At 52.5% G+C, this 60,948-nt stretch overlaps 1 protein-coding gene across 1 annotated transcript; it reads left to right on the forward strand.

Moving 5' to 3' along the window:
- The first annotated feature begins 24,396 nt into the window (after window positions 1-24,396).
- Window positions 24,397-49,956, forward strand: LOC311521426 (integrin alpha-D-like). The gene is made up of 30 exons (XM_084629761.1): window positions 24,397-24,439; window positions 29,514-29,628; window positions 29,773-29,876; window positions 30,089-30,153; window positions 30,772-30,886; window positions 31,329-31,459; window positions 31,717-31,862; window positions 32,320-32,473; window positions 34,048-34,198; window positions 34,571-34,644; window positions 34,936-35,065; window positions 35,220-35,368; window positions 37,423-37,563; window positions 37,874-38,080; window positions 38,376-38,506; window positions 42,889-43,046; window positions 43,216-43,370; window positions 43,535-43,666; window positions 44,251-44,324; window positions 45,538-45,679; window positions 45,965-46,078; window positions 47,523-47,602; window positions 47,759-47,842; window positions 47,994-48,072; window positions 48,321-48,428; window positions 48,667-48,750; window positions 48,924-49,037; window positions 49,249-49,341; window positions 49,501-49,611; window positions 49,802-49,956. The coding sequence occupies exons 1-30, from the start codon at window positions 24,403-24,405 to the stop codon at window positions 49,922-49,924; spliced, it is 3,501 nt and encodes a 1,166-aa protein (XP_084485887.1). The 5' UTR covers window positions 24,397-24,402; the 3' UTR covers window positions 49,925-49,956.
- Window positions 49,957-60,948: the final 10,992 nt, after the last annotated feature.

Below are 60,948 nucleotides of genomic sequence, written 5' to 3' on the forward strand. Positions count from 1 at the left end.
CACCCCTCTTCCTTTGGTCAGTTTGGGACTGCGATGAGGTAATGCTCACCTGACTCTGAAGGGGGAGGGGGCAAAACCAACAGGGAAGAAAGAACATGATAAAAGGGAGAGACGTTTGAGATGCTCTTCCTCTCTCTTCCACCTCCATCTACAGACATCACCACCAAGCGACTGAAGTGCTGATCTAAGGGGAGAGCCTGGCTGCAGGGCAACCAGCCAGCCTGTGGTAAGAAGCATCTAAGTTTGTAAGGCACTGAAAGTGTGAAGATCAGCTTAGGATGCGTTTTGCTTTTATTTCATTTGACCAAATCCGACTTGTTATGCTTTGACTTATAATCTCTTAAAATCTATCTTTACAGTTAACAAATCTGTTTGTTTATTCTACCTGAAGCAGTGTGTTTGGTTTGAAGCATGTCAGCGATGCCCCTTGGAATAACAATTTCTTTGTTACATTGACAAACTCATATAAGCTTGCAGCATCCAGCGGGCATAACTGGACACTGCCAGGCGGAAGTTCCTCGCGTTGTGTCTGGGACCGGAGATATTGGCTAGTGTCATTAGGTTGCACAATCCAAGGAGCAGCTTACATGCCAGTGGCTGTGCATGAACAGCCCAGGAGTGCGGGTTCTGACAGCAGAGCAGGGTAAGGCTGGCTCCCAGAGTTGAGGATTGGAGTGAACTAGCAGATCATTGGTCCAGATAACACCAGGCAAACGTCACAGTGTCATTTTACCGATCGGCAATAGAGAACCAGGGATCACAGATTTAAGGAGAGGCAAAAGGAGAGAAATCTAGTTATGATCCAGGGTCATGTGAAACTTCATGAGCAGGGAGCTGAGAATTTCCATTGTTCTTGAAGCAAGAGCAGCAAAAGGCCCCAGACTGGGATTCAAACCCTTGGATCCCAGCATCACCCTCTTTTTTATATCCCCCACTCAGCCCCTGCTGAGCTGGATCCTTTCATCTCCCCTTGTAAACTGGTCCCTGCAGCCTCTGATCATGTCTGTTGCTCTGCCCTAGGCTCCCTGCAATCTGTCTGTATCTCTCCAGGATTGAGGGACCCAGAGATGAGCCCAGAAGGGGTCTCCCAGGATTATATAGACAGGAACTATCCCCTTTGTTCTCAGGTCCAGGAATGGGACGTGCAGCCTTTCCCCTCTAGGGGCTTCGAGCAGCCTCAGAGCAGGGGAGTGGGTGGCTCAGAGGGTGAGGGGGTTGGGGGGAATGGGATACGGGACCTTCCCCTCTAGGGGGCACTGGCTCTGATCCAGCCCCAGGGCAGGGGACTGGCTGGCTCAGGGGGGCAGGGAATGGGATACAGGCCAGGACCTTAGTGTGTGAATCTCGTTTGCTGTGTTCATTAGGCCTAGTGTGAAATGAGTTGGGTCTCAGCCCAGATAGGAATACAAAGGTGTGTGCTTGACCACAGTCCCCACAAAATGGTGGGTTCAGTGACAGCAGGGGCCTTGAATCCCTGACACATTTCTGCCTCCTCAGCTCCCCCAGGGTTAGTGACTGAGGTATTTACCTCATGCCTGTGACCCCCTGTCCACCTCAGGCCCCAGCCTCCCACCCAACTGCCCCAGAGACACCAAACCACAACATGCCCAACTGCCATGGAACCTCCAGAGCCCAACATTCCACCCAACTGCCACAGAACCTCCAGACCCCAACACTCCCCCCACAACTGCCACAGAACCTCCAGACCCCAGCACCCCCCACCCCACTGCCACAGAACCTCCAGACCCCAGCACCCCTGTTAAGGAAAAGTTAGCACATGTGACTCCATTTTGGTTTGGGGCCCACCATTGTTTAAATGCCAGCACATCATACACCAGGAGGAGTGATCCTTAGATACTGAATCCCTGTGAAAATCCTCCTCCTTGTCTCCAGCCTGCCTTGACTCCCAGTATCTGGTTTTTGTCAGTCTCTAACTCCCTGTCTCTTGGCCTTGATGTGAGGTCTCCCATCCTGATAATAAAAGTTACTGATGCATGGCTTTCGGACCATGCTGTGTAATTAACATACTAGTATAGTACGAGGAATGCACCAGGCAGGGATAGGTGGTAGATAAGACAAGGGTTTGTTTATTGGCTAAGGTTTCCGATGCACGAGGGCAACATGCTTTGCTAAAAGGTATATAACCTTTGTATAATCTGCATTCAGGGTCCCCTCCTGGCTAGCAGGGGGGCACCACACTCGAGCGTAATAAACGTAGTGTCTTTTGGGAACTCTGCAGTTGTGGACTTTATTTCTGTGCCTCAGCCTAGATTCAAACTGTGCGTGTCCTACAAGGTGTAATTCGTAGCACTTGTGTGCGTGTCCTACAAGGTGTAATTCGTAGCACCCCCACCCCACTGCCACAGAACCTCCAGATCCCAATATCCCCCTCCCCCAACTGCCACAGAACCTCCAGATCCCAATATCCCCCTCCCCCGACTGCCACAGAACCTCCAGGCCCCAACATTCAACCCAACTAACACGAAATCCACAGACCCCAACATTCTGCCCAATTGCCATGGTACCTGCAGATCTTAACTGACATGGAATCTTCAGATCCCAGCATTCCAGCCAACTGCCATGGAACCCTCAGACACCAACAGTCCATCGTAAATGGGCTGTGTAGCAAGGTAGCTGGACCTTTAAATCCTGTTCCAGTCCAGGTGCACCGTCCTTTGGTGTAATGAGAAGGGTGGGGCTGGGCTAGGAGCTATAAAAATGAGAGCCCAAAAGCAAGCAACAATCCAGAGAGGGCGGTAGAGTCATGAATGCAGAGCTCAGGAGCAGAGCACGGCTAGGCTGGGAGCCTCAGGAAGGGGGTGTCTGGAAGGAGGGAGAGGTGAGAGTTCCCTGGTGAGCATGGGAGCCAAATCAGGCTGGAGAAAGCAGAGGGCCTTCAGGGGAGTCACCTACAAACTCCCCCAGGCCGGAGATCCATGGCCAGAGAGGGCTGAAGGCTGAGAGCAGCAGCAGGAGGCTCAGGACAGCTGAAGCCAGAGGGGCAGAGAGGGCTGAACTCTGGGGAAGGATGGAGGGTTGAGCCCACTGATATCTCCAGCTGGAACCAGACCTGAGAATGAAACAAGGTGGAGAAGCACCCGAGCTAGAAGGGTGCTGGAGCCGTACTGCAGAGCCGTGGTTTTGTTCATAAATCCCTCGATTCCAAGGCCAGAAGAGATCACTGTGATCATCCAGCCTGACCTCCTGTGTAACACAGGCCTGAGAACTTCCTTGAAATAATTCCTAGAGCAGAGCTTTTAGAAAAGCGTCCAATTCTGATTTTAAAACGGTCAGTGATAAAGAATTCAGTATGACCCTTTTCAAGTTGGTCTACCGGGTAATGACTCACATCTTCTTGTTAAAAATGTATGTCTTATTTCCAGTCTGAATTTGTCTAGATTCAGCTTCCAGCCATTGGATCATGTTAAACCTTTGTCTGCTAGATTGAGGAGCCCATTATAGCAGATCAAGTCACCCCTCAACCTTCTCTTTGTTAAACTGAATAGATTGAGCTCCTTGAGTATCATTTCAATCATTCTTGTGGCTTTTTTCTGTCTGCTCTGCAATTGATCAAATCCTTCTTGAATTTTGGCGACCAGAATTAGACACAGGATTCCAGCAGAGGTCGCAGCAGTGCCAAATATAGGGGTAAAATAACCTCTCTACTCCTACTTGAGGTTTTCCTGTTTATACAGTGATGAATTGATATAGGTTCCACCCCAGAGCCATCCCACATGGTCTGATAAGAGCCCAGATGCTATCTGTGATGAGCAGGAACCCTCCAGATGTTCACCGCATGCAACGCTTCCCAGCCGCTCCAGATGTTCTGCAGGTGACATTATTCCTCAGCCCTCTCCAGATGTTCTGAACTTGTAATAATATCTCTTCCTCTCCCCCAGACCCTTCAGATGTTCAGGACATGTGGCATTACCCCTGAGCCACCCTCTCTTCCCCCTTCTCTGACCATTTTTGGGAATCTTTTCCTTTGCTTTTAACAAAAGTGTGATGTTGAATTATTTTCGGAAGGCTCTGTACAGAGAACACTCCCTGCTTTAGCCCCTGGCCCCGTTCTCTGCTGGGGGCAAGATGGGGAAATGTTCCTGGAGACCCTTTGGGGGCATATGGGCTGCAGACCCTGCAGGGTGGGGGTGAGGGGTGTCAGGAGGCAGCGGCTTGGATGGCTCACAGCACAATATGAAGCCACTTGTCCATTTTTAACCCTGCAAAAGGGGACAAGTTCTGGAGCTGTCTAGCTCAACCCTCCACCTCCTCTTGTATCAGAAGAGCTCCGTCTAGCCAGGATGGCTGCTGAGGGTCCCCCGTAAACCTTCTCTTCTGAAATACTGTCCCAGTATTGCCTGCAAGATGGGAATCGGCAGAAACAGAAGCCCACAACCTCCTTGATCGTTTACATTCCTCTAATCTCCCAGCAGAGGGCGCCCTGCCCCAAGATTGAAACAATAAAGGACCAATAGTCATGCTGCAACCACCAGGGAAAATCAACTGCAGGGACTTCCCTGTGCTGCCTGGGAGCTGTCTGGGGAGGGGAGGAGAGGAGAGGGCAGGGGAGGGCAGGGGGGAGAAGAACCCTGCTGGGCTCAGTTGCACAGACCCCCTCCTTTGCCCTGTGGTGCAGCAGAGTTAGGAGAGATCAGATCAGATGTATCCAACATAGGCTCCCCCACCAGTGGGATGTGGGCCAGGAGTGGGGTGGTGGAATATAGTCCCTCCTTGGGGACATGGTATTATGTTCTCTAGGTCTTGTCATTTAAAGGCAGGTCTCTCGGAGGCAGCATCCCTTGAGACACACTTCTCCAGCCGGGAGGTGGAAGACACTTATTGCTAGGGCCTTACGAAATTCATGGTCCATTTTCATCAATTTCATGGTCCAAGGGTTTTAAAATTGGTCATTTTCATGTTTTCAGATGTTTACATCTGACATTTCACAGTGCTGTGACCCTGGCAGTCCCAACCCAAAAGGTACCCAGAGATGGGTGTGATCTCCCTCCCTGCCCAAGCAGCCATGCAGGTGAAGAGGAAGTCCTGTCCCTTCCCAGCCCAGCTGGGACTCATAGCTTAGGAGCTCCCAGCTGGGGCACTCCCACAAGCACGGGGGAGATCAGATTTCACTGAAAAGGTCTTATTTCACAGTCCCTGACACATTTTTCAGAGCTGTGAAATTGATCAGGTCCTACTTTTTGATCTGGTCCTAGCTGCCCATTGCGTGGTGTGTGTCTTACCATAGACGTCTATTTGCACACTGAGTCAAAAGTTAATTAAGAGCTTGTGGGGACTTCAGACGGAAAATTAACCTGAAGAGATAAAGTATGTATGGGGGAAGGCTGTGTTTTCAGGTGGACAGCAAAGGTCGGAGGGGTATATCTGGGGGTGCAGAAAGACACCCTGGCATCCTTCATCTGGAAGACAAGTTGCCAGCATTGATCTCATGGAAGGAGGGTCTCAGCCATGCTGGCGGAGGGCTTTGGGGGCAGCAGTACCTTGTTAGCCAAGAGGGGATTTTGTTAGTGCGCTGAAGCTCTGGACCAGGTTAGGATTTTAGGGCACCTGTCACCCATTGTGTCCTGTAGTCCTGTTTGCTGCCTGTGACTCTCTGCCCTTCGTTACACTAAGAGCGGCTGCCTCTAGAAATGACTCTAGGTGCTGTGTGTCGTGTGGAGCTGTGCACAGGGTGTAACCGGTGCGGTGGGGTGTACTGTTGCTGTGGGAACAGCAGGCTTTGTCAGGGGTGATGGAAGCTCCCTAAAAGTTTGGGGGGGCACCGTTGCTTGAACCGTTAGCCCACTCCCCATGCAGCCTGTTCCCCTGAGGCCCTGCCCCTGCACCGCTCTTTTCGCCAAGCCCCCACCCTTGTGCCACTCCTTCCCCCGAAGATACCCTCCTCCCCAAGCCCCTGCCCTCGCACCACCCATTCCCCCTCAGATCCCGCCTCTGGACTGCCTCTTTCCCTTAGGCCCCGCTCCTCTGCCACCTCTTCTCACAAAGACCCCGCCCCTGCTCCCTCCTCTCCGCCCCCCCACCACTTGCCTTTATGGCTGGTAAAAAGTGATGGGGCCAAGGCCCTCTAGTCCCCACTCTTCCAGGACCCCTGGAGCTGGTGATGCTGTGAGTGTCCAGAGGACCAGGTCTGGGCACTGCCAGGGGGTGCTCAGAGGACTGTTCCTCTCTAAGCTGCAGAGAGACAGCAGAGCCTGCGTGGGCGGAGAGGGGAGGTCGTGTGGTACCTGTAGATGGGAGTCGGGGAGCTGGCCCCCAGCTGGCAGAGCCACGGCTGCTTCACGCTAATGTAAGCGGGGGAACAGTCCCACTGTTGTGGGGAACTTTCCTGGCTTCTGCACTACCCTGGTGAAGTGGGCTAGAGAAAGGATCCGAGTCCTCGCTCCCACTTCCTTTACCCAGTGGCCTCCCTGCCCTTGAGGACTCCCCTTCCACTCTCCTGCCTGGCAGAGTCCTTGTAACCCCAACAAGGCTGGGCCCAGGATTCCTGGGGGGCTCGACCCCCAACCCTGCTGTGGTCACCTAGGACAGGGGCGGGGGCGTCCCCACTCCAGGGTACTCTCTCGGCACTGGGCACTTCTCTGACCCACTGACCATTACATACAAGTTAAAGCAAATGCAAATTATTTAATCAACAATTATTTTTAAAAAGAATGAGGAAAAATGGGAAGGTTAAAGGAAACACATCACCCCGCTCTGTGGCAGGGAACATCACAAACAGTGTCTCTGGAACGTCAGGGCAGTTCACAGTCTGCTCCTTGTAAGTCCCAGGCCTTCTTCTCAGGCCCTGGCTTTGCTGCAGGGATGCTGCGGGTTGGACACTCGCTCTGGTGGTGGCCACACGCTCTCAGGCTCTAAGTGGTAGGACCCTTCTTCCCAGTGTCCCCCCACCCTGTCGGGGTTATGATCCAAGCCTGGCCTGCAGAGCCCCTTGGCTGAGGCATCTCCCTGTGCTGGGCCCGCTGCCCAGGGTCCCCTCGCTCTCCCCAGCTGCTCACCGCACCCAGCTCCAGACTGCTCCAGCCCCAGCTCCACCACTCGGCCTCAGCACGGCTGCTGCTGCTCTGCCTCCAGCTCCCTGGGCTGCTTCTCTGGCCCCTCTGCCTCTGGTTGCTACAGCTCTGCTCCCAGGGCAAGTCTGCTCTATCTGGGCTGTGCCTCTGGCTCTGGGGCTGCAGCTCTGCTCCCAGGACAGGTCTGCTCTCTCTGGGCTGTGCCTCTGGCTCTGGGGCTGCAGCTCTGCTCCCAGGACAGGGTCTGCTCTCTCTGGGCTGTGCCTCTGGCTTTGGGGCTGCAGCTCTGCTCCCAGGACAGGGTCTGCTCTCTCTGGGCTGTGCCTCTGGCTCTGGGGCTGCAGCTCTGCTCCCAGGACAGGGTCTGCTCTCTCTGGGCTGCTTTTCTGGCCCCTCTGGATCTGGCACAGCTCTGCTCCCCAGCTTAGCTTAGGCCCCTGCTTTCTCCTTAGCTCGGACCTACTCTGTCTGACCCAGACAAATCCAGCTCACATGGAGGACGGGACCTCCCTGGCCTCCTGACTCTCTGATTAGCCTGCCCACCCCGTCATTCAGGCTAACCTGGAGCATTGGCCTCTCCCCATTGTTCCTGGGGGCTGTCAGTCTCATGGTCCTGATTCCCCATCAACCCTGCCCCCTTTTTAGTACTGGGAGCTAGCCAACCAAAACACCCCCGGTGAATGTTAGTAAGGGGGCAACAGTCCCCTTACATTCCCCCTTGCTAAATTTCTGCTACAGCCACAATATTCACACCAGTACATCCGGGCCCCATAGTAACAACATATACCCACATAGCATCATATCAAAACTCATTAACAATTATCAAAAAAACATTTAACATATTTAACATTTCACATCTACTTCTTCATACTATACATAACAGTATTCATTAAAACACTTCATAGAACCAATAACCTAATCATCTCTAAGTCTAAGAGGAAGTACACCCTTATTAGCCCTCTGGGGCCTTCTTAAAACTGGTGGTTCGTTACTCATATTTTCTATTTCCCGTTCTCGGGTAAAACTGGGTCAGTTTGAGGGATCTGGCCATTCCCGTTAGGGTTTGGGTTTACCCCGTTTGGTTTTAGTCTCCTCTGGAAATGCTGCTCTATGCCTCCTACGAGCCCTGGTAAGACTAAAAGTCCAATGCTTTAGCTGGTCCCTATGTACTACTCTCTCAGGACCTCCTTGTTCAGGCTGGATAGCGTACACTGGCAGTTCCGGATTGTTGTGGGTGACCACAGTGTGGGGATTTGGCTCCCATTTGTCCTGTATTTTATTACGTCTCTGGCATCTGTGGCTGCGAACTGGTACACAGTCACCAGGTCTGATGAGAGCCCCTCTGGACTTGCAATCATAAGTCCTTTTCCTACTTTGGGCTGTGTCTTTAGTTGCACTGAGCGTAACTTCGCTGGCTGTCTTTGGCCTGTCATGGACACCTTTGACCCAGTCATCCAAACTGGTCACCTCATCCTTTGAAAAGGCTTCTTGATGCTTCTCTGGCAACACCCTTAAGTTAGCCACCTGGTTAGGAATCAGCCCTTGGCATGCCGCTTGAACTGGAACTGGCAGTCTCCCACCACATCTTTCCTGAGGAAAGGTAACTTGTTCTCCCCTCTCCCCAAATGTTACCTTCACCTGAGGGATCAGCTCCTCAGGCTGTAACTCCATAGCCTTCACGCTTGAGTTTAGAAGACTCACTGGTACTCTTCCTTTGACGGCACTAGTCAGTACATTGGCTGACTGAAGTCCATTAGGTAGGTTTACCCCAGATGTAGGCTCTACAAGAGCTCGATATCTATTGGTATTTTCTGGTACACAGCAGTGTTCGTCAAGGAACTTCCCTCTCCGAGGAGGAATAACAGTCTTCTGTTTTCTGCCCACTTTAACATTTCCAGTCTGCCCCGGAGGGTCCAATGAACGGTTTTGTCTCCGTGCTCGAGCCAGTACTCGACTCAGCACAGCATTCTTCTTAGCGTGCCCATGACGGTTCATCCTCCTGGTTCCTTCTTCTGGCAACGCTAGCTCCTTCAGCTCACTAATGATGTTCATCCCTAGAATCCCTGGGACTCCTTTTCCTTTATGGCTCCCTTCAGAGTCTTTGTCTTTCAAAGACTGCATTTCCCTGGCAGTGTCTGGCCCATGTAGTCTATGTCTGCTTCGAGGCATCCCACCACTGGGATTGCCAGTCCATTAACTGCTGTTAGACGTACAAACTGTGTGCTGTGCATGGTCAGCTCTTTGTCTTTCAAATATTTTTGAAAATGTGACTCAGTAATGGTGGAGACTTCTGAGCCAGTATCTAACAAACATCTGGTCTTCACCCCTCCTATACATACTTCAGCAGTTAGACATTCTCCAAATGCTCGCTTGCAGAAGTCGCTAGATATGCTGGCATTGCCCACATTCCTTTCAACACTGTATGCAGAGTGATTTTCCACCAAGGAGATGCCCAGGAATCCTTCTGCCACTGCTTGCCCTTCTACTGTAGATGCACCACTTGCTCCTGGTGCCCCATGGGTTTTCAGTGCCTGGGATTCTGTTCTCCTTCTCAGTGGACATTCCCAGCTAATATGCCCTGACTTTTCACAAGTGTAACAGATGTACCTTCCCAGCTCATCCTTTAGTGGGGCTCTTCGGGATCCCGGTGCCCTTGGATACTTTGATATACTAATGGGTTTTTTTTCTTTCATTAACTCAGTCACCACTTTTATTATCTCCTCCTGTTGGACCGCCAGTTTTTGGACAGCCTCACTTAAACTTTCCAGTGTCACTTAAACTTTCCAGTGTTAACTGTGTTTGGGGCAGGGCCTTTTCCCCAGCAGCTGAGGTGGGGGCCTAGTGAATGCGTGTATGGCGGATAGGCTTGGCTTCGTGTTCAGGGGACAGGAACTTCCTCTTCTTCTGACCACATATTGGCAGCCTGCATGAGTTCATGAAACTTCTTACTGGGCTCTTCCTTAAACCTCCTTTTCATTTCGCGGTGCAGGGAATCATTCTAGACCCCAGCACTAACTGCTCTTTCAGAACCGTATTTGGGTCTGGAACTCGTTGAGGGTCTCGCCGCGCCACTTTGCTCATTCTCTCCTGGAGGTCATACGCATATGCCCGGATAGTTTCACCGGGCTCCTGCTTTCGCTCAAAGAACTCCTTTGGGGTTCCAATAGGTACCTTATCTCCATACACTTCCAGGAGGAGTTCAAACACCTTTTCCACATCTTGTTTGTCTGCCACTGCCATGAACTTTACTGTGGCCTTGGCCTGGCCCTTGAGGTGCTCCTCTACGAAGTCCACATGATCTTCTTCGGTTACTCTTAGCACATGCAGAGCCACCTTCACAGACTTGACCCACTCCTCTACCGTAATGTCTCCTGATCTTGCCGGAAGCCACCAAACTCTGTGACCTTCTGTTCCCGTGGGACATAAATAGTAGGGGGTTCTTAGCTTCTGCTGCCTGTTGGTCTATTACCGCCTTAGCCCGTGATAAGGCTTCTCTCTGTTCTGTTCTAGCTTGTTGTAATGCCTCAGCTCGGCCTGACAATCTACGCTGAAGTTCAGCAAACTGGGCCCGTACTTCTTCAATTCCAGCCATGGCAGGGTTCTGGACGAGGCCCAGACAGTGTTACCAGAACTCAACCAGTAAACCAATGGGGTGGACCCTGTGGATAGGATCCTGTTCATAATGCCAGTTATGTAAGCGGGGGGAATAGTCACGCTATTGTGCGGAACTTTCCTGGCTTCTGCACTACCCTGGTGAAGTGGGCTAGCGAAATGATCTGAGTCCTCGCTCCCACTTCCTTTACCCAGTGGCCTCCCTGCCCTTGAGGACTCCCCTTCCCCTCTCCTGTCTGGCAGAGTCCTCATAACCCCAACAAGGCTGGGGAGCTTGACCCCCAACCCTGCTGTGGTCACCTAGGACAGGGGCAGGGGCGTCCCCACTCCGGGGTACTCTCTCTGCACTGGGCACTTCTCTGACCCACTGACCATTACATACAAGTTAAAGCAAATGCAAGTTATTTAATCAATAATTAATTTTAAAAAGAATGAGGAAAAATGGGAAAGGTTAAAGGAAACACATCACCCCGCTCTGTGGCAGGGAACATCACAAACAGTGTCTCTGGAATGTCAGGGCAGTTCACAGTCTGTTCCTTGTAAGTCCCAGGCCTTCTTCTCAGGCCCTGGCTGTGCTGCAGGGATGCTGTGGGTTGGACACTTGCTCTGGTGGTGGCCACACGCTCTCAGGCTCTAAGTGGTAGGACCCTTCTTCCCAGTGTCCCCCCACCCTGTCGGGGTTACGATCCAAGCCTGGTCTGCAGAGCCTCTTGGCTGAGGCGTCTCCCTGTGCTGGGCCCGCTGCCCAGGGTCCCCCTCGGTCTCCCCAGCTGCTCTCCGCACCCAGCTCCGGACAGCTCCAGCCCCAGCTCCACCACTCGGTCTCTGCACTGCTGCTGCTCTGCCTCCAGCTCCCTGGGCTGCTTTTCTGGCCCCTCTGGCTCTGGTTGCTGCAGCTCTGCTCCCAGGACAGGGTCTGCTCTCGCTGGGCTGTGCCTCTGGCTTTGGGGCTGCAGCTCTGCTCCCAGGACAGGGTCTGCTCTCTCTGGGCTGCTTTTCTGGTTCCTCTGGATCTGGCACAGCTCTGCTCCCCAGCTTAGCTTGGGCCCCTGCTTTCTCCTTAGCTTGGCCCCACTCTGTCTGACCCAGGCAAATCCAGCTCACATGGAGGATGGGACCTCCCTGGCCTCCTGACTCTCTGATTAGCCTGCCCACCCCGTCATTCAGGCTAACCTGGAGCATTGGCCTCTCCCCATTGTTCCTGGGGGCTGTCAGTCTCATGGTCCTGATTCCCCATCAACCCTTCCCCCTTTTTAGTACTGGGAGCTAGCCAACCAAAACACCCCCGGTGAATGTTAGTAAGGGGGCAACAGTCCCCTTACACTAAGGGCAGGTGCCTCACAACCCTGGAACTTCCCAGGGAGTGTCCCACATGGGGAGTGGGACACTGACTTTGCAGGCAGAGGTGGATTGAGATCTATTCAACTGTGTGTGTCATAGACCCTCTACAGCGCTTACAATAAGGATTCCCCTTCAACTTGTGAGGCTGGGGCTGGGGCTTTGGCATGAGGAAGGGATGGGATCTCCTCCTGCTGTTGAGAGCCACAGCAGCCCTTCCTTTCCGCCAGGGCACTGAGCTGGCACAGAGAGAACAAAGGGTCTAGGATAGAGCCAGGAGTCAAACCCAAATCTCTTGACTCAGAGCCACATCTTAGTCCCCAGACCAGTTGGAGTCCTTCCCTCTGGGGTGATAGTGACATTCCCCTCTGGTGTTATCTGGACCGGTGATCTGATAGGCCTCTCCAATCCTTGACTCTGGGAGCCAGCCTTCCCCTGCTCTGCTGTGAGAACCCCCATTCCTGGGCTGTCCACGCACAGCCTCTGGCATGTAAGCTGCTCCCCGCTACTTGCAAGCGAATGACACTAGCCAATATCTCCGGTCCCAGACACAACCCTGGGAACCTCCATCTTGCAGTGTCCAGTTATGCCTGCTGGCTGCTGCAAGCTTATATAAGTTTGTCAATATAACAAAGAAATTGCTATGTACCAAGCTTGTTATCCCAAGGGGAGTCTCTGACACACTGTAAACCAAATGCATTGCTTCAGGTAGAATAAACAAACAGATTTATTAACTATAAAGGTAGATTTAAGTGATTATAAGTCAAAGCATAACAAGTCAGATTTGTTTAAATGAAATAAAAGCAAAACGCATTCTAAGCTGATCTTAACACTTTCAATGTCCTTACAAACATAGATGCTTCTCACCATAGGCTGGCTGGTTGCTCTTTATCCAGGTTCTCCTCTTTGATCAGCGCTTCAGTCACTTGGTGGTGGTGGTGTCTGTAGATGGAGGTGGAAGAGAGAGAGCATGGCAAAATGTCTCTCCCTTTTATCATGTCCTTTCTCTCTTCTTTGCTTTGCCTGCCCCCCCTCTCCCCCCGCCCGTTCAGAGTCAGGTGAGCATTACCTCACCGCAGTCCCAAACTGCCCAAAGGAAGGGGGTGACTCCCACGAGGGTCTAACAGATTCTTTTGTTGCTGCCTAAGCCAGTGTCCATTGTTCCTGTGAGGCTGGGCTGGGTTTGTCCCATCCATGCCCTGACGGGGTGTGAACTGCCCCTCTGTTCTTGGAGAGTTTTTGCATGGGCTTGCTTTAAGCCATGAGGATACATTTTCAGCCTCATAACTACATACAGTACATGAAATTATAACCTATAACCTTACTATAACATGACTGTAACAATTACTATAACATCACTATAACAACCATGTTCAGTGCATTATGAGCCTTCCAATATGACAAACTTTGCACTGGATACCACACAATCATTTTATAGAGATGAACATGGGGGAGCAGGGTGTTCCCCCCAAGGTACAGAACGTCACAGTGGTGCTCAGCCAGTCTGGGGCACTTTGACCTCCCTGAACAGCTCCCTACATTGGGCAGTTCCCAGGATGCTGTGGACAGCTGTGTTTGTTCCAAGATCTAGTCCCCACCTCGGATCCATTCTCCGGGGAGAGAGGGAAAGCGGAACCCGCAGAAAAGAATCACGGTCACCGTGAAGATGTGGAGAGCTCTGCTGCATCACAGTGACTCTCATCTCAAATGAAACCCCACCCAGAATCAAACCATCGGTGTTTAGGAAACACCCTCTCCAGCTCTTCCCCCTGGGCCTCCCCTCTGCATCATGTTGGACAGTCTCTCACAAAAATGTCTCAGGCACAAATGAAAATCAAGGCATCCATGAGAGTTTTAATGCCATGACATGCCCAGAGCCCTAACCACACCCCCTACGAGCTTTTCAGAGTCACTGCTTTCCAGGGTACAGGCCCCCATCGAGTAAATGGGAAAGATATTCTCTTTGGTCATGGATGTACAGCTTTGCATTTGGCTGCGCTAAAACACATCAGTTTGAAAAATGTGTATAGCCTTCAGGGTTTAGACTTTATGAAATGCTTGTGTAAGTTGCTACAGGCATTGATCTCACTGGAATATCTGTACCCCACGTTATGAGGTTATATTGTGGACACAGACCACGGGAAGTTCCACCTCATGGGTTTGACAGGCAGCTGCCCCATGGCTCCTGATTGGCTCCCTGTCCCATAAAAACCCAAAAAGTGGTCCAGGAAGTGTCCAGGCAGAAGCATGGCTCTTCGGTAGCTGCTACGACTGTTCCTGTTCTACGCTCTGGAACTCCTGGCTTGACCTCAGCTTGATTTGGACTCAACAGGCTCAACCACCGCCCCCTCCAGTACAGGTCTGAGGACAGAATGAGTACGAGGTGCACGAGATACTGGACTCAAAAATCAGACACGGCTCCTTATCGGCTGGGAGGGTTCTGGCCTGGAAGAGCAATCCTGGGTTCCTGCATCCCGAGATCACACACCCAACTTCATGGCAGCCTTCCATGATTTGGGGTCCACAGTTTGTGTGGTGGTTTTGGCACAAAATCCTACAAACCTGCCAAACCGAGGCCAGAAGAAGGCACCCCTTGTGGGGTGGGGGGGGCGGGCAGCAGTAAACGTAAGGCTCCCTGAGTCTAGAGCCAGGCCAGTAGTATTACCAGGCAGCTGATAGCTCCAGGCTGATACCCAGTAGTAGCTATAACCAGCCTCTGCTCCACCTCCCGTGACCCGCTGTGGACACAGACCATGGGCTGTTCTACCTCAAGGGTTTGACAGGCAGCAGCCCCAAGGCTCCTGATTGGCTCCCTGCCCTATATAAACCCAAGGGGCATTTTGGTCTCTGTCCAGGCAGTAGTGTGTGTTGTCTGTAGCAGCCATGAGTGCCCCTGGCCCATGCTCTTCAGCTCGTGGCTTGATTTGGTCTTTGCCTCCTGACTCAGATCCTGAAACCCAACTTGAACCCTCACCCTCCATATTGACCCTGGTCCGGACCTGACTATGGACTCCTCGGATACTCCTAGCCTCAGGTTTGCCCCTGCTCTGAGCCCTGGCCCTGACTGCTCTTGTTGGGATCCTGTCGGAGAGACCCTATACATGTCCCCAGTATGAGAGAGGGTTCACCCAGCCTGCTGTCCTGAGCAGACAGCAGAAGACCCACCAGTGTGCTCAGAGTGGTGTCACAGGCTGAAAGGCTCGCCCTTTAAGGGGAGTTGGGCTCAGCCCTGGTCAGCTGCTCCTGATCAACCAGTTCAAGTCAATGATCAGCTCCAGCTGGGGAGGAGATGGGGGATCTCTATAAAGGGGAGAGCAGCCCTGCTGGGGATACACCTCCACCAGCTGTATTCCCAGTCGTGGGGTCCCCCAAGGCCCCCTGCCCCAAAGAGAGCTCCCCCTGCTGGAAAAACATCTGTGTCTCCTGCACACCCAACCCTGGGGGACCTGAGTTAGGGAGAGGGTGGCAGGAGACAAGGAGACTCCAGGGGCAAGCCCTGGAGAGGCAGATAGCTTGGAGGCAGGCTGGGAATAAGGATCTAGCTTAGGGAAGAGCCTCCAGGCTTGGGTAGGAGCCAGGGCTCCAGGGAGACAATCTGGAGGGTCAGCACTCTGTGTGAGAGAGAGGGGCTGGAAGCAGTGCCTGGGAAGGACGGCAGACCCTTGGTGCTACTGCTTAGGGTATTTATCAGTGTCCCAATGGGGGGATGGTGGGGCACTGTGGAGGACAACCCTGCCACAGTAAGGATGAAGCCAGCTTGAATGGAGAGTTTATTAACTGCCAGAGGATCAACCCAAGGGGGAAGCCCCAGGCTGGAGAGGGCTCCTAGCTACAGCTTATGGCGCATTGGGGTAGCCACAAAGGGGGGAAATCTCAGCGGGGATCCCATTGCAATCAGAGCTCGGTGCTGGCTGCAAGGACCTCACCCAGGGCAGCGGTCCTATAAATGCCCTGACTAGAGAAGGTGCTGCAGTCAGCAGGGGGAAGCCTATGAGGGACAGTCCCTGTTGGCTTTACTGCCCAAAGCTTTGGTGCTTAGGAACAGCTGGTACGGAACGCTGCAGTGCGGGATATTGGGCGTGCATCAGACCTGTCCACTCCCTCCACCGGCTTCCCTTTGGAGCAACTCCTGACTGATGCCATGTGCGGATGTGCCGATTCCAGAAAAGGAGGGTCTGCTTCCTGTTGGTTTTCACCCACGTTGAAAGTGGAACACTGCACCTTAAATTCATGTCCACCTGAATCCGGCTTAGTTTCCATACCCTGAGAATACTGAATCTGGTTCTCAGGTTTGGTCCTTAGCTTCAAGGCTTGGTCCCAGGGAATCGAGAAACATCTCAAGCTTCAGGATAAGGATCAGGGTTGGCAAGTCTGCCCCTCTGGGTCTTCTTGCTCTGCCTCTGTACAATGCCTAAAACCATGGGGATGTGGTGGCCTAGGTGCTACCGTAATACACCTAATAAATGTCCAGTACCTAACACAGAGGGGTCCTGGTCCATGGGAAGGTAGCCTACATGCTTCCGTAATTCACCCAGTAAATAATCTTCAGTGCTTAGAACAGCTGTATCCTGGTCAATGACTGGGGCTCCTAAGTGCTACCATAATACACCTAATAAATACTATACCGTGCCCAGTGCAGCGGGGGCCTGGACCATGCCTGGGGCTGTCCTAATTGCTACTATCATTGAGGTAGACCATCTGTGCTGGACACAGAACTTTCTCAGGGCCTGATCCCAGGCTGGAACAAACTCCCCAGTGACTACAGACCATTCCAAACCTCCCCACCCTTCATTCCAAGCATCAGGGGCATTTCTTTGATCTTGCCTTCTCAAGCATAGAGCTGTTTGTGTGTGTGTGTGTGTGTGTGTACACACATACAAGAGGGTCTCTCACCTTTGTTGCTCCTGCAAGCAGAGCTCACAGCACATGCCATGGGTTCCTTGCATCTGTTCACTCCCCACCCCACAAGCTCCCTATGTATCTATCCCATCCCTCTCTCTTCGTCCCATTGCAGAATGCGTGAGTGGAAGGTGCTCAGATACTCCAGTGATGAGCGCTGTCTAAGACCCAATGTTGAACAGGGAGCACTTCACCCTCAGATGCCACATCTCTGCGTTTCTTTGGGGCAAGTCATCTGCAAGGACTGAACTTTAGCAAAAAGCCTCTCTCTGCTTTCTGAGCTAGAGGGCCAGGTTCGGGGAGTTTAAATGGTCCAAAGCCCATTGCAGGGCTCTGCTTCTATTGCAGAAGATTTGTCTGTGCCTGTGTCAGGGTTGCAAACCCATGTGTAGGCTGGGTGAGACGTTCCTCTGGCCAGCAGAATGTGACGTAGCCTTCTCAGAGTTGGACAAAGGATCCTGTGACTGCTCCTGTCTGGGCCTACCCAGGTTTCAGACCCCCTTTCTTATTGGACACAGATGGCTCGGGGGCAATATTGACACAAGAACACAAAGCACCGGGGAGGGCCAGAGCTTATTACAGCCGAAGTCCAAAGTCCAGTGGTATGATTTCACAATATCGAGATGGCCTTGCTGAGATGCGAACGACAAGCACGTCCCAAAGCAGAGAGCAAAGAATTAGTGCTCAATGGGGACGGGTGTGATTAGGAAGAAGTGGCTGTCTCCTCTCTCTCCCCATAACTTGCAGATATGAAAATGTCCCTGGCTCACCTGTTGGACCAGTGAATGGGGGGTGTGGGGGTTTACAGGAATGGACTCCAGAACATCGAAAAGCTTCCCAAATAGAGGATCTCGATATCAACGTAGACTGGAAAATCATTTGGCAAACACAGCCACCGTGGAAGATAGCTTTTACTGTAGTATGGGGAGGGGATGTTGTCTGCTCACAGCAGGAACACTCCCGTCTCCGATGCAATATTTTGTAAGATCAAATCTGAGTTGGTGTGAAAACATCCTGACAGAAAGATGCTGTGTCAATATAGAAATACTTAAGACCGTATCATTGGTAATTTGCTAAATTATGTCTTCTCTGAGAGGGGAGGGTAATTTTCTGGGCTGGATCAACCCTAATTCAAACTGCCCTTCGTTCAGGATACATGTAAGAAACAAACCATCAAGCTCCTTTATGAAATGGCTAGCGGAAACCATGGGAGCCGCTGCTCAAAATGCAGGTCATGAAAGACCCAGTCAGAAACTGAGCTGTGGGCGGGGGAGGGGTTTTCTGGGTGCTCCGAGTGTGAACAGAAGGAAAGAGAAGTCAGCAAGGAAACACTAGCTACAGAAGCAGTGAAAGCCTGACACTGACTAAAAGGTGAGAGAGGTTTTGGAAAGAGTGCTAGCAAGAAAGGGGGTTGGGGGTGGGAGCAAAGAAACTGTCTCCTGCTATTTGATTCCTGCAGTGTTCAGGGAAACAGGATTTTGTATGTTCTTTACAAACAATCAGGACTGCATCCAAGGAATACCTGACTCCATCATTAATGTAACCTTCTAACTGAAAGGCCCTGAATATTGCAGAATATAGGCCACGAGGCCCTGAATATTGATGAACCACTCAATGCAAAAGGGACAAAGCCATTTAGAAATGTGCCCTAAGGAAGAGGCTGATAGCTGCCATGAGATGGGTCTTTGATTTATTGACAAAGCTGATAGGAGTGTTAAGCACCTTTCTTTCAGACTAAATTGAAGGAGTAATTAAATGTCCCTTTATGTAGTGAGAGCTGGAAATGGGAAGCCATTGCCCAAGCCAGAAAGGGACAAGAGAAGGCCACTCAGAAGTTTAAACCATAAGGAATGAGGGACTTTGATACCCAGAAAGATACAGGAGTCCCAGAAGGATCAATTCTGTCTAGTCCTTTTCAATATCTACATGCAACTGCGAGGTGAACTGGTCAGATGGATTCAAGTGCAAGCAATATGCAGATGAGACACAGCTCTACAAACCCTTGCCCACACACCAACACACCACTACCACCAAAAATGGCCAGTGCTTGGATGAGATCAACTCATGGTTAAGAACAGCTGGCTGAAGATGAACCCAAGCAAGACAAGGGGTGTTGCTGGTGGGCAGAGGAAAGTCCTTTCAAGAGTTCACAGCCCTGGCACAGTCTCCTGCAGTTGAACAAGCACCCACACAATCAGTCAGTTCCGTCCATAGTCTAGGAGTACTCTTGGATTCCCTGTTGACGCTGATCTCTCACATAGCAACATTTGTGGGTAACCTTTCTGACCATCTGTGGCAGTCTAGAACACTCTATCCCACCCTGGTGGACAAAGACCTGGCCTCAGTTATACACCTATTCACCACCTCTCAGCTGGACTACAGTAATGTGATGGACCATCACCTGGGCATGAAGCCATCGGTGTATAGGAAACTCCAACTAGTCCAGAATACTGCAGAACATCATTCCCCAGTATGGGATACCACATGGGAATCTAACCCATCCTGTACTCTCTACACTGTCTTCCCTGAGAGTAGACTCAAGTTTGAGACCTCAGGTTTTTACCTTCAGGATGCTCCATTGCCTATGTCAAGGGTATCCATGAGAAATGGGTGCAATCACGGTCAAGTGGCCACTCATTAGCATATCTGAGTCTGTGGGGAACGGATCAATCCACTTTGCATTGTGGAAAGCTCCAGCAGGGAAGAGACCAGGCTGGAAAGTTCTCCATCAGACTTCCTGGCACCTTCCCCCACAGCTGGGGCATCATTTTCTCAGGAGGATACATCTCAAAACTGCCCTAGACTATAAAGGAGAGGGGGAAAGTCCCGCAAGGGATTTTTCACCTAAGATGCCAAAGGAGTTGAGCACGTTGGACTTTGTGGGAGATCCTGAGTAGGGGGTGGGCAGCCGTCTAGCTGGAAGGATGTGTGGTAAGAATCTTACTTTGAACCAAGACTGTAGTTTTGTTAAACCTGAGTCACTAGAAAGGGGTTTTCACTTCATTTACTTGTAACCATTTCTGACTTTATCCCTGACCCGTGAACTCACTTAAAGGCTTTCTCATTTTGATGAAATAAACTTCTTTTGCTTTTATTCTAAATCAGCCATGTGCTGTGTTTTCCTAGAAGTGAATATTCACTCCAGTTAAAGGAACAAACTGTTAGGCTTTTGTCTCTTTAAAGAAGCCATTGTCTGTATCAAAAAGAAAAAAGTGGGTGATCAGCACCCACCCGCCAATCAGCTGTTTGGTGGGAGGCGCTGGGGGAGAGGGCGAAGCAGGGGTGGGAGGAGGCGGAGTGAGGGAGGGGCGGGCTTGAGGGAGGGCATGGGAAGAAGTGGGGTGGGGTGGAGCACCCACCTAGGAAGAAGAAAGTCGGCACCTGTGGTCTGTATTACTCCTCTGACTGTCCCGGACAGGGCTGGACATTTCAAGGCAGAAGGTTTTGGGGAAATTTGGGACTGGGGGTATGTTGGGGTCACTTGTCTAGCAGTAACCAAGGCTGGCGGAGACCAGAGTAGGGCTGTAACGCACAGGCGGCTGGAGTCAGAGTCGCTGGCTGGGAGCATCCAGACAGGGAGCTACAGCAGTTGAGCATTTTAAAGCTCTCAAGGTTACAGGACAAGCGATGCCACAACTTCTAGCTGGTCTGAATTGCAGCCCAGAAGGTGACCATAGCCTTATGCTTATTGACAAGTTACTTTCCCATGGGATACGGTAGCTCTTGCCCTCTGGTTAGCTCTTGCAGCTCTTGTCCAGTTCAAAAAGCTGAGATCCAACTGCCATGAGACTGATCGAGTCTCTCCTCCATATTGGACAACCACTTGGGCCATTTCTTCTGCTTTTATGCAGTCACGGTCTCAGTCTCTTAGCCGGGGGGCCTCTCTTCTGAGTGCTTGCCCGGTGTGTGTGTGTGTGTTTGTCTTTGGAATTCTCCAGCTTGCATCTAGTCCAGATTGTAAACGTCGTCTGTTGCCACAGGTGTCCATTGTTCTCATATTGATTGGCTCCGTTCTCATCCTCTCCCTTCTCCGGTGGTGGGTTTTGCTCCAGGTAGATTGGGGACACAATAGCCAAGCTGTCACATAGCTCTAAAATTGCTTCCTATACAAACATCTCACAACAATTGGCGACTTCTTACCTTTTGTCAGAGACCTCCACGACCCGCTTCAGTGAGGTGTTCTGACCTGGAACATCAGGGGCTTTGTCTTATATACGCAACTATACCCCCCCCCAAAAAAAAAAACTTTCCTGATTTTTCACACTTGCTATCTGGTCACCCTAGGGGTAATATACATGCCTGGGGGGTCTCTGTGTTACAGCTGTTCTGGAATTCCTGTAGGTCCCAGACCAGGTGGCTCCTTTCTCTTCCTGGCTGCAGAGTGTCCTCTGGGCCGAGCAGGGTCTTTTCTGAGGCTGCTGCAGCTGGGACCTTGCAGGGAAATGCAGGGCCAGAGCCACCAGGAACCATTTTCCTGCCAGCAACCCCACTACCCTAGCTTCTTTCCCAGGGCCTCCCCCTACCTGGTGTTCCAGCATATCTTTCTTTAGGATTCCAGCACTGGCTAGATGGACCTCAGTGTGCTCCGGTCTGGGGAGTCCTGTGTTTCTATCTCTTTCTATGGCACTGCCTTTATCCCAGCTGGGTCAGTAGCCATGTGATCCCTTCACCTGAAAACCCTTTCCGGGCCTGTGCCTGCTTTACAGAGCTGTCTCACCCAAACACCAGCTTTGTGTAAACGGGGCACCATGTACACATACATTTTTCCATCTGTCAGGGTGTAGGGGAGGGGGGAATTGAGCTCAGAAAGGTGTCAGTAGTGCACATCTCGCAAATCTACAGCCTAAAAAGGATGTGAAATTGATGTGTGAATTTCTCAGCTCGGCCCCCTCACTCTGACTCAAAGGCTGGGCATGAAGAAGCTAGGTTTTTAATTAGATTGAGGGCGGATATGACTCCTGTGTCAGAGAAAGATGGAGAGAGCTAGAGATACTCCAGTCAGCATTAGGTCTCTGTGGGTCCTCGCTATAAACCTTATTTATCCTCCCCCACCCCGCTCCAAGTTGTCTCCTGCTCTGTCTTGAAACCACTTTGTGCCTCTCTCCCTGGTCAAAGTGGCCCCCTGTCATGCCAGGCAGTGCACGGAGCCCGGCCGAGAGCTGGGGACCCCCGTTGGGCTGGGATGCTGCATCGAGCCCGACTAAGGTCCAAACTGTGCTGGGTGCTGCACAGACGCACAGTGAGAGACGACCACTTCCCTAAAGAATTCAGTCTAAGTAGACAAAGGAAGGCTTATTATCCTTAGTTGGGGAAAACAGAGTCCCAGAGAGATTCAGTAACTTGTGCAATATCATACAAGGAGACTGCAGCAGAGTCAGGAGCAGGACCTAGGTTCCTGAGTCCAGTTTAATTCCTGAACCACAAGCCCAGCCTGTCTCTGTAGTGGGCTCCCTGGTCTGTCAAATTTAATCGAGAGACAAGCAATAGAAATATGCAGCCTACAGTGGTCAGTAGGGGATGATGCCTTTTCTATCGGGGTATCTGGAAACACCATATAGGATTCTGGTGCAGGAAGAGAATTCTCTGTTGCTCTAGGATGGACCCCAAAACGGCCAAAGGACTGTGACCCTTTCCCATTCAGGCCTGCATGATCTGTGTCCTTCTCTTCAAACACCATGCGCCCAGGGTTTAGATTGTGTCTTTGACAGATGCTCTGAGACAATGTAGACAGCCCCGTGCGCAGGAAAAGATGGGTTTGAATAGTGGCTGAGCTAGATGTTTTCCCTGCACATTTCCTGCTTTGGGGATTTCCCCCAATACTGGGTCCTACCCCAAAGGCAGCTGAACAAGCTCCAGAGGAGGGATCCCTGTACAAATGCTCAGCCTAGAAAGCATGCTGTTGTTGTTGTTGGTTGTTGTTGTGCGGGTTTAGGGGCACTGGGAAATGCATGAAGGTCCCGTTGTGTGTTTTTTGAATGGGGAACAGGGTCCTGGCTCTGGGTGTGGCTTTTCCACTTTCCCTTTTGCCGCAGCTGGTCCTGGATCACATGTCACAGGCTGGGGGGCCAAATGGCCTCTGGGGCTGGGTTCCAGATAAGCAGGGTTGGCTTCAGGCAAAATGGCGCCCTGGACGAACTCGTCCTTGAGTGCAGTTGGAGAACAGCAGCGTGGGGCGCAAGGCGCGAGAGCCAGCTTCTGGCCCCAGATCCGAGCCCGGCTGCACACGGAGGAGTTTCTGAGCCTGGGGGTTCCCCCGGCCATTCGCCCCGACCATCTAGCTGGAGGAGAGCGGTTGTGTGGCATCACCCGTCCCTGCAGGAAAGGGGGACACGGGCCAGCCCGCTTGCTCCGCAGGGGCCAGCTCTGTTGCCTGTGACTTCCTGCCAGGCTGGCAGCTCCACCCACACTCCGCCTGTGTGTCCAGGGGCTTCAGCCCCGGGCTCGCCCGCACTCATCTCCTCTCTGGCAGCCCAGGCCTGCCAGCTTGTGGCACTCAGATGGCACCCACCCTCCCCAATCACGGCACCCTGGGCGGTCACCCAACCACAAGGCCGGCCCTGCAGGTAATAATTGGAGAAATTAGAAGCCTTGCTGACTCCCCTGTCTGCTTTCCTCTGGAGCACAGAGTGAATGGCCATCAGCCGCGTCTGGAGTGGTGCCCGGGGGCTGTTTATACAGGATCACTAGCCCGGTGCTGAGATGCAGCTGCCTCTGGGGTGGGTCACAGGGGCTGTTTATACAGGGATTCCTTGCCTGGCACTGAGATGAGCCACCTCCCGGGTGAGTACAGGGGCTGGTTAGCCGTCATCCAGCAACGCAACTTAGAAGTGAATCCGACATCAGTGTAAACCCATCCCACTCCCTGAGTTTCCTCCATCATGGCCCTGGCCTAGCAGAGCCCTGCTTCACTCCTGTGAGCTGCCACAGGGTGCAGTACCCACGGGGCTGGGGTACCAGCTCCCCACCCATGCAGATCAGCTGGGAGCCCTCTGCCCTTCTCACGCCGAGCGGCTCACACAGCCAAAGGGGAGGCACCAGCCCAGAGGGGTTCGCTACTGCGGGAACGGCTGGGAGGGCAGCGTTTGTCGGATGTAAGAAAAGTGTGTGTGGTTGTCTCAGTGCAGGGATGTGTGAGGGGTGTTGAATTTACAAAGGGCAGTGGGTGGGGGTGGAAAATGACTAAATTAACAACACTGCGTGTAACTAGTTGACCACTCTCAGGGGTGGGGGAGGGTATGGGGGAGTTCAGGGTGTATGTGGTTGATCGTTTTTATTTGTTTTTTCATCTGTCTCCATGTAGCTGCGTGTGTGTCTGACTAGTTGGGTGTCTCAGTGTAGTTGACTTTTTCTTTTCTCCATTCTGCTCCCTCCCTATAACACTCCTGAGTCCGTCCCCCCTCGCCCCATCAGTGTTTCTCTTTTCGGGTATCACTTCTCTTTCCTCTGCACTCCGCTGCCTCCTCTCCAGGCACCGCCCTTGAACCTCTCACTCCCCGCTCCACACACACCCCTCACCCAGCACAGGATGGACCCCCTGCCTCTGCTCCTCTACCTGTGCGCAGGTAAGTGCCAGCCAGAGGGACTGGGAAATGCTGGGCTCCTCCACATGGGTGCCCGGCGAGTACCCCTCTGGCAGGGGGATGGGAGCAGCTGGACGGTCGGGACTCCTGGGTCCTATCCCTGGCTGGCTCTGGGCGGGTGGGAGGGAGTGGGGTCTGGTGGGTTGCAGCAGGGGACCTGTGCATCAGGAATCCTAGGTTCTCTCCCCAAATTTGGGCGGGGAATGGGGCTCTAGTGGCTTAGAGGAGGGATGGGGGGCGCCGATAACCAGCATTCCTGGGTGCAGTTCCCTCTGTGTTCTGTTTCCCCAGACTCTCTGGGATGGGAGTGGGTCAGAGGTGCGACTCCCCTTCTCTGTGGGGCGTGTGTGCTCGGTAGGATGTGGGGCGAGGGTCCGGCAGGTGCGAAGTGGATGCAGTGTTCGCAATTGCGCAATCCTGCTGTTAAACCACAGCCGCTTCCCGCTGCTTCAACGTCACATCTCTCTTCTCTGTGAGTCCTGGACCCATCAGGGAATGGAGGGGGCTGACTTTGGGGTGGCTGAGAGTGAGGGGGATGGGCTGGGCAGGGGGGACAGACTGGGAGATGGGGTCTGAAAAGGGATGAAGGGAAGAATGGGGGAGGCCACCTCAGCTCCTCCCCCACCCTCAGCTCCCTTGTCCCCAGGCCCCACCCACCCAGCTCCACAATTCTGCATCCCGCTTTGCCCCATATCTGCTCCTCCTACAGCTCTGGGGGGTCTTTACTACCTCCCAGGCCTGGAGGGGGCAGCTCCCAGGGGATTCTTGCAGAGGGATGGCCACGCTGTGTGTTAGGGATTCACTCTTGCCACTGATGGGCTGTTTGGTGTATCTTGTGTGACATGAGTTTGGTGGGTCTCAGCTCGGGCTCCCATGGCACAAGCTTACCAGGCCACCCTGCATTAGCTGACAGACTCGGTCGAGAGACCGAGAACTGCCTGGGCCAAGGAGCTCCCACTGCGATGCTGCGGCCAATCCTTGGAGGCAGAAGAAGGGGAAACTCGAGTAAGAGCAGAAAGGTTATTTTACCTCTGTATTTGCTCGTGGTGTGAGTGCTGCTGGAATCCTGTTCTGCCACTTCTCGTGCCCACAGTTGAAGAAGGATGTTGATAAATTGGGGAGGGCTCAGAGAACAGCCATGAGAATGATCAAAGCATTAGGAAACCTGCCTGATGGATTGAGCTCCTTGAGTCTATCGCTATTTAGATTAACAAAGCAAAGACCAAGGGGTGATGATCTCAGTCTATAAGTACCTGCGTGGGGAACAAATATTTGATGATGGGCTCTTCAATCTAGCAGAGGAGGGTGTAACATGATCCATGGCTGGAAGCTGAAGCTAGACAACTTCAGACTGGAAATGAGACGTAACATTTCTAACACTGAGAGGAATTAACCACTGGAACAATTTACCAGGGGTCGTGGTGGATTCCCCGTCACTGGCAATTTTACATCAAGATTGGATCTTTTTCTAAATGTTCCAGTCTAGTTCAAACAGGGATTAATTTAGAGAAGCTCTCTGGCTCCTGTTACACAGGAAGTCAGGGCAGATGAAAACAGCAGTTCCTTCTGGCGTTCTATTCTGTAATTCTGTGAAGGTTGATCTGCCCCTGCAACCCTTCAGAAAGTCCCCCTCCCCCCGTGAATCCAGGTCGGCAAGAGATAAATCAAGGGCTTCATTCACCAGTGCTAAACACACTCCTTAGATTTCTTCTTCACATGGAAGTTTCTGCTGCTATGCAAATGAATGCATGGGCAATTTGCATAAAATGGCCATCCAGGGCTAGACACAAAGGAAACTTGAATGAACTGGTGGGGAGCGGCTGGTTGTCAGGACTCCTGGGTTCTATCCCCAGCTCTAAGAGGCGAGTGGGGTCTGGTGCTCAGTTTCAGAAAGGTTTTGGAGTGAACTTGCTAAGGGTACAGCTAATGATGAGATTTTACATAGGGTAATTAACACTATTACCATCAGGTGGGCAGGACATTCCTGATCAACTCCACATTTTCAGTTCAAAGCAGAACTGTCTGTTAGTGATGGCATATTGTTTAGAGGGAATAGAATAGTGGCGCCGAAGATGTTACAAGCTGACATGCTCACAAGAGGACATGAAAGATGCTTGGAACTGGAGAAATATCAATGCAGAGCCAGAGAGAGAATGTACTGGCCACAAATGAGCAATGAGCTAGCGAAATTGTTAAAATGTGTGAAACAGACCCCCAGTGCCAACCTAAACAGAGTAAAAGAGGCTATGTTGGTAAGCAATGAACAGTGAAGGGCATGATCTGAAGTTGGTGTGGATCTATTTGCATATGCAGGTGAGGGCTCTGTTTTGACACTGGATTATAATTCTCATTCTCTGGAGGTGGTTTTACTAGAAAATAATACACCAAAAAACATGGTATAATGCACATGAAATCCGTATTTTGCAGGCATGGAATCCCTGAAGTTATTTGCCCGGCGTTGAGATGCAGCCACCTATGGGGTGGGGCCTGGGGGCTGTTTGTACAAGGATTCCTTCACCCAGCACTGAGATGTGGCCACTTGTTGGGTCTCTCTGGGAGGGGATGGGGGGAGGTGTGACTCTCACTCTCCATGGGGCACGTGTGCTTGGTAAGATGTGGGCTGGGGTTGGTGGGCAGGAAATGGATGTGGTTGGCATGGTCCTGCTGTAAAGCGACCACAGCTTCTTCCTCATTCAAGGTCATGTCTCCTCTGTCTGTGAAGCTGGGACCTCTTAGGGCATGAGGGAGGTCACACGTTGTGTTGGCTGAGAATGAGAATGAGAGATTTGAGGCTGGGACTGGGGACTTTGAGGCACATTGGGAGATGTGTCCTAAAAAGGGATGAAGGGAAGACTGGGGGAGCCTGCCCCCACCCTCTCAGCACCCCTTTTGTCCAACCAGCCCCACAATTTCTCAACCTCACCCCCCAGCCCCACAATTCTGCACCCCACCTTGCCCCACATCTGCTCCTCCTGCAAATCTGGACAGTCTTTATAGCCTCCCACCCTGGAGGGGGCAGCTCCAAGGCGACTCTCCTTCCCAGGTCTGGGCTTGCAGGGATGGAGAAGGCAGAAGGGCCAGGGGAGAGGAGAGAAGAGCCAACTGGAGAGATTCTTACACTCCCTACTTGTCTCCCACAATTCCTCTCACCTCTGCTTGCCTCCTGCAGCAGCCCTGATTGGCTATCAGGAGGTGGGGGGTGTGGGGAAGATCAGCCAGTTGGAAAGGGGTTTCCCCACTCACCCACTTCCCCCAGCCAATCCCACAGAGGATGGCGGGGAGTTAGTTAGCTACCCAAATGCATTAGGGATTCAGTGTTGCCATCCACTGCCTGTTTCTTGTGTGACATGAGTTTAGTGGGTCTCAGCTTCAGCTCCCACAACACAAATTTTACCAGCGTGATACTGTGGCCAAAAGGGCTGTTGCGATCAGTGTATGCATGAACTGGGGAATCTCGAGCAGGAAGAGAACCTCAGAGTTATGAACACCAGAGTTAGGAACTGACCAGCCAACCCCACACTTCATTTGAACCAGAAGTACGCACCCAGGCAGAAGCAGAGCCCGCCCCGCCCCCAAAGCAAATACAGTATGGTGCTGTGTTAGATGTAAACTACTAAAAATATAAAGGGGAAGCTGCATTTTTCTTCTGCATAGTAAAGTTTCAAAGCTGTGTTAAGTCAATGTTCAGTTGTAAACTTTTGAAAAAACTGTAATGTTTTGTTCAAGTTACGAACATTTCAGAGTTAGGAACAACCTCCATTCCCGGGGTGTTCATAACTCTGAGGTTCTATTGCATTTTACCTCTGTATTTGACCCTGGTGCTACCCCCTTCTGGACTAGTGAGTCCAGTTCTGGTGATCATAGTTCATGAGGGATGTTGATAAATTGGAGAGGGGTCAGAGAAGTGCTATGAGACTAATGAAAGGATTGGAAAACCTGCCTCATAGTGATAGACTCAAGGAGATCAATCTAGTTAAGGGAAGGTTAAGGGGTGGCTTGACCCAAGTCTAGGAGTACTTATGAGAAGAACAAATATTTAATATTGGTCTCTTCAACCTAGCAGATAAAGGGTAACACGATCCAGTGGCTGAACGTTGATGATAGGCAAACAATGGACATGCCTACCCTAGCGATCGTACAGCGACACAGCTGTACCCATGCAGCTGCATCGATGTAAGATCACTCGTGTAGCTACTCTGTGCCGACAGGAAAGAGCTCTCCGGTCAACGTAATTAAACGACCACAGTGAGTGGTGGTAGCTCTGTCGGTGGAAGAAGCTCTCCTGCCGCCACAGGGTTCTGCACACTGCCACTTATGCCAGCGAAACTTATGTCGCTCAGAGGTGTGGTTGTCTCATACCCCTGAGAAACACAAGTTTTGCCGCCGTAAGTGGTAGTGCAGACTTGGCTCGTGACTGCAAATAAAGCCGACATTTTTAACAGGAAGCGTAATTCACCCTTGGAACAGTTTGCCATGAGTTGTGGTGGATTCTCCATCACTGGACATTTAAAATCATGATTGGACGTTTTTCTGAAAGACCTGCCGTAGTTCAATCAGGAATTAATGCAGGGAAGTTCTCTGGCCTGTGTTATCCGGGAGGTCAGACTAGACAATCACAATGGTCCCTTCCGGCCTTGGAATCTATCAGTCTATGAAGTCTCTGATCTGACCCTGGTACCCCGACAGGAAGTGCACCCGCTATGGATCAGCGTCAGGGAAGCTGATGGAGACAAATCTAGGGCTCCCTTCACCAGCATTAGCTCCACTCTTGATATTTATTTTTAAGCGGGAGTGACTGGTACTATGCAAATAAATGCAGGGAATGATTTGCATAATATGGCCCTTGAGGACTAGGGAGCAGGTGGTGAGGAGCTGGGAGTCAGGACACCTGGGTTCTATCCCTGGCTTGGGAGAGGAGTGGGATTTGTTGAGTTAGAGCGGGGTATGTGTGTGTGGAATTCAGTCCCGTAGCCAGAAGGAGCCGACCCCTCAGCCCCAAACACTGGCCCGTTCTCCATAGGGAAAGCTCTAACTGGTGACTGTTTAACCCCTGCAGTGCTGGCCCCAAGCCGTGAATTCAGTGTGGACGTGGAGGGACCCATCACCTTCCAGGAGGCAGCAGCGGGGTTTGGGCAGAGCGTGGTGCAGTTCGGGAGTGCCAGCACTCAGGGGTAAGGGCCTAACCTGGGCTCAGGGCCCCACATGACTCATGCCCAATGCTAAGGGGCTTGTCTGGCTGGGCTGCCCCTCGTGGGACCCACTCCCCTGGGAGTGATGGGGCATCTCCCTAACCCCCCTCTGCTCTCTCCCAGCAGGCTGATCGTCGGGGCCCCGCAGCAGATAGGAGGCGTGAATGAAACTGGCAAAGTCTACAAGTGCGACCTGGGTTCCAGACGCTGCCAGGAGATCCTCATCCAGAGTAGGGGCACCCTGTGCTATGGGGTGCAGCAAGAGGATTGGAGTGGGAGTCAGGACTCCTGGGTTCTGTCCCCAGCTCTGGGAGGGAGTGGGGTGGGGTCTAGTGGTTAGAGTGGGGGGAGCTGGGAGTCAGGAATCCTCAGTTCTCTCCTCCGCTCTGGGACAGGAATGGAGTTTATTTGCTCACCCTGGTGTGCTTCTCTCCCCTGTCAGGACCCCCCGATGCCATGAACATGTCCCTCGGTTTGTCGCTGGCTTCCCGAGGCTCCCAGTTCCTGGTAGGTACCACACTCAGGGGAGATGGGTGCTGGGACTGGGGTCCGACATTTACTCCCTCATCATTCCAGGGGACAGCTCCCTCCCCAAAACCCCACTACTCATGGACGGTAGTAACTGGGCTGTGTCAGCGTGACTGGAGCAATGACGCAGAGGTGACAATTGGGTGACATCACCATGACTACATGATAACTGTGCGAGGGCTGTTGGTAACTCCTGTAACTGGAGGGGGGGCACAAGGATGCAGTGGGAAATGGCGGTGGCCAGGTATCCTTGGTTTGGCAACAGTGACCCCGTGAGATGATGTTGTGAGGGATGGAGGCAACTGGCTTATGTTGCCATGGTGACAGTGACTAGAAGGAAGCAGGAAGCTGATGTAGCAGGAAGCATTGTAACTGGGTTGTCGCCATGGCGACAGTGACTGTGCGTGAACTAGCAGAAAGCGTTGGAACCAGGTGATGCCCTCATGTGGGTCCCGTCTGCCCCGGCAGGGGCTTTCCCTGCATACCCATAGGGTTGTGGAGCAGACCCCTGGCTCCCCCACCAGACCCCTGGCTCCCCCACCCTCAGTGCTCTGTTCAGAGGGGCACCTACTGACCTCATGCCTTCTCGTGCCCCAGGTGTGCGGCCCCACGGTGCACCGGGCCTGCGGGGAGAACATGTACGTCAACGGCTACTGCTTCCTCCTGGACCAGAGCCTCCGGCAGGTCCAGCGCATCCCAGACACCCACCCAGGTGAGGGGTGACACAGGGGTGTGGGGGGGGGACCTATGCTCTGGGGTCACGGGTGGGTACAAGGGACATGGGAAGTTGGAGGGGAGATGGGTCTAGATGGGTCTGATATGGGTTGGGATACCAGGCTAGGTGGGCCCATTAGTTTGATTCAGGATGTCAGTAGGAGCTGGGAGTCAGGACTCCTGAGTTCTGTCCCAGCTCTGGGAGGGGGAAGGGTGTATTTTTTTCATGCCAGTGCATGTCATGGTCTACTCTCAGGACCCCTTCATGGCAGGGACGGGATGATATTGCAACAGGGGGGCCGAAGGGGTCTGATCGGGGTGGCCAGCAGGGGGCGGGATATCAGCTTAGATGCGCCCATTGGTCTGGTCTAGCTCTTTCTGTTGGGTTTCCCATGTTTGTGGAGTTGAGTCAGGACGTACTTCATTCCTGTCACTCTCAGAGTGCCCCAGACATGTCACAGACATAGCGCTCCTCATTGACGGCTCGGGCAGCATTGCACCTGTGGACTTTGGAAAAATGAAGGCGTTTCTCGCTGAGATCATGAAGCGTTTCCGCAGCACCAACACGCAGGTAATGGGCAGAAGCTGAACCCTGACTACGTACCCTGCCTCTCACAGTCAGTGCTGACCCCAAAGCCCCAGTGAAGCTCTAGGGGGCGCTGTTCTGCAGGGGGAGCAGTAAAGGATTTTGCATCCAAAACCAGGAAAAAATTCCAACAGAACCACTACGTCCCGACTGCCTCAGCCCTTAACTGAGTCTGATGCCTGCTTTTCTTACCCTCCACCCCTGGGGTTGTTTTTCTCTCTTCTCCCCGCCTCCCCTTGCAGTTCGCCCTCATGCAGTACTCCAATAAATTTCAATTGCACTTCGACTTCATGGAATACAGGAGAAGTCATGACCCCGATCACCTTGTCTGGAGGATTGAGCAGCTTCATGGAACGACGTACACGGCCACAGCCATCCAGAAAGTGGTGTAGGTATTGCCCTCCTCCCAGTGCTGACTCCACAGGGAATGGGCTGTAAGGACATGTGAGCTACGAGAAAGGACTCAGGACCACTGGGTTCTATCCCCAGCTGTGGGAAGGGACTGGGGACTAGTGGTTAGAGCAGGGGGGCTGGGCATCAGGACTCCTGGGCTCTGTCCCCACTCCGGGAGGTGGGTGGGCATTAGTAGGTTAGAGCGGGGAGGGAGATGCTGCGAGCAAGGGCTCCAGGGATCTATTGCCAGCTCTGAGTTTCTGTTGCTGAGTGACTTTAAGCAAGTCACAGCCCCGCCGTGTGCCTCAGTTTCTCCATTGGTTAAATGGAGGCAATGACAGTGGCCTCCTTTGTACAGGACTTTGAGATCTGTAATGCCAAAGCAGTGGACGAGCGCTAGGTGTTATTACGTATCAATAACCCTCCCAGGCGTTCCCCCGCCCCTTTTCCAGGCTGGAGCTGTTCACCTCTGGGAGAGGCACTCGGGATGAGGCCACCAAGGTTCTCATTGTGATCACAGATGGGCAGAAATACAACGACCCACTTTCTTATTCAGACACCGTCCCTGAGGCTGAGAGAGCTGGTATCATCCGCTACGCCATCGGGGTGAGCTGCGGCTGTGTGGAGAACTAGTAGGGATCTGAGCCCATGTCCAGGTTCCCATTAGATAAGGGAGAAGAACTGACCCAGGGTTGTAACTGGGTCAACGTGTGACGTTATAGGAGAGCTGGAGCTCCTCTCTTGTTCAGGTTTTGCAGAGCTGTCTAGTTACAGGTTGGGTTTTCTGCCTGCCCTACGGTCCACGTGCTGACTCAGATTGCCATGAAATTTGGAATTCCTCATGGGGACACAGGTTAGGATTTGGGGTCACTTGAACTAGGGGCTCCTGACATACAGCCCCCCAGTTAAACAGCAAAATCAACCGGTTCTAATAGTTTTTTCTGCACACACCTGGGACTCAAACAACGGCTCTGATCCTCCCCAAACTGGTGTCAGTCACTTGACATTTATCTCCATGAAACTGCTGAGCCAAAGAGATTGAAATGAGCATCAGCAGCAAGATAAAGGGCAAGTCTACGCAACAAACTTAAGTCGACTTAAGTTACCTTGTCACACAGCCACCTCAGTAATTCAATCATTTTTTCATGTGCACATTATCCTCCTTCTGTTGGTGGTGCGCATCCACACCAGGAGCGCTTGTATCGACTTAACTGTCAGCGCGGGGCATGGTGGGGCCCTGACAGCCAGCGCCCCAAGGCGATATGAGCAATGTGGTGCCTATGCGGACACTGCACCGACCTGACTACATTGAGCTCAGTGCACCGGCACTTGCGGAAGTGGAGTTATGAAGTCGGTGTGGTGGATGAGTTACAGGGGTGGGAGCTACATTTTAGCAAGGCCGCTTACAGAGTTAGGTCGACGTAAGTCCTACATCAACAAACTCGGGTTTAGAATCATAGATTCCCAGGCCAGAAGTGACTTTTTGCAGTCATCTAGTCTGAGCTCCCGTGGAGCACAGGCCAGAGAATTGCCCCCAACTAATCCCTGCTGAAACCAGAGCAGATCTCTTAGAAAACCAGCCAGTCTTGAGATAAAAATTGCCAGGGATAGAGAATCCACCACGGCCCGTGGTGAGCTGCTCCAAGGGTTAATTCCCCTCACAGTTAAACCTGAGACCTTCTTTCCAATCTGAATGGGTGTAAATTCTGTTTCCAGCCATTGGATCTTGTTCGACCTTTGTCTGCTGCTTACCGGGAGGTGCCTGACTCCACCTCTGAACTGACTGCACACAACCCACCCGGACTAGCGCAGTGGTCCCGGCCCTTTACCCCTTGCCCTGAGGTGTCCCTCGGAGACATTGCCCGCACTCACCCCTCACTACGCCCTGGAGGTTGAGTCATGCTGGGCCCCAGAGCGCTGACAATCCCCATGGCAAGGAGACCCCTGTGCCCTGCTGCTGGTACAACCGACACAACTCGGTGCTGAAATGGGGCAGGCTCCATAACTCCAGGCTCCAGCGGCCCGCCACCCCCCACTTACCAGAGTAGCACATGGTGCTGGCTGAGCCATGCCTCTCTAGGGCCCAGCAGGGCTCGGGGCGGGTGGGTGTTGGCCCAGGGCTCTGGGCTGAGTGACGCCCATGCCCTGGTCTCTCCTGTACCTCCCTCTACGCCGTGAAGGTTGGTGAGGCCTTCTCCAGTGACACTGCCCAACGGGAGCTCCAGGAGATCGCCTCTGAGCCCACCAAGGAGCACGTCTTCCGGGTGGACAATTTTGATGCCCTCCAGAGCATCCAGAACCAGCTGCAGGAGAAGATATTCGGTATCGAAGGTACCAAAGCCAGGGGAGCGGCCGCACTGGACCTGGGGCTCTAGAAATCGGTTTTCAAGGCCAAGATGGGACGGGGAGCTGCTGGAAATCCAGAGCCCAAATAGGCCCCAAATATTCTCTCTTTCCCCATTCAACATGTATCCAGTAATCTTCCTCCCTAAATGCCCCTGATGCCTTTCTCATCCAGGGCCCCCGGGCAGGGGACTGGGTGGCTCAAGGGGCTGATACGGGATACGGGGCCTTTTCTCTAGGGGGTGCTCGATCCAATCCAGCCTCGAGGTGGGGAGAAGGGCTGGCTCAGGGAATGGGACACGGCGCCTTTACTGTCTATGATGATCTCTCCTGTGTCTGTCTGTCAATCTCTCCCCACAGGCACCCAGTCCCAGAGCGGCAGCTCCTTCCAGCTGGAGATGTCCCAGGAAGGATTCAGCTCCCTGCTGTCCCCTGTGAGTGACGCCTGGCCCCAGGGTGTGTCCCTGGAGCCCAGAGTCCTGTGGGAGCAGTGCAGGGGGCACCCCCCCTCTCACTAAGGGCAGACACTAGGGGGCTCTATGCTGCAGCGAGTGGTGTGGGGGCCCAGTAGAGGGTGCTCACTCCCCTGGCCATCAGCACTGACCCCAGTGTCCCAGCACGATGCTAGGGGGCGCTGTGCTGCAGGTGGTGGCCGTGTCTAGTAAATACACGCCGTGCTGTCTGTTCCCTGTAATCGGTCCCCTTTGCCATCGCTGTCGATTTAGGACGGGCCTGTGCTGGGAGCAGTGGGAGCCTATGACTGGTCCGGTGGGGTATACCTATATGGGCACAGCGGGAAGCCGAGCTTCATCAACATGTCCAGAACCTCCACTGACATGAATGATGCTTACCTCGGTAAGAACAAACCCACCGAGCTTCCCTTACCTTTTTAAACAGCCCCGCGCCCCACCCCAGAGGTGGCTGCATCTCAGTTCTGGGAAAGTTCTGTGCAGCACTGTTGTAGGGCTGTTTCCCATCTCACCTCCCCACGTCCCTCTCTTCCTTTGAGGTTATTCGTCTCAGGTCATCACAGCCAATGGGCAGAGCAGCTACTTGGTCGGGGCCCCTCGCTATCAACACGCCGGCAAAGTCGTCCTGTTCTTCCGAGATACCAAGGGTGGGAAATGGACACCCACATCAGAGGTGCGGGGAGAGCAGGTATGGGGAGCGTTACTGGTAATATGGAGTGTGGGTGTGAGAGAGAGAGGGCTGGAGGAAGCCTGTAAGATTTTGACATGGTGTAATATTTGTGTTTGATTCACCTTCAGGAATGATTCAGTCAGAGAGCCTCAGGCAGGGGATAAACTTGACTGGTTTAGGGAATTGCACCGCAGCTGACATTCAGCTTCTCTCCAATATCCCACTGCTGTTACCTTCACTTACAGTCTAGATAGAGCTCATGAGACCGATACAGACAGAGGTCCAGACATACCAAGGGACTTAGGCGTTGTGATGCTTCAGGGAGGCACTCTTCCACCTAACTCAAATGTCGGGCCTCATCGAGTAGGCAGGCTCAGAGCCACCACGATCTTCACAAACCAGCCGGAGGAGAAGAGGGAGGGCCTCCCTTATAGATGGTGGTTAGATTTCTCACCTAGGACATGAACAACCCCTGGTTTGAGTCCCTGCTTTGCCTGACGAGGAAGAAGGGGCATAGCGTATACTGTATAAGTATACTGTATACATAGCGCATACTGTATAAGTAGGGGCATAGCGAGCAGATCGAGGGACGTGATCGTTCCCCTCTATTCGACATTGGTGAGGCCTCATCTGGAGTACTGTGTCCAGTTTTGGGCCCCACACTTCAAGAAGGATGTGGATAAATTGGAGAGAGTCCAGCGAAGGGCAACAAAAATGATTAGGGGACTGGAACACATGAGTTATGAGGAGAGGCTGAGGGAACTGGGATTGTTTAGCCTGCAGAAGAGAAGAATGAGGGGGGATTTGATAGCTGCTTTCAACTACCTGAAAGGGGGTTCCAAAGAGGATGGCTCTAGACTGTTCTCAATGGTAGCAGATGACAGAACGAGGAGTAATGGTCTCAAGTTGCAGTGGGGGAAGTTTAGATTGGATATTAGGAAAAACTTTTTCACTAAGAGGGTGGTGAAACACTGGAATGCGTTACCTAGGGAGGTGGTAGAATCTCCTTCCTTAGAGGTTTTTAAGGTCAGGCTTGACAAAGCCCTGGCTGGGATGATTTAACTGGGAATTGGTCCTGCTTTGAGCAGGGGGTTGGACTAGATGACCTTCTGGGGTCCCTTCCAACCCTGATATTCTATGATTCTATGATTCTATGAAGGCTTTAACCAGGGCTCTGCTGTCTCTCAGGGAGTGCCCTCACCACTGGGCCTTAGGGTGGTTGTGATTTGTACACGTTGTGCAGCCCAACTGATATTTAATTAGTCAATTAAAATGGAATAACTTTAACAGGCAAGACCGAGGGAGCGCTCAGCTCAGGGGTTAGGGCATTGACTTAAGAAATAGCAGACCCCTGTTCAAGTCCTTCTCCTCTGACCACACGTACCAGATGGTGCCCTACAGGTGGAAGAGCGTTTGTCTTCCCCCAGTTTGTGGATCCTGCTGGGGTGTGGTGGGAAATGGGCAACTGGCTGCCTAGAGTAAGACAGGAGTGCACATGCCCTGCCCTTGAGGCAGCAACATAAGGAGCTTCTACTGCAAAAACATAGGCACCAAGTCAGGTTAGGCACCTAAAGGGTCAGCAGCAGCCATGCAGAGGTTTTATGAATCACAGTGCACCTAAGTCTGGGGGTTAAGCACATAAGTACCTTTGTGGATCTGCTCTAGAGAGACTCAGGCAAGGAAAATTACATTACTAGTGATAGCAGCAGTGTTCGAAAAGGATCACACTACACTAACGAAGTGAATTTCTCCAAGATCTAACTGCCTATACGTTCCAGCAGAACAGAACTTACAAGAGTGACTCAGTCAGTGAATAAACTTTACTCGAGCTAGAACAGCCGCTAGAAAGAACTGCACCACAACTAGCATTCAGCGTCTCTCCGAGATCTAGCTGCCTCGTTGTGCAAGAACACTTTCAGCAACAGCACCACCCGCTGTGCAGCGAGAGGGTGCGACTGGGGATGGAATGAGGATTGGGACTGAATCCTCAGCCCCAGAGGGTGAGAAGGGTCCCAGCGGGAGAAGAAGGAGGAGGTGACTAAATGAAAGGGGTGACTTATCTGCCTCTCCAGATTGGCTCATATTTTGGGGGTACACTGTGCGCTGTGGACCTCGACAGAGATGGGAACACGGACCTGGTTCTAATCGGAGCCCCCATGTACCATACACCTCTGAATGGAGGACGGGTCTATAACTGCCTGATTAACTGGCCGGTAAGAAAGAGGATGGAGCCAGGGGGAAGATGGATGGCCTGGGGTTCTTTGCCTGCACTGCCATGCAGTTGTGATGCTGGGACAATTAGCATGGCAGTAACAGGCGCGGTGCTCCAGGAAGTAGGATGGGGGGGAATCATTCAGGGAAGCTTTTCCCTGCCAGTCAGAGTTGGCCCCGATGCCCCAGAGCGGTGCCAAGGAGCGCTTTGCTGCAGAGAGAGGGAAAGACGGTCAGTAGGGACAGGGGTACTCTCTGCTGGAAGTCAGTGCTGATCCTTTCCCCATGTGTTTCCTTCGATGGGGCCTGCAGGGGATGACATTGATCTGCACCAAGACACTGCAGGGGCAGATGGGGCAGGCGTTCGGACGCTTTGGGGCCAGCATGTCCGAAATCGGGGACATCAGCGGGGATGGACAGACGGATGTGGCCATCGGGGCCCCCATGGAGAGCGACAATAGCGGGGCCTTGTACATCTTCCATGGGGAAAAGGGAGGCCTCAATCCCCAGTATAGACAGGTGAGCCCAGCCCGTGTGAGAAGGGGTCACCAGAAAGCCCCGAAGAGACATGATGGGGCCCCATAGCCCCCTAGTGCCTATTAGCCTGTAGCTGCCACTTTCCCATCCCTCACCCTCCGCTGCCCCCGAGTGCCCATTATACAGTACAGCCACCCCTTTCCCACCCCTCACCCTCCACTGCCCCCTAGTGCCCATTGTACAGTACAGCCACCCCTCACTCTCCACAGCCCCCTAGTGCCCATTGTACAGAACAGACGCCCCTTTCCCACCCCTTGCTGCTCTCTCTGCCCCACAGCGCATCGAGGGGTCACAGTTTCCCAGCAGGCTGCACTACTTTGGCCAGGCCGTCAGTGGTGGGACAGACCTGACGAGGGACGGACTGCCAGACATCGCGGTGGGGGCACAAGGGCAGGTCCTGCTGCTGAGGTGAGTTACTCTGTGTCGTTGCGCTGCTCCACATGGCAGTCTCAGGCCTTGTCGACGCTACAGAGTTTTTTTGATAGAAGTTCTGTCCGCGATTAAGAAGCGCGATAATTTCACCGCTATTGCATGTTCACACTACGCTCCTTGTGTTGGCAGAGCGCATCCACACTTGGTGGTCTGGCACTGACAGTGAGAGCAGGGCTCTGGGTGGGTACCTATCCCAGGGTGCGACTCGCCACATTCTGCCGCTTGGAATTGTGGGAAGGCGGAGTGGATCGCAGCACCTCATGGGTGCTCGCTCAACGTCCCATGATGCATTGTTTTCTGTCCCAGCATTCCATGGGCTTCTGACCAATTTTAGCGGCATTTTTAACACCCCCTGTTTACTGTGCGCCCGCCATCTCTGTGTGAAAGGATGGACCCCGCAATGCTCTCTACTGTTGTGGTCACTGCTTTGAACACACCGGAGCTGGTCAGGCAGTACATCGTGAGCACCCAATCTGTACAGCAATAGGAAGGGGTACTTCTCTGAGGTATAGCAGGCGCTTGTTGATCACTGCAGGCATTTCACTGACATCAGCACAGGGTGGTCCAGGAAGGTGCATGACGCACGCATCTTAAAAAACTCTGGTCTGTACAGAAAGGAGTAAGCAAGTAAAGGAGTAATCTTTCCACACCAGAAGATTCCAGTGGGGGATTTTGAAATGCCCACAGTGTTCCTGGGAGACCCAGCCTACCCCTTACACCCATGGCTCATGAAGCCTTACTCGGGAAAACCTGGACCGCAGCAAGGAGCGCTTCAACAATAGGCTGAGTAGGTGCAGAATTCTCCTGGAATGTGCTTTGGCAGGTTAAGAGCGCGCTAGCGATGCCTTTATGGCAGGTTAGATCTAAGTGAGAAAAAGAATTCAATGGTCATAGCTGACTGCTGACTGAGGCAAGATTTTGAGATTGCGAACCAGTAATGTGTATTTCTATACAGCAATCTGCCATGCTTCATTAAACTCAATTATCTTATTTGACCTAGCACTTGCATTGATTCCTGACTGGGATTTCTAGTAAGCAAATGACTAGAATGCATGTAAATATTACTAGCAGCAACAATCACTATGTGTAGGCATGGGTGGTCGGTGAACTGGGGGCTTGGGGGTGCTATCCCCTGGCCTAGCCCACCCGTTCTACTCAGGGCTCTACCCCTCACACCCCACCCTTCCCTGCCAGAGCCCAGAGCCCCCCTCCCCACCCCACCCCCACGCACACACACAAGCCCTGAGCGCTGAGCGGGTGATGCAAGCACCAGCTCCAGCTGCCTGGCATCCCTGGCTGCAGGCCAGCCCCCACTAGCACCAGCCCCAGGGCTCCTCTGTTACTTTTATCATCCTCCCATGGGCCTTTAGAGTGCACTCCTCACACTCCTTTCTGTCCCATCTTTCCATTTCTCTCAGCACCATGCGTTCTTTTTTTTCTGACTCAGAGGATTGGAGCACCTCTCTGAACACGTCCTCCTTGCTCCACCTTGGTTGCTTCCTTATCTGGAGTAGGTGCTCCGCCGGTGTGTAGTGGGGTCCCCTGAATGGCACATCTGCAGATGCACAAGAAACAATGCACAGAAGCATGACAGTTAGTTCATGCACAGCATTGAATCATTACAGTAAAATACACCTCTTGTAACATACCAATCACTTTCTCAATGTACCTTGGCAAGCACACATCTCAACGAACACCGTAAACATGGTGAGTATGGCCTAGGTGCGGGGTGGACATTCAAAATGGGGCAAAGGGTGTTGATGATGCTTTCAGAGGATCAGTGAAGGGGACTGGGGACAATATTGTAAATTCTGCCACCATTTTCCACAGGCGGATGTCAGTGAAGCTGATAGCTCATTCCTGAGGGTAAGCAAGGGCACATCTACTGCCTGCATCCAGGCTCAGACCAGGTCCCTAGGCTGCTCACCTGGGTGCCTCTTTGGTCCCTGCACAAGTGATTGCCAAGTGGTGCGGGAAAATTTCCTACAATGGGGAAGAAACAAAGCAGCTCTGCCAAGGAACCTTTGGCAGAGGATTGGCAAGAACCTCCAGGGTAGTTTCCTAGAGATCTCTCTGGAGGATTCCCATGAAATCTAGGTGTGCATCAGCACCCTCTTCTGCTGCACTGCTAAGCTGCACAGGGAAAGCTGGTCTTGCACATTTCTATCTCTTCCTTCACCCACCACTACAGTATTCAGAGCAAAGGACAGCTGTCCGCCATGTAATCGAGCAGTATCTGCTCAAAAAGATCACTCACCAGGGGTCTCCTCTCCTGCATCGTGCTTGCCGGAGACAGACTGCTGGGACTGGCTCCACCCCTCTGGAGTGGAAAAGAGTTCCTGACTCACCATGGTACCGGACGACCCTGCCATGGGGTCCAAAACGTCCTCCAACTTGACCTCCTCATCCACCACTTCGTCCTCAGGGTTAGGTCCACTTTCCATTCCCTCCCGCCCCATCAAAGTGTCCACGGGGCTCTTGGTGGTGGAGATGGGGTTGCCACCTAGAATGGTGTCCAACTACTTGTAGAAGCGGCCGCTCTTTGTTGCAACACCGGAGCGAGGGTTTGCCTCCCTTGCCTTCTGGTCCGCCTGCCTCAGCTCCTTTATCTTCGCTCTGCACTGCACCGTGTCCCGATTTGTAGCTCTTCTCACATATGCCATGAGAAATCTGCCTGTAGGTCTTGAAGTTGTGGCTGCAGAGCAGCAGGGTTCGAACCGCTGATTAGAGCGGTCAGGTCGTAGATTTGCCAAATTTCTAGTCACACAGAACCGAATGCCTGCCTCTTCCCTGAGGCCCTATCCCTGCCCGCCCCCTTCCCCAAAGCCCCGCCCCCGCTCACTACATTCCCCCTCCATCGGTGGCTCGCTCTCCCCCACCCTCGCTCACTCTCACTGGGCTGGGGCAGGAGTTGGGGTGTGAGAGGGGGTGAGGGCTCTAACTGGGGGTGTGGGCTCCAGGGTGGGGCCAATAATGAGGGGTTCAGGATGCGGGAGGGGGCTCGGCCTGGGGCAGGGAGTTGGGGTGTGTGAGGGCTCCGGCTGTGGTGCAGGATCTGGGGTTCGGCTGGAGATGAGGGGTTTGGGGTGTAGGGGGGGCTCCAGGCTGGGATGTGGGGTTGAGGGATTTGGAGTGAGGGAGGCATCTGTGGGTTGAGGCAGAGGGTTGGGGTGCAGGAGGGGGTGAGGGCTGTGGGCTGGGGGTGCTGTCTATGGGGTGGGGACGGGGTGAGGAGTTCAAGGTGTGGGAGGGAGCTCTGGGCTGGGGCAAGGGGTTGGGGTGCAGAGGGGGTGAGGGCTCTGGGCTGGGGTTGCTGGCTCTGGGGTGGGGCTACGGATGAGGGGTTTGGAGTACAAGAGGGGACTCTGGGTCGGGGGGGCTCAGGGCTGGGGCACGGGGTTGGGAATCAGGATTGGGACATGGACTGACCTCTGGCGGCTCCTGCTCAGCAGTGCAGTGGGGGCGGGGGGGGGGGTAAGGCAGGCTCTCCTACTGCCATGCGCACCCCAGAAACAGCCAGCAGGTCTGGGTCCTAGGTGGGGGGACAGGAGGCTTTGCCCCATTTTGAAGACACACCACTCTTGCCACCGGCACACCCCTCCCCCCGGCCCCAGCTCCCATTGGCCGGGGAGTGCAGAGCCAGCACTCAGAGAACGTGCCCCCCTGCCCCAGAGGCCGGACCTTCTGGCCAATTCTGGGGCACAGCCCAGTGCCAGCCAGGACAGGAAGGGACTAGCCGGCCTTAGAGCCGCAGCACCCCCGACCGGACTTTTAACGGCCACCTGGTCAGCAGTGCTGACAGGAGCCACCAGGGTCCCTTTTCGACCGGTTGTTCCATTTGAAAATCGGACACCTGGTCACTCTCTCAGGAAGGGCATTGTGGGACACCTCCTGGGGGCCAATCACAGCAACATGACCAAGCGCAGTCTTCACACTGGCACTTTGTCGACAAAGCTTTGCCGCAAAACGCTCAAAGCCTCTCGTCAAGGTGGTTTTACGTTGTCGGCAAAACAGGAGAGTTTTGTCACCATAAGTCACATTGTCGTGTGTAAACCTCCAGTGTTTTGTGGACAAATGCTGCCTTTTGTAGAAAAAATCTCTACAGTGTAGACAAGGCCTTAGTATTCTGAGTGTGAGTGTCTGTGACTGCTGCCCTCAGCTGGAGAATGGCACAAGGACAGCTCTGCTGCTCCCTTCTCTGCCCCCCAGCATCTCCTCTAGCAGAGCTGCGTGTCCATAACCCATCTCCCTGGGGTGCTGTGAGCACATCCAGGCTGGGTGGGAGGCTCAGGGGAGGGAGGGGGCCTGGCTCCATTGCAGAGAGCAGCTGCGTGATGGTTCTGTTCCTCCCATGGCAGGTCCCGGCCGGTGCTCAGAGTTGGGGTCTCCATCAGCTTCCAGCCCCACACGATCCCAACCTCAGCCTTCAACTGCCAGGGGCAGGAGCAGCTCAACACGGAGGCCAGCAGGGCAGAGGTCTGCTTCACTGTCACTAAGACCATCAGGGACAGCCTAGGTCAGACCAAACCCCCACCCGCCATTCCCCTCCCCTCTGAGTGAGCCAGTCCCCTGTCCTGGGGATGGATCGGAACCAGCACCCCCTAGAAGGACAAAGCCCCGTGTCCCATTTCCCCTTGAAGTTCCTGCTCTCAACTTCTCTGTCCCCCGTTTCCCCTTCCCCATAGGTGACAGGATCTCCAGCACCATCCAGTACAGCCTGGCTCTGGACCCCGGGCGGACAAAGATCCGAGCCACCTTCAACTCCACCGGCCCTGTCCTGCGCAGGGAACTGCGGCTTGGCATCAAGACGAGATGTGAGATGTACCGGATAACGTTTTCTGTGAGTGTGGGGGGTCCTAACCCCTTCCCCTCCCACTGTGTCTGCCCCTCCAACTCTGCCCCTTGCTCCCAAATCACCCAGAGAACAAACCTCTCTCCTGGTCCCACCCAGCCCCCAGCCCCCCTTTCCCTTCAGAAGCCTGACATGTCTTTCTGTCTCCCCAGCTCTGCCCAGAGGACACCCTGACCCCCATAACCTTGCGTCTCAACTACATCCTGATGGGGGAGCCCATCCCTACCGCAAGCAACCTCAAACCCATCCTGAGCGAGGACTCCGCGACGGTGTCTGCAGGCTTGGTAAGCTGCCAGAGCCAGGCCCCGCGGTGGGTCTGCTGCAGGGATTGAACCAGTGACCGCGGGGTTTGAATGCAAGAGTCTGGTAAATTCAGAGGCAGCAGCAGCCTCCTAATCCTCTTTACACAGCGCAGCCACTCGAGGGTGACAGATGGATGCTGAGTTTGCCTCGGCATCTCCCCTCCATGGGAACATTCCAACTTCTCCTCAAAGCTCCCAAAATTTCTGTCCAAAGAAACAAATATTTTGGCTAAAAAATGTGATTTTTACTAGACAATTGTCAATATTTATTTTGGCCAGGGCCCCCTAAAGGGGAAAGATCCCATGTCCTGTTCCCCATCCCCCTGAGCCGGCCAGTCCTCCAGTCGCGGCACTCCTAGAAGTGTGAAACTGCCGCTGGGCAGAGGGTGAGGAGGAAGGGTGGGGTCGGGGGGCTGATGATGGGTTTATCTGTCCTCCAGTGCAGGGGGCTGGGAGGTGCTGGGGTAACAGGACGGTCCCTGGGTCCCCGCAGTGTCACTCCGGCAGGTGGTGCTGCAGACCCCTCCCCACCCACTCTGATCCTGCTCTCCTGGGTCTCCAACCAGCTCCCGTTTCAGAAGGACTGTGGCACAGATGACCGCTGCGATGACCAGTTAGAAATCTCCTTCAATTTCTCTGGGTAAATCACTGAATCCTCCCTCCAAAAACACCTACCATGGTGGGACACATTTGGTTTGATCACACTTCGGATCTTCAACATCCAGCTGGAGATCTTGTTAGATTTCCAGTGCTGATGGATGGGGGTTTGAGAAGGGTTGCCCCCTCCCACTCCGGGGTGCCCCCTGATGTACTGGGGATAGCAGTGAGCCCGCTGGTTCCACCAGCCTGGTCTCCCTTACACTGTTCTGCTGAGCCAGGCCCTCAAGCTTCCTCTAGCACACACCCAGGTAGGGACACACCCAGCTGCAGAAAGACACAGACACTGAAATCAGCTCTGCATGGGAAGAATCAGCTCGGGAATTGTCCGGCACGCAAGTACACACAAGAGTGTAAACCCAAAATTGTATTGTCTTGCGCCACACAGAAAACTGTACAGCGTAAGCTCATGAAAAGCACCCCCTCCCTCAATGTGGAGGAAGATATGCACAGCTTTTTGCCCCCCAGTTATGACTTGCACAAACTGGTTGAGAGAAAAAAAACATACGTTTAATAACTACAAAGGATAGATTTTAAGTGATTATAAGGGATAGAAAACAGATCAAAGCAGATTACTGAGCAAATAAAACAAACATGCAAACTAAGGTTAATACACTAAAGAAACTGGCTATGAGTAGTAATTTCTCACCCTAAATGTTGTTTTAAGCAGGTTGCAGTGTTTCTTGTAGACAAACCACTCTTGCTTGCAGCTTCGAACCCCAGATATTCCTTTCACCGGCCAGACACCTTCTAGCCTGGGTCCAGTCCTTTCTTCCCCAGATCAATCTTAGGTATTTTCAGCAGTCATCTTCGGCAGGGATTTAGTGAAGAACCAGCCCCATAAACTCACTTCCCTGCCTTATATAGGATTTACATGTGGTGGGAATCCTTTGTTTCCCTGTTTGAGCCCCATCCCCAAACAAATAGGACAATCACATTCAGTAAATCATCACCTTTCCAGTGATACCGCATGTGACCCATCTTGCATAAAATACAAATTAGTTATGCCATATTCATATCACAACAGTAGCTCTATGAAGAATATGGGGCGTAGTGTCACAGGGTGCACTGCTGTGGGGAAGATGCACCGCTGGAAACTCACAGCGCTGGGGTCCCCGGGTGGACACTGATAGAAGAAGTTCACAGAGCATCCAGGGCACTGCCCTGAGGAAGCTCACCCCTTTCTCCCACCTTAGCTTGAGCACCCTGGTGGTGGGCGTCACCCCCGAACTCAACACCACCGTCTCCATCCAGAATCATGGGGAGAATTCCTACAGCACCACGGTGCGGTTCTTCTACCCAGCCGCGCTGTCCTACCGCCGGGTCCTGCTGCTCCAGGTACCCCAACGAACACCAGGCATGAGGGGCAGGCTCTGCAGTGGGGAGCCATGCTGCAGGGAGTGGACAGGGAACTCAGCAGGGGTTGCTGAGCTGCAGGGAGCAGGTGGGGGTCTCGATAGAGGAGCTGAGTTGTGGGGAGCGGGGGGCTCGGCGGGGGGCGCCAAGCTGCAGGGAGCGGGCCAGGGGGGGCTCGGCAGCAGTGCTGAGTTGCAGGGAGTGTGCAGGGGGCTTGTCAGGGGTGCTGTGGTCTACGTCTCTCACTGGCTGGTCTCTCATGGTCAGTCTAACAGGAGGGCCGTGGCCGTTAAGTGCAGCTCGGCCGTGGGCTCCGAGGAACAGACTCAGAGGAACAGCACCTGCCACATCAACTACCCCATCTTCTGGAGTGGAACTGAGGTAGGGACGGGCCCTGGCCTCAGCCCTGGCATGTGAACTCCCCAGGTGTGAGCGAGGGTTGCCAGGCATCCAGTTTTTGACTGGAATGACCGGTCGAAAAGGGACCCTGGCAGCGCCGATAAGCACCGCTGACCGGGCTGTTAAAAGTACGGTTGGAGGTGCAGCGAGGCGAAGCCAGGCTCCCTGCCTGCCCTGGCTGCACGGGGCTCCTGGAGGTGGCCAGCATGTCTCTGAAGCTCCCTGAGGCAGGGGAGATCAGGGAAGCTCTGTGCGCTGACCCCCCACCCCCCGGTCCGCGCCTCTGCCTAGTGACCCGGGAACCACAGCGAATGGGAGCTGTGGGGGCGGTGCCTACCGGGCGTTGGTAGCATGCACTGCACAGAGCTGCCTGCCCGCGCCGCTGCCTAGTGGCCCGGAGCTTTCGGGAGCAGCATGGAGCCAGGGCAGGCAGGGAGCCCACAGTAATCCCACTGCACTGGTAACTGGGGGCTGCTTGAGGTTAGCGCCACCCGGCCAGAGCCCGCACCCCAACCCCCCTCCTGCAGCCCAGCTCCCTACTCCAGGTCAGAACCCCCTCCCACACCCTAACTCCCTCCCAGACCCCACACTCCATGCTCCTGCCGCAGCCCTGAGACCCCTTCAGCACCCAAGCTCCCTCCAAGAGCCCATACCTTGAACCTCCTCCCGCACCCGAACACCCTGCCCCAGCCCCGAGCCCTCTCCCACACCCTGAACTCCTCATTTCTGACCCCACCCCAGACCCCGCATCCCCAGCTGGAGCCCTCACCCCCTTCCACACCCCAATTCCCTGCCCCATCCCAGTGAAAGTGAGTGAGGGTGGGGAACGGTGAGCAACTGAGGGGGGGAGGGCTGGAGTGAGTAGGGGCGGGGCCTCAGAAAAGGAGTGGGGCAGGAGAGGGGGAAGGGTGTTCAGTTTTGTGCAATTAGAAAGTTGGCAACCCTCGTGTGAGCCCAGCTGGGAGCAGAGAGGGGCAGTTCCCTGGGGTCAGCCCAGCCCGTGACAAGCGATGTGCTGGGGAAAGTGCCCCGGGGAGCCCGGCGAGTCAGTGCAAACAGAGCCCTGAGGTCACTCCGGGGCTGGAGTCAGGCCCTGCCGGGGCTGCAAACCAAGAGCCAGACTTTGGGGGGCTGGAAATCAGGCCTTACTGGGGGAGAGAAGGGGAGGGGCTGTTCCCTCCCCCCTTTGGGGTCCTAAAAAGGATGGTTAATGGGGTGTTGCCATGGCACAGAGTGGGTTGAGGTCTCTGGATCCCAAACCAGATTAGCGCTCTCTGTGGACAGGAACAGGGTCATGTTAACACCTTTGCCTCCTTCTAAGTTCATACAACAGTCCCCCTGGTCCCCTGTGCCTCCCCCGCCCCGCAGTCTCTGGCAGTTCCCCAGGCCCTGAGCCCAGCAGCTCTCACCCCCGTGTGTTTTCCAGGCCGTCTTCGTCGCCACCTTCGACGTCTCCTCTGAGGCCGACCTGGGGGACAGGCTGCAGATCACGGCCAAGGCCAGCAGGTGAGGGGGCCGTGCAGGGCCAGGGGTCAGGGTGGGGGCAGTGGGAGGGGGCCGTGCAGGGAACAGGGCAGGGCAGAGGCCTGTCATGCAGCCTCCCCACCCAGTTATCTGCCTGTGTCTCCTCACGTCTCTGCCCTTTGCCCTCCCCTCCCCCAGTGACAATGGCGGCCCCATCACCCAGCGCATGATTCACCGGGCGGAGCTGCCGGTCAAGTACGGCATCTTCGTCATCCTCACCAGGTAGGTCCGTGCAGAGACAGAGGGGAGAGCGCCCCCTGCTGGGGCCCCCTCCCCACTCCCTGCAGCACAGCGTCCCCACCCACCGCCACTCTCCAGCCCCATCCAGCACACTCCTGTCTCTCTCCTTCCTTCCGTCCTTTTCCTCCCCCAGCCTCGAGGAGTCGACCAAGTACGTCAACTTCTCCGCCGAGGAGGCAGGGACAAGTATGCCAGTGACACATGGATACGAGGTGAGGCCGGCGGCACAGAGTGCGAGGGGGGAGACGGGGCAAGAGGGAGGGAGTGGAACCACCTGAGTCAGATTTAGTGGCTTAGAGCACAGAGAGATGAAGGTGGGGGTGGGCAGGGAGCCAGGACTCCTGGGTTCTACCCCCAGCTCTGGCAGGGGAGTGGGGTCTGAGGGTCAGAGCGGGGGCTGGGGATCAGAGCTCCTGGGTTCTCTTCCTGCAGTGCCCTGTAGCAAGTCTGTTTCTTTCAGATCAAGAACCTGCGGCAGCGAAGCGTCCCCATCTCGGTCACGTTCCAGTTCCCCGTGGAGCTGAGCGGGGTCCGGGTGTGGGACGCCTCTGAGGTCGTCCCCTCCAAGGTACCTGCCTCTCCCTGCCCTTGTGTATGTGAGATGGGCCCAGTGATGCCTGCTCGGCCCTACAGCGCCCCCTGCTGGGACAGGCTGCCTAGGGGGGAAAGGCCACATGTTCCCCCCCCCCACTGGAGCCAGCCAGTCCCCTGCCCTGGGGCCAGATTGTAGCCGGCACCCCATAGAGGGGAAAGACCCCGTGTCCCCTTCCCGCCCCCATTAACACCGTGTCTCTCTCCCTCCCCAGCCCCAGCTGGTTCAGTGCACCAGTGAGGTGGGAACGACCAGTTCAAAGGACCTTGTGAAGCAGATGAGCGAGCGCCCCCTGCTGGTGAGTGCAGGCCAGTGCAGGTCCCAGCAGCCCCTTCCCTTGGCACTAATACAGACAGTGAGTTGGGGGCTAGGCTGGGGGAGGGACCCCTGCTATAGACAGACTGAGACCCTTATGCCCAGGCAGAACCCTGCACGCCCACTGCCTCACCCGGCGATATCCTTCCGCCCCAGGACTGCTCCGTGGCCACCTGTAAGAAGATCCGGTGCCGAATCCCCTCCCTGGAATTGCAGCAGCCGCTGGAGTTCATGATCAAAGGGAACGTCAGCTTCCAGTGGGTCTCCCAGGTAGGAGAGCTGCCACTGCCTCCTGGCCCCAGGCAAGAGATCCCCCCGTGTGAACAGCCCCTGAGCCCCTCCCCAGAGCTGGCTGCATCTCAGTGCCGGGCAAGGGATCCCTGTGTGAACGGCCTGTAAATTTCTCTGGGTCTCTCTGGGATGATGCTCCGGCCTGGTTTGTGTCATTTCCAGTCAGGGACGGTAAATTTCTCTGTTCCAGACTCAGCAGCAGAAAGTGAGTCTGGTGAGCGAGGCCCAGATTGAATACGAGGAGAAGAAATACACCCAGAAGGAGGGATTCATCCAGCGCCAGGTACCAGAGTGACTGTGCCTGGGATAGAGAGAGCATCGGGTACTGGTTAGAGCTGGGAGCCAGGACTCCTAGGTCCTGTCCCTGCTCTGGGGGGAAGTGGGGTCTGGTGTGATAGTGTCAGGACTCCTGGGTCCCCATCTCACAGCTCCTCTCCCCCAGGTGCAGACGGTGGTGGAGCGCTTCGCGGTCTATAACTACCTGCCCATCATCGTGGGCAGCAGCATGGGGGGCCTGGTCCTGCTGGCTCTCATCACAGCAGCCCTCTACAAGGTGAGTGGGGCAGGGCTCTAACCCCCCCCTACAGCCCATCACCCTCGGGGAGGGGCCTGTGGCTCTCCCAGCTCGTGGAGGAGGTACAAGGATTTTTCCTTCATAGGTTCTCACAGCCCATCCCTCCTGCTCCTCCACCATGAGCCTGTCTCTGTCTGCCTCTCACCATCTCCCCTCTGTCTCCTTCCAGCTCGGCTTCTTCAAGCGCCAGTACAAGCAGATGATGGAGGACGCTGTGGAGGGCGAGGGGCCTGGCCCGACCCAGAGCTCCTCCGCTGGCAAACCCCCTGCTTCCGATGTCCCCAAACAATAGCCCCCCATGCGCCAACGCCCCCAGCTTGGCCTCCCTCTGGGCTGCTCCAGATTCACCCCTGCCCGCTTATGTTGGTCACTGGACACCCTCCCACCAACAAAATGCATCCTAGTGCCAACTAGAGCCAATCATTACTGAAATTAGGCTGGGGCAAATTCTCTTTGTCTTTTTATAATTTTGATGGAAAATGTTGAAATTTCTTTTCGGCCTTTTTTTAAACTTCCATCGATTTTAAATTTTGATGTGGAAAATTATGGGTATTACACATCTTTTTTTTTCTATTTTTATCTATTCAGATTATCCCAGTTGTGGGAATTTATGTGTATGGGGGGGGCCGGGCCGTATGTGGAGGTCAGACAATTATTTAATGGCAGTAGAGGTTGAGATTCAAAAAGTTAAAGATTTATAACTGTGCTTGGAAGGACTGGATTTTTATCGGGAAATGTTGTATTCACCACACGCACATAAACTGCTGGCAAAATATTTCTATTGCTAATAATCAAAATTTGCAGATAAGCAAAGTAAGAATAATGCTGCCTGAGAACTTTTTAGAGTTGGATTTGAGGCTATTGACTTAGACTAGGTCTACGCTGGGGGGGATCAATCTAAGATACGCAATTTCCGCTACGAAAATAGCGTAGCTGAAGTCGGCGTACCTAGATCGACTTACCGCGGTGTCTTCACGGCGCTGAGTCGACTGCTGCCACTCCCCATCGACTCTGCTTGCACCTCTCTTGGCGGTGGAGTACCGGAGTCGACGGGAAAGCGCTCAGGGATCGATTTATCGCATCTAGACTAGACACGATTGTAATGATGCTGGTTCAGGCGGGACCCAGCTGAGAGTATCAGTTCAGGACAAATTGCTTCAAGCAGGGCAGTTACAGCCCAAGGCTGGCGTTTCTATGCACACCAAGGCAAACCAAACCAGCCAGACAGAGAAGACTTTCGTTTTACCCCACTGGCTAACCACAAGTCACACAAGCAATTCCCTTAGACACCCCAGTTTCCCAGTATCACCACCATTGCCCCTCAATATGGGGACAAATGGTTATGAAAACCAATACCCTAGTAAAAGAAAAAAGGTTCTCTCGCTCCCAAAGGACGAAGCCCCAGACCCAGGTCAAGATACAAATCAGATCTTACCCACAAATCACGCTGTTGCCAATCCTTTAGAATCTAAAATCTAAAGGTTTATTAATAAAGGGGAAAAGATATAGATGAGAAATAGAATTGGTTAAATGGAATCAATTGCATACAGCAATGTCAAAGTTCTTGGTTCAGGCTTGTAGCAGAGATGGAATAAACTGCAGGTTCAAATCAAGTCTCTGGAGAACATCCACAGCTGGGATGGGTCTTTCAGTCCTTCGTTCAAAGCTTCAGTGTAGCCAAGTCCCTCCAGAGGTAAGAAGCAGGATTGAAGATCAGATGGAGAAGCTGCAGCAGCTTTTTATATTCTCTTGCCATGTGGTCTTTCTTCCTTTGTCCCAAAGACAAGCTGTCCACCACATGGCCTGGAAAAACCTCAGAGTTCTGTCCATAGGCATGTCCCTGCACACCTTGCTGAGTCATAAGGCGTGTCTGCCTTCTCTCAATGGGTCAGTTGTATCGCTGATGGTCCTTAATGGTCCATCAAGCAGGATAGGCAGAGCTGACACCAACTTGTCTGGAGTGTTCCTGTCATAAATATAAAGGGAAGGGTAAACCCCTTTAAAATCCCTCCTGGCCAGAGGAGAAATCCTCTCACCCGTGAAGGGTTAAGAAGCTAAAGGTAACCTCGCTGGCACCTGACCAAAATGACCAATGAGGAGACAAGATACTTTCAAAAGCTGGGAGGAGGGAGAAAAACAAAGGGTCTGTGTCTGTCTGTGTGATGCTTTTGCCGGAGATAGATCAGGAATGGAGTCTTAGAATTTAGTAAGTAATCTAGCTAGGTATGTGTTAGATTATGATTTCTTGAAATGGCTGAGAAAATAGCTGTGCTGAATAGAATGAATATTCTTGTCTGTGTGTCTTTTTTGTAACTTAAGGTTTTGCCTAGAGGGATTCTCTATGTTTTGAATCTAATTACCCTGTAAGGTATTTACCATCCTGATTTTACAGAGATGATTCTTTTTTACTTCTATTAAAAGTCTTCTTGTAAGGAAACTGAATGCTTTTTCATTGTTCTAAGATCCAAGGGTTTGGGTCTGTGGTCACCTATGCAAATTGGTGAGGATTTTTACCAAACCTTCCCCAGGAAGTGGGGTGCAAGGGTTGGAAGGATTTTTGGGGGAAAGACGTGTCTAAACTACGTTTTCTGAGGAACCCAGATAAAGTTTGGTGGTGGCAGTGGAAGTCCAAGGGTAAAATAGTTTGTACCTTGGGGAAGTTTTAACCTAAGTTGGTAAAAGTAAGCTTAGGGAGTTTTCATGCAGGTCCTCACATCTGTACTCTAGAGTTCAGAGTGGGGAAGGAACCTTGACAGTTCCCCAGAAGCATAGCATAAGTTTGAAACACAGACAGTATAGAGCCAATATTCATCACTTCAACTACCAAAATGATACACACATATAGACAGCATAATCGTAACCAGCAAACCATAACCTTGTCTTAGACACCTTATTTGACCCCCTTTATACAAGATTTGGTGCCACTACAGGACCTTGGTTGCAACAATGATCTATACGGTCCCAGTTCAAGTCAATAACATCACAGCGATAAATCAATCCCCGATAGATCGATTGCTACCCGCTGATCCGGCGGGTAGTGTAGACCTGCCCTAAGTATATTTTGACATGTGATGTTAATAATTTGTGTTTGAATAGTTATAAAGCTTGACCTTTTTAAAATCAACGCCTGTTGTCATTACAGAATTAGGTTTTGATCCCCACAGTAATTTTCCACAACTGAAAATTTAAATCAATAAAAAATAAAACAAAACAAAAAAAACGGTTAGAAATAAACATCAGTACTGTCTGTGGAAGTTATTTAAAAAAAATAGCATTCTGCCAAGCCTATTTATAACCTTTGAAACCGCAAATTGTCAACTTCACATGTCAAAATGTACAAAGTAATTATCCTGCAAGCCGCCCCTGGGACACTGGCATGGCCACAAGTTTTCTACACAGTAAGGTGGGACTCTAGTAAGCTCACCAGGAGCACCGTTCGTTCTTTGTCTAGGGGCACATTTGGATTGTTATCACCAGAAACGTTGTGCCGTTGGCTGGATGCCTGTGCGGTGAGACTGATGGTTGCTGACAATTACGGCTAAAAATCTCATCGTCCAAAGCCTACTTAAAACGCGGTCTGAGCGGGCAACAAAAATGACTCCCAAAACCACCAGCCCCTCTCTGTGTATTTCTGTGTTCTGTTAGGGAATGACAGATTCTCCGAGCTGCCTGTTCTCCTACCCCGCTGAGCAACAAACAAATACGTTTGGGGACTAGAAGAGATGTTCAGTGGTGAACAGGGGTGAGGCCACTAGCAAACACTGTGCCCTTCCTCTAGTTATCTTACACCTCTGGCCGCTTTCCCCACACCTGTGGCCACAGCTCTTCTGTCTTGCCAGGTAACACAGGAGCCCTTGCCTCCCCCACCATGAGCTCCCACACCCAGCACCTCCCAGGAGCCTCAACACAGGAAGGAGCCTTCCCCCAGCGTCCGCTCCCAGCAGCCTCTGCCTCTCCCATATTGCTCCTTACCCCTCCCTACTGGAGAGCCATGGGCCCAACTCACTACCTGGTGCTGAGGGGAGCTGCCGCGGTTCGGCAGGCTGAGCAGGGCCCAGCGTGCTGCTGTCAGTGTGCTCCCAGCGATGGGTCGTCCGTGGTAGTTACAAGTTCACTGCATGTGTGGCTGCCCATGCTCATGTCTGGCAGAGGGACATAAAACCCCAATACATTCAATCTTTTCACTGGCAACAGGCAAGGCAGGACAATAACCGGGCAGGCCAATTAAAAATCATCGAGGTGGCAACACTATGTGGGACCCTCCGCATCCACATCCTGATGCCCCTTGCTAAGCTTGAAACATCACACTCCGAGCGTCCCTGGCAGGGCTGGGAGCCAGGACTCCTGGCTTCTAACCCAGCTGTGGATGAGAGTGGGGTCTAGTGGTTAGAGCAGGAGTCACTGGACTGCTGGTTCTACTCCTGTATCTGGGGGAGAGAAAGGTCTGGTGGATTACAGCAGAGGGGGCTGAATCTCACTGAGGCACTGTTTGCGTTTTGGGAGAATAATCTTCTCTTTATACTGTGAACTCTTTTGAGGAGGGAGAGACTGTGAATCTGTGCAGCACCAGGCGCAACGGGAGCCCTGATCTCAGTTGGGGCCTTGAGGTGCTTCTGGGTTACTTCCAGTAAAACCAAGCTCTCAGAGTCATTCGCCTGCCTTGTCTGAAGTCTCAGGTCACTTCAAACTGTCTCTAAATATTGTGTGTGTGTGTTTGTGGGAGTGAAAGGGGCTGTGCTGTCACTATGTGCTTCCACACCACACAAGGAAATGAAATCACGTTTAAAACTGATTGAAAAGGGCAAAATCAATGTCTCTGTCCTGCAGGTTTAGCCTGTGGAACTCCCTGCCACATGTGGCAATAAGGCTGTGACAGAATACGCTCTTGTATTCACACCCTACATCATAGGTGCCTACTTCCCCTCTGCCCAGTGGGTGCTCGACCCCGCCTCGCCCCTGGACCCGCCCCTGCACCACCCTTGACCCACCTCCATTCCACCCCCTTCCCTCAAATCCCCGTCCCTGCCCTGCCTTTTCTCCGCTTCCTCCCCTGAGCACGCCACGTCCCCGCTGCGCCCCCTCCCTCCTGGAAAGCCCTAAGCGCCATCAAACAGCTGTTAGGTGGCTGCAGGGGGAGGAGCGGTGACATGGTGCACTAGCGGGGGAGAGAAGTAGGCAAGGAGTGGGGAGGTTGGCTGCTGGTGGGTGCACAGCACCCGCTAAATTTTCCCCATGGGTGCTCAAGCCCCGGAGCACCCACGGAGTCGGCGCCTATGCCTTATGTACTATTTTAATAATCTTTGTACATAGTATGCCTTGTGAGGCATAATTTGAAAACTCATAAGTTGTTGGTCAGTATCGTCCTGACAAAATGTCTGTCAACATTGTCTGGAAAGTTCTATAAGAGTTCCCCGTTTGATGTTATTAACTCATGTTCCCAACCCCACAGCCCTACTGAGGCAGAAGTTGGCAAACAGGTGTGTCCTCGGGAAAGGAATGTGTGCTTGCCTGAATTTGCATTTAAGCGGTAAACAGTCATCAAGCAGGGACGGAAACAAAGGAAGCTCAAACAGATGAGGAAAAGCCAGCACGGAACATCCTTCCACATAGACTCTGTGTGCCCTAGTGCCCAGCTGCAAATGTTTTTCAACCATGGGACTGAAACTATAGAAAGGAGGGACAAACACCCCAAACCCCTCCCTGCCCATGGCATTCACTACACCTGAAGAGAGGAAGGGAGTATTCACTGGACACAGAGGAAGGGGGCCTGACCTACACAGTTTGGTCGGGAAGGCTGCTGAAAGCATGTGGTGAGACACTTTGCTTGAATCTGATACAGTTTGTTAAGTTAGGCGCTCGGAAACGTTTCATCTTTTATTTTCTTTGTAACTATTCCTGACTTTTATGCCTCATTTCTTGGACTCCCTTAAAATCTCTCTCTGTGTAGCTAATAAACTTGTTTTATCGAATCCAGTGTGTTTGAATTGAAGTGCCTGTTTGATACGCTCTGTTTGGGGTGACGAGACGTGTGCATAGCATAATCTTTAAGAAATAATGGATTTAATATAATTTGTAGGGTCCAGGAGAGGGCCTAGCAGTACAGGACATACATTTCTGGGGGAAAGCTAAGACTGGGGGTGTGTTGGAGTCACTCTGCTATATAACCCAGGCTGGTGAGAGCCTGATGTAACCCAGGTGTGGCTGGCAGGCTGCTGTTACACACAGACACTCAGGGTGTGACTTGAATGCTCTTCGGTTCTTTGTGGGCGGCCCAGGTGGGAGCTCTTTCAGCAAGACTTTGTGAGGCACTCAAGGCTACAGGGCAGGGGTGACAGACCTGCTCATTAGCCTGGATTGTACCCTGGTTTGTCACAGATGCATAAACAGGAATCTCAAGCAGAAGTAAAGGGGTTCTATTCCCTCTGTGTTTGGCACTGGTGCAACTGCTGTTGGAATGCTGTGTCCAGTTCTGGTGCCAAAAGTTCAAGAAAGTTGTTGCTAACTTGGAGAGGGTTCAGGGAAGAGCCATGAGAATGATTAGAAAACATGCCTCATACTGATCGACTCAAACTGATCAATATAGTTACCTTAACAAAGAGAAAATTAAGTAGCCACTTCGTTACAATCTATAAGTATCTACTTAGGGAACAAATATTTAATAATGGGCTCTTCAGCCTAGCAGAGAAAAGTCTAAAACGATCCAATAGCTGTAAGTTGAAGCTAGACAAATTCAGACCATAAATAAGGAGTAAATTTTAACAGTGTGAGAACATAAGAATTGCCATATTAGGTCAGACCAAAGGTCCATCTACCCCAGTATCCTGTCCTCCGACAGTGGCCAATGCCAGGTGCTCCAGAGGGAATGAACAGAACAGGTAATCATCAAGTAATCCATCCCCTGCGCCCATTCCCAGAATCTGATAAACAGAGGCTAGGGACACCATCTCTGCCCATACTGGCTAATAGCCATTGATGGACCTGTCCTCCATGAATTTATCTAGGTCTTTTTTGAACCCTGTTATAGTCTTGGCCTTCACAACGTCCTCTGGCAGAGTTCCACCGGTTGACTGTGCGTTGTGTGAAATAATACTTCCTTTTGTTTGTTTTAAACCTCCTGCCTATTAATTTCATTTGGTGATTCCCTAGTTCTTGTGTTATGAGAAGGAGTAAATAACACTTCCTTATCTACTTTCTCTACAGCAGTCATGTTTTTTATAGACCTCTATCATATTACCCCTTAGTCGTCTCTTTTCCAAGCTGAAAAGTCCTGGTGTTATTAATCTCTCCTCATATCTCTCCTCGCCTACTGGAGGAACGAACCAGGGGCCGTTCTCCTCTTGACCTGCTGCTTATAAACAGGGAAGAATTGGTAGGGGAAGTAGAAGTGGGTGGCAACCTGGGGAGCAGTGACCATGAGATGGTTGAGTTCAGGATCCTCACAAAAAGAAGAAAGGAGAGTAGCAAAATATGGACCCTGGACTTCAGAAAAGCAGAATTTGACTCCCTCAGGTAACTGATGGGCAGGATCCCCTGGGAGGCTAATATGCAGGGGAAAGGAGTCCAGGCAAGCTAGCTGTATTTTAAAGAAGCCTTATTGAGGGCACAGAAACAAACCATCCCAATGTGCAGAAAGAATAGCAAATACGGCAGGTGACCAGCTTGGCTTAACAGTGAAATCTTTGGTGAGCTTAAACACAAAAAGGAAGCTTACAAGAAGTGGAAACTTGGACAGATGACTAGGGAGGAGTATAAAAATATTGCTAGAGCATGCAGGGTGCAGGGGGTAATCAGGAAAGTCAAAACACAACTGGAGTTGCAGCTTGCAAGGGATGTGAAGGGTAACAAGAAGGGTTTCTAAAGGCATGTTAGCAACAAGAAGAAGGTTAGGGAAAGAGTGGGACCCTTAATGAATGGGGGAGGCAACCTAGTGACAGATGATTTGGAAAAAGCTGAAGGGTAAGAACCTTTATGTATGCAGTAACATAAAATCCCTCCTGGCCAGAGGTACAGAATCACTTTACCTGTAAAGGGTTAAGAAGCTCAAATAAACTGGTTGGCACCTGACCAAAAGGACCAATAAGGAAAGAAGATACTTTCAAATCTTGGGGGGAGAGGTTTGGTTTGTGCTCTCTTTGTTTGTTCCCTCTCTGGACAGAGAGAGAGAGAGAGAGACCAAGCAGGTAGACCATCTCCTGAAAAGATACCTGAAATGATACATATAACACTACATAAATTGTAAGTAAAGGCAAGGAAATGCATTAGATTATCTTTTGTTTTAGCTTGTGAACTTTCTCTATGCTAAGAGGGAGTTTTATTCCTGTTTTTTGTAACTTTGAAGCTGAGCCTAGAGAGGAATCCTCTGTGTTTTAAAACTTTTTATTTACCCTGTAAAGTTACCTTCCATCCTGATTTTACAGGTGTGATTCTTTTACTTTTTTTAAAAATAAAATTCTTCTTTTAAGAACCTGATTGATTTTCAGTGTCCTAAAAAACCAGGGGTTTGGTCTGTGCTCACTTTGTAACCAACTGGTTAGTATATTATTCTCAAGCCTCCCCAGGAAAGGGGGTGAAGAGGCCTCGGGGAATATTTTGGGGAAACAGGGACTCCAAGTGGCCCTTTCCCTGAATTTTTGCCTAAATCACTTGCTGGTGGCAGCAATACTGTCCAAGGACAAGGAAAGGATTTGTGCCTTGGGGAAGTTTTAACCTAAGCTGGTAGAAATAAGCTTGGGGGGTCTTTCATGCAGGTCCCCACATCTGTACCCCAGAGTTTAGAGTGGGGAGGGAACCCTGACATGGTGCCAGCTCCAATCTGGCCCTGGTCAGTGGGACTGGCTGACTCAGGGGGGCAGGGAATGGGATACGAGGCTTAGTGAGTGAATCGCATTTGCTGTGTTCATTAGGTCTAGAGTGAAATGAGTTGGGTCTCAACCCAGATAGGAATAGACAGGTGTGCGCTTGACCACAGTCCCCACAAAATTGGGGATCAGGGAGAGCAGGGGCCCTGAGACATTTCTGCCTCCTCAGCTTCCCCCAGGGTTAGTGACTGAGGTATATACCCTACACGCCTGTGAGCCCCTGTGCACCTCAGGCCCCAGCCTCCTGCCCAAGTGCCACAGAACCACCAAAACACAACATGCCCAACTGCCACAGAACCTCCAGATGCCAACATTCCACCCAACTGCCACAGAACCCTCAGACCCCAACGTTTCACCCAACTGAGATGAAATCTTCAGACCTCAATGTTCTGCCCAACTGCCCGGGAACCCTCAGACCCCAACAGTCCATCTTAAATGGGCCATGTATCATGGTAGCTGGACCTTTAAATCCTGTTCCAGTCCAGGTGCACCCTTGTTTGGTGTAAGGAGGAGGGTGGGCTGCCCCTGGGAGCTACAAATGAGAGAAAGACCAAAAGCAAGTGACAGTCTGTTGCATGTCCACACTGTGCTCCTTGTGTCGGCAGAGCGCATCCACACTAGCAGCCCTTCATTGATAAAGTCGAGGACCATCAACACCAGCACCACTTGCCTGGAGAAGATCGAAGAGTGATCCTGAGCGACAACATCTGCTCTGGTTCCGTATTCCTCCTGCTCAAGCTACATTGGGACAGAAGAAGTGGACCCCATGGATTGCCTGGTGACTGGTTCCAGTGGTCAGCAGCTGCTGTCCGTCTTCTGCTTGCCTCTGCCATCAGGACCTGCAATTATAAAACCCATAGTGTCGCCAAGGATAGTTGGGAGCCAGGCTTCATGCCCGTATGGTTAAACCACGGAGGTGTTTGTTGTCTGTTTATCTTTTCCCCGGGGTTTCCCTACTTTCTGTACACTTCCCTTCATAAATCATGGTTTGTTTTGCACCTTAATCTGGATTAACTCTTTACTTATCCAAGGCAGCGGGGGAGTGTCTAACTTTCCAGGTGATTAGATACTGGAAGCTGGGCCCAAAGTGACAATCTTCTAGGCACCTGTTGCTATAATATTCTCAGTGCAATAGCCTGAGACTCTGGTGTCTTTCCATCCTCTGCTGTCCCAGCTGCCATCAGTCTTTAGAAACCGGTGCCCTAAGCCCCTACAAATAAAAGTAAGACAATCAGTTTTCAATGTGACTGTTGTCCCTGCCAAGCCTTTCTCACTCGGGGACAAATCCTACACTCCGTATTCAGGCAAAAATCCTACTGGTTTCTGAGGAGCTTTGCCATGATCTTGCTAAAGTGGCCTAGAGAATAAAAGGTCATTGAAAAAAAAACTAATTGCAACAGGGCTACAGGCAACTGTGATTGATTAGAGCCGGATGTTTTTTTCTTGATGCAGCTCTGGTTGGTGAACCGTGGAGAGGGAGATCTAATCTACGAATAAAAAAAGAGAAAAATGAAAGCAAATGTTAAGTTTCATTTTACTTCCCGGTTGGGGCAGGGTTTCCCGGAATTAAGAGCTGTTCATCAGAACAGTGACACCATAAACGAACACAGATTTTTGGACTTGCTTGTAAAGAGACAGGCCAAAGCCTGGAGTGCCCCTAGATGTATTAGACACAGCTCCAAGGGCAGAGGCCCACAAATGCAATTATCCAGCCCAAGGTTATGCTTCCTGGGACGCTCAGGGTGTTTTCTGTGGGCTCTGAGTCATCAGGGCTATGCAGGGTTCATTTGTAGACAGTAACCACACAGTAACAAACCTTTCCTTCAGAATACCCAGGGGCTTGTATTGAGATTTAAAATCCAAATGTCCCCTACAGTACACATACCTCACACTTGCCTTTGTACCTTTTCAATATCAAACACCCCTCCACTGATCACACCAAATAAACTGCATTTCTCTCAGTCAAAACTGAGATATTTGCCCAAGTGTGGTTTCCCTGCTGTAATCAACCACCTCCCATTAGTCCTCCTGTATCCATGCCCCTTCACTCCTTCATACACTTATCCCAGCACAATCCCGCGCAGGCCTGGGTGCATGGCTAGATGGCCTTGTTGAGATGTGATCAGCAAACACTGCCCCAAGCAGAGAGCAATGAATTGGTGTCCAAGAGGGACAGGTGTGATTAGGAAGAAATGGCTGTATATTTATAACTGCCTACTGTATTCTTCACTCCATTCATCTGATGAAGTGGGTTTTAGCCCACGAAAGTTAATGCACAAATACATTTGTTAGTCTCTTAGGTGCCAGAAGGACTCCTCGTTGTTTTTGCAAAAAGTTTCTGTGCATCCTCGACTGAATGAGCCAACAATGCACAGTCATCAGCAAAGAGGAGGTCACGGATGGTTGCAGTGAACACTTTGGTGCGAGCCTGAAGTCTTCGGAGGTTGAAGACGCTGCC

This window comes from Lepidochelys olivacea, assembly GCF_965140295.1.
Source record: "Lepidochelys olivacea isolate rLepOli2 genome assembly, chromosome: 6".
Classification (NCBI taxonomy): Eukaryota; Metazoa; Chordata; order Testudines; family Cheloniidae; genus Lepidochelys; species Lepidochelys olivacea.

What these genes read in the sequence shown, in the direction of transcription:
- LOC311521426 (XM_084629761.1), top strand. Translation starts at nt 24,403, where the DNA reads ATGGACCCCCTGCCTCTGCTCCTCTACCTGTGCGCAG. An exon ending in TCTTCTGGAGTGGAACTGAG is followed by an intron (nt 46,079 to 47,522) that starts GTAGGGACGGGC and finishes TGTGTTTTCCAG; the next exon opens with GCCGTCTTCGTCGCCACCTT. An exon ending in CTGAGGTCGTCCCCTCCAAG is followed by an intron (nt 48,429 to 48,666) that starts GTACCTGCCTCT and finishes CTCCCTCCCCAG; the next exon opens with CCCCAGCTGGTTCAGTGCAC.